This window comes from Anomaloglossus baeobatrachus, chromosome 6 (genome assembly GCF_048569485.1).
Source record: "Anomaloglossus baeobatrachus isolate aAnoBae1 chromosome 6, aAnoBae1.hap1, whole genome shotgun sequence".
Taxonomy (NCBI): domain Eukaryota; kingdom Metazoa; phylum Chordata; class Amphibia; order Anura; family Aromobatidae; genus Anomaloglossus; species Anomaloglossus baeobatrachus.
Window position 1 is genome coordinate 120,345,340 of NC_134358.1, and position 53,099 is coordinate 120,398,438.

The 53,099-nt window shown below is 44.5% G+C and overlaps 1 protein-coding gene across 1 annotated transcript; it reads left to right on the forward strand.

The window, feature by feature from the left end:
* Positions 1-13,407: 13,407 nt before the first annotated feature.
* TCF24 (transcription factor 24) lies at positions 13,408-29,404 on the forward strand. The gene is made up of 3 exons (XM_075316325.1): positions 13,408-13,595; positions 18,160-18,611; positions 28,174-29,404. Exons 2-3 carry the CDS (start codon positions 18,174-18,176, stop codon positions 28,285-28,287), a joined length of 552 nt encoding a protein of 183 aa, XP_075172440.1. The 5' UTR covers positions 13,408-13,595; positions 18,160-18,173; the 3' UTR covers positions 28,288-29,404.
* The last annotated feature ends 23,695 nt before the right edge of the window (positions 29,405-53,099 follow it).

The window sequence follows — 53,099 nt, forward strand, 5'->3', positions numbered from 1 at the left end:
TCAGTATAAAGTACACAGTGCTGATTCCTGCTGCTTCCTATACAAATGTAACATTAGTATAATTCATATAGTGGCGAATACAAAAACCGAAAACTCTCAGAATAGACTGTACTTGGAGCCGTCGCTGTCCTGTCCCGGCATCGGAGCTTGGAGTTTATGACTTTATTTTGTTAAACTCTTTGCTAAATGTAACGCTGATTTCACACATCAGTGACACAGATCATTCTTAGCAAGCCCGTAGAGGATGTAAAACTAGATGAATACTTTATTCCAAAAGGTATAAAAAAAAGTCTGCATACATATAATAAGTCAGACAGAGGAGAAATATCTGCAAAAGGTGAAAATGAGACGCATTTAAGCTACGCCTTCTTTACAAGTGAAGGTGTAGCCGAAACGCGTCTCATTTCCACCTTTTGCATATAATATTTCCCCTCTGTCTGACTTATTATATGTATGCAGACTTTTTTATACCTTTTGGAATAAAGTATTCATCTATTTTTTATATCTTTTACGGGCTCGATGGAAAATGTCTTTGTTCTCTTTCATATCAAGTACAGCTGGAGCTCCTGCCTCTTATCCGTTGCTGAGCCTTTAGGGTACCGTCTTACTAAACGACGTACCAGCGATTCCGACCACAATACGACCTGGTCAGGATCACTGGTACGTTGCTACAGGGTCGCTAGTGAGCTGTCAAACAGTCAGATCTTCCCAACAACGCAGCAATGATATGGCGGTCGCTGGGACCCTGTCATGTAGCACGATTTGAATCTTGATTAGTAACATAGGCGTGTATCTACATTGCCTTTTTCGCGCCCCCTCTGCTCCAATTAGTAGTTGTAACTGCGTTGTGACTGGGCGGCCTTGCCTTTAGAGAAGGCAACATAATAGCGCTTCCATCCTTCTCAATCCTTGTCCATCCTACAGTCCCGATGCAGAATGGACTGTATTACGATCTGCTGCTACACACGGTCCAGGACAAGTGAATTCAACACTCTGAAATGTACTGCGATCTACAAGCCAGAACAGAGGATGGAAGCGGGCAATCCGAACACAGCGATCACCAATCGGAACAGAGAGGGTGCGGAAAACAACGAAGATGCACGCCTACGTGAGTCGTGAACGAGGTCGTTGGGTAAGGTGTCAAACACACCGATGCGTCCTGCCCTGCGGGAGCCCAACAACAAAAAATGAACCAGAACAGTGTGTAACGATGAGCGATTTCACAGCAGGGGCCAGGTCGCTGTTTAGTGTCACACACAGCGAGATCGCTGATGAGGTCACTGGTACGTCACAAAATCTGTGACTCAGCAGCGATCTCGCTATGTGAGAATTACCCCTTAGAGGGGAGAATGGCATACATGGACATTTACTAGCAGTAAGCTGTCAATTCCTGTTTTTGCATGGATCATTCGTGCAATATTCATGTTGCAATTTAGAAATGCATTCAAGAAGCATTTTATACTGCAAATTTGTCTGCTTTCACATCAGGATATTTTTTTTTATCATAACCAGATAAATGAAACATTATCTCGTTGACTTGAATGGGTGCCTCTGGTCCGTGGGGAAAACTCTCTTTTGAACAGCTCTGTGGAATAATTCTTAAGGCCCCGTTACACGCAACGACGTATCTAACGATATATCGCCGGGGTCACGGATTGCATGACGCACATCCGGCATTGTTAGCGACGTCGTTGCGTGTGACATCAACGAGCGACCATTAACGATGGAAAATACCAAATCGTCCATCGTTGACACGTCGTTCCTTTTCAAAAAAATCATTGATTGTTGAGGACGCAGGTTGTTCGTCGTTCCTGAGACAGCACACATCGCTACGTGTGACACCTCGGGAACGATGAACTACAGCTTACCTGCGGCCGCCAGCAATGAGGAATGAAGGAGGTGGGCGGGATTTTATGGCCGCTCATCTCCGCCCTCCACTTCTATTGGGCAGACGCTTAGTGACGCCGCTGTGACACCACATAAACCGCCCCCTAAGAAAGGATGCGGTTCGCCGGCCACAGTGACGTCGCTTTGCAGGTAAGTCCATGTGATGGCTCCTAACAATATTGTGCGCCACGGGCAGTGACTTGCCCGTGACGCAGAAACGATGGGGGCGGGTACGCTCGCTAGCAATATCACTGCGTGTAAAGCCCCCTTTAGTCCTTGTACCATCTGTCTGCTGTTCTGTTTCAACACAGAGAGCACAAGAAAGTATTATACACTTGTGTGAACAAACACTTACATTTACTTTAATTTTTTTTCCCTCCAAAAAAAGCTATTTCTATAGTCTATACACGTGGGTGTATAAAACATCAGCACTACGGTACTTTCATTATTTTTTGATGGATTGACATGCGATGCATCTATATATTGTATTACTATATTGGATCACCATGTTATCAATATTGCATCCGTCATATAAATTGTCCTTTGTAATTCTATTTCCGCCTTTAGATTCACAGATATGCAATACTGAAGACTAAAGGCCGCTTTACACACTACAATATATCTTACGATGTGTCGGCGGGGTCACGTCGTAAGTGACGCACATCCGGCATCGTAAGGTACATTGTAGTGTGCAACAGCTACGTGCAATTGCGAATGAACGGTAAAACGTTCATCGCATACACGTCGTTCATTCCTCATGAATTGAACGTCAGGTTGTTCATCGTACCCGGGGTAGCACACATCGCAGTGTGTGACACCCCGGGAACGATGAACAGATCTTACCTGCGTCCTGCGGCTCCCGGCCCACAATGCGGAAGGAAGGCGGTGGGCGGGATGTTTATGTCCCGCTCATCTCCACCACTCCGCTTCTATTGGCCGGCTGCCGCGTGACGTCGATGTGACGCCGAACGTCACTCCCACTCCAGGAAGTGGACGTTCGCCACCCACATCGAGGTCGTATGGACGGGTAAGTACGTGTGACGGGGGGTTACTCGTATGTGCGGCACATTCAACAAAATTGAACGTGCCGCACAAACGATGGGGGCGTTGCAAATCGCATGCGATATTGTATGCAGAATCGTAACATGTAAAGCAGGCTTTACTGATAAGAAACTAATAATAACACACTGATCCATGTTTCTTGTATTTACAAATACGCCTTAGTGATATGAGATTTTTTTAAATCAAACAATTTTTATTAGACACCGTATAGTCATAACAGATCATGGCATCATCAGAATGTAATATATATCAAGGTTCACAATATTCTTTATATAACTAAAAACAGCCTGTCCCTTTAAACCCCCCCTCTCACCCGTCCCACTACCGCCTTAACTAATCCCCCAGTGAGAAAAATTTGCAATACAAGTCATACCACATACACGATCATAAAAGCAAACAAAGAGCACATCGCTGACAAACTGATCAGACACCACAGAAGGACTTCGATTCTCTTCAAATGCAGATTTTGTAGTCTAATGTTTTAATAAAAAACCTCAGTTCAACTAATACAGAAATTCAATATAAACACATAGAATTAATAAAGTGATTGTAATTTTGTTATGTTTTTATATTATGTTTTTGCCATTTTATCTTTGAATTTTTTAATTATAATAGCACGATGGAGAAACAGAGGTAATACTGCCATTGCAGGTCATATTATAGAAAAACAGCGCTTCTCGAAAGAGAAAAACAACACGGTTCAAAGATACACCATTTAATGGCATAAGAAAAAAATAAAGAATAAAATGTCTTTAGCAATTCCAGCTTACTAGTAATACATCTTCACCTTGAGAAAAAGGCAGGAGTCCTTGCCAACATCCAAGTATAATGAAAAAGCAGTATCCAGCGAGACAGTAGATGTAAAAGATAAAATTTGGTATTTTATTTTGAAAAATTATTCTTAAAAATAAAAATCTGCCACCAGCACAAATAAATATTTATTTAATATCAAACAAGTTTATCTAATAACACTTTCATTGTTTTATCCAGCTCTACCCAAACTGTGGATGTAAAATAATGTCAATTTATCTTCTGATCTCCCCCCTTGCAACTGTAGCAATTTTTCAGAATTTACACAATAAAATCCACAATGGAAAATATGGATGGATCCTAAGCAAACACATTATTGACTGTTGTGGGAACGTGTGATCGGAAATACTGAGAAAGTGACCAAGTAATTAGGAAGAAAATACAATAATTAACTTATAAACGATAAATCTTACTATTTCTCTAGTCCATACATTGGATGAATATTAATGGCAAAATGTACAATTATAACTACAATAAAGATATCATATATAAATATTGTTTTGTTTAAAAATGTCATCAGTCTGGAGTGAGATATTGTGGGTGTAGGATATAACCGAGGAGCATCTGCTGAGGAGACGCTTCCTAAATGTACCTTTCTGCTGGATCAATGATCATTTGCCTATTGTTAATGGCTGCATGTGTTTTTCAGAACCAGCGCGGCCATGAGCAGTAAACAATCTATAGCAATTAATATGGCTGTAAGATTGGTTTTGAAAAACAAAATAAATAAACAGGTAAATAAACCAGTGTTTTAGTGCATTTTTTTTCTGCTTCTATTGATTTAGTTAGCACAATTTAAGTTTTTCTGAGGCAGAAATGCCTAAAAAATTTTAATTTTTCCATGTAAGGCTGTGTGCGCACAATTAATTTTTTGGTGAGTTTTTGGCGCTGTGTGCTTCAAAAACACAGCGTCTTATATTTCCCGCAAAGTGGATGGGATTTAGGCTATGACCGCACTTTGCGTTTTGCTATTTGCAGTTTTAAACGCACGTTTTTGCCTTAATTGATTTAGCCAAAGTTGCCTTTGCCAGAAATTTAGCGCTAAAAACGCATGCGTATTTACCGCATTTTAGATGCGTTTTTAGCGCTTTTTACATGCTTTTTCACCTGCGTTTTGACAGAGGCGTTTTGAACATCAAGACACTGCTAAATAAAGATTAAATAGTCAAACAGAATGAAAAAAGAGAAAAAAAAGCAAAACATATAATTTTTGAATTATTTAAGAAAATAGTAATATTTCATGAAATTATTGTGGTTTTATAATATTTATTGCAAAAATAGCAATAAAATCATAATTTTCAATAATTTCATTGTCGGACTATGTGTGTGTGTAAAGGGACATATTATTCCATTATTTTAATGTCTGAAAAGCATGCGTTTTTTGAAGTTAAAAAACGCATTGTTTCTGCACCTAAAAAGCAGGTAAAACGCAGGAATTTTGATGTTTGTTGCTTTTTTAAACTTCTCATTGACTTCAATGTTAGCAAAACGCTGCAGAAATGGGAAAAACAATTGACATGCTGCTTCTTTGAACGCATGTTTTTGCCATTTGCCACAAATTATCCAAATTAAACGCAGCGTTTTAAAACGCAAAGTGCGGACTAGAAATCAACCTTTTCCATAGACTATTATGGAAAAGCAAAACGCATGCATTTTAGCATGAAAACGCTGCAGTTCAAAACAGACCTAAAAAGCAGCTGAAACGCAGGTGGAAACGCAAAGTGCGGTCATACCCTTATACACATCTCCTGCCCACTGCGCTTCTTTGTTACTCAGTTGTAAATTTACCAGCGGTGCGTTTTTCTCATCCTCGACAAGTCAGTTTTCTTCTGTCAATGCACTGAGTTTTATTTGCAGATTTTTCCCCATAGATTTGCATTAGAAAATCTGCAGGTAAAAAACGCCCATGGATTTTTAGTGCATTTACACTGTGGAAATGCATTGCAAAACACATGTACTCTGCACATAAGTATATTAATAAAGTTTTGCCAAAGCCAAAAATGCATGCAAAAAAAACACGTTACCAAATTTACATAATAGGAGCAGAAATTCTCCACAATAAAAAAAACTCACCCAAAGCTCATTGTGGGAGCGTAGCTTTCGGGTGTTACATTCCCACACTGAGTATTTAGTGGGTTTTTGATGCTGCACAGAAAAAGCAGAATTGTTCCAGTTCAGCAAAGTGAATGGGTTTTATAGAAATCTCATGCTCGATGTGCTTTGTTTTCCACACAGAGTAAACTGACCTGTGACTTGTTCTTTAAATCCACAACATGACAATTTCTCTTGCATTAAATTTGAGTTTTACTTGCAGATTTCCACCATAGGCTTCAATGAGATGAGAAAAATCTGCAGACATAAAATGTATAAGCATCTTTAGGGTATGTGCGCACGTTGCTTTTTACCTGCTTTTTTGCTGCTTTTTCTTCTGCGCTGTTTAATGCCAAAATGGATGTGTTCTTCTATTCAAGCAAAGTCTATGGGAATTTGGGTTTCTTGTTCACACTATGTTGTTCAAAATGCTGCCTTTTTGTGGCAGAACTTTGGTCAAAAACTCAGCTTTGCAGTGCAAAACCCAAATGGCAAAAACAATTGACATGTTGCTTCTTTGAAAAGCTGAGTTTTTGACCAAAGTTCTGCCACAAAAAGGCAGCATTTTGAACAACATAGTGTGAACAAGAAACCCAAATTCCCATAGACTTTGCTTGAATAGAAGAACACATCCATTTTGGCATTAAACAGCGCAGAAGAAAAAGCAGCAAAAAAGCAGGTAAAAAGCAGGTAAAAAGCAACGTGCGCACATACCCTTACTGCGTTTCTGCAGCAGAAATGCCCTACAACATGGAATCTGCACATGACTTCATCAATAAAGTTTTATCAAAGCTAAGTAACAGGAGGTATCCAAAACAAAGCAGCTTTATTTAAGGCGGAGAACGCACTTTGCGTTTTTACCTGCGTTTCTGCAGCGTTTTGAGCAGCAGCGTTTTTGTGCCAAAATGCATGCGTTTTGGTTTTCCATGATAGTCAATGGAAAATGATGATTTCTTGACCGCATTTTGCGTTTTGAAACACTGCGTTTAATTTGCATATTTTGTGGCAAAAACCATGCGTTCAAAGAAGTAGCATGTCAATTGTTTTTGACATTTTGAGTGCGTTTTGATAACATTGATGTCAATGAGAAATGGCAAAAACCAAGCTTCCTTCAAATTTCTGCGTTTTGCCTGCTTTTTCAGTGCAGAAAACATGCGTTTTGGACTTCAAAATAATGGTTTGATATGTCCCTTTACACACACAAAATCCGACAATTAAATTTATGAAAAATATGCATTTATTGCTATATTTCCGATAAAATGTTTATGACCGCTATAATTTTATGAATTATATCTATTTTTATTATTTTTCACAATAATATAGATATTTTCCTTTTTTTTTTTTTAACTTTTTTCATTCTTTTTGACGGTTTAAACTTTATTAGGCAGTGTCTTGATGTTCATAACGCATCTGTCAAAACACAGGTGAAAACGCATGTAAAAAGCGCTGAAAACACATCTAAAACGCGGTAAATACGCATGTGTTTTCAGCGCTAAAGTTCAGAAAAAGGCAACTTTGGTCAAATCATTTAAGCCAAAAACGTGCGTTCTAAACTGCAAGTAGGAGAACGCAAAATGCGTTCCTAGCCTAAAACATGACAAAGCAAAAGGAGAAAAAAAAAAACACAGAAAAAAATGTACTAAAAATGCTTGTAAAGATGTAAGCAAAAAAAAAAAAAAAGCAACCAACCTAAGACAATGTTCACATGATGAGCTTTTGGTGAGTTTTTATGTAAATTAGGGTACTTGTATTTTAATCATGTTTTTGATGCTACGGTTTTTGTCACTTGGTCGTACTTCATGTTTTAAATAAAAAGCTGCTTTGATTTGATACTTCCTGGTATTTTGCTTTGACAAAACTTCATTGATATACTTTTGTGCAGATTATTTAGCTTTTTGCATTTTATGAAAGTTAATGGGGAAAATCTGCACAGAAAACTCAGGGTAGCCCCGGGAGAAATTGACATGGTGCAGATTTGAGTAGAAAAGAAGTACAGCGGGCAGAAAAAAATCAGAAATTTGTAAAACAAAAAACAGTTGCTTTTGGCGCCATTTTCTGAGACCCGTAGCCTTCTCAGTTTTCAGGATCTGGAGCTGTGTGATGGCTTAATTTTGCACCATGTACTGATGTTTTTACTGATACCAATTTGGGGTAGATGTTTTGATTGACTTTTATTGCAATGTTGCTGTGGCCAAAAAACCGTATTTCTGGTGTTTTGCATTTTTTTTTTTCGCTGTTTAATAATCCGATCAGATAATTTATTTTATATTTTGATAGGATATTTTTGAGCACCTTGATGTGTCTAATTAGATGTGTCTATTTACTGATGTGTCTATTATGTGACTATTGGTGTGTCTTTTTTTCATCCTTTTTTTCATAGGGGCAAAAGCGGGGCATGGTGGCTTATTGGTTAGCACTGCAATCTTGCAGCGCTGGGGTTCAGATGTAAAGAGAAGAGGGAGAAGGGGCGGAGCTCTGCCTTTAGCGTCTCCCTCTTATTATAGCTCCTCCCTCTGCCTCTAGCCCCTCCCTTTGCCTCTAGCTCCTCCCCCTGGCTCTAGCCCCTCCATTTTCCTCTAGCTCCTCCCCCTGCCTCTAGCTCCTCCATTTTCCTCTAGTTCCTCTCTCTGCCTCTAGCCCCTCCATTTTCCTCTAGCTCCTCCCTCTGCCTCTCTGCCTCTAGCTCCTCCCCCTGCCTCTAGCCCCTCAATTTTTTTCTCTAGCTCCTCCCCCTGCCTCTTCCCCCTTCAGTTTCCTCTAGCTCCTCTCTCTGCCTCTAGCCCCTCCACTTTCCTCTAGCTCCACCCTCTGCCTTTAGATCCTCCCCCTGCCTCTAGCCCCTTTATTTTCCTCTAGCTCTTCTCTCTGCCTCTAGCTCCTCCCCCTGCCTCTAGCCCCTCCATTTTCCTCTAGCTTCTCTCCTGCCTCTAGCTCCTCCCCCTGCCTCTAGCCCCTTTATTTTCCTCTAGCTCTTCTCTCTGCCTCCAGCTCCTCCCCCTGCCTCTAGCTCCTCCATTTTCCTCTAGCTCCTCTCTCTGCCTCTAACCCCTCCATTTTCCTCTAGCTCCTCTCTCTGCCTCTAGACCCACCCCCTGCCTTTAGCCTCTTTATTTTCCTCTATCTCTTCTCTCTGCCTCTAGCTCCTCCCCCTGCCTCTAGGCCCTCCATTTTCCTCTAGCTCCTCTCTCTGCCTCTAGCTCCTCCCTCTGCCTCTAGCTTCTCCCCCTGTTTCTAGCCCCTCCATTTTCCTCTAGCTCCTCTCTCTGCCTCTAGCCCCTCTATTTTCCTCTAGCTCCTCCCCCTGCCTCTAGCCCCTCCATTTTCCTCTAGCTCCTTTCTCTGCCTCTAGCCCCTCTATTTTCCTCTAGCCCCTCCATTTTCCTCTATCTCTTCTCTTTGCCTCTAGCCCCTCCCCCTGCCCCTCCATTTTCCTCTATCTCTTCTCTTTGCCTCTAGCCCCCCCATTTTCCTCTAGCTCCTCTTTCTGCCTCTAGCTCCTCCCTCCTCCCATCATCAGATTCTCATCAGTAACGGCTGTCATCTCTTATCTCAGTAATAGGAAAGTCATCACTGAATACAGATTTTACCACAGAATTGAGAATTTTGATAATGACTGATCAATTCTAACAGAGAAAGAAGCAAATTTGTCTGATAAGATATATTACACAGTTGCTTATTTTCATGTGTACTATTGATTTGTGAAATAAAAATTAAAACAACGGTTATGCTATAATAGATGCAGAAATTCTGCAACATCAATACCTCACTAGAAGCTCATTGTGGTAACACTGCCTAAGACACTACGTTTCTGATGCAACAAAAATAAGTAGCGTCTAAATCTCACCAAAAACTCATCAATGATCTCTGTTACTTGTTATCATGTGGTAGACATTGTATCAGTACCTTGCTGTTTTCCCTTACACATGTGATCAGTGAACTGTGAATTAATTATGTGTGAAATGATATCACGAGGTAAGACGTGCAGACGTATTTATAGAGGTTTACCTGTGCAAATCATTGTAGGAGCACAGCCATGGTCAGCTAACTGGTGCAGAAATTACAAAAGAAATCTGAGGTTACATTCTCACGATCAGTATTTGCTGAGTTTTTGATGTTGCAGAATTTCTGCACCTATTGTGTAAATTATGGTTACTTGCATTTTTATCATGTTTTTGTCTCTTGTTATATTTTATATGTTTTTTACACTTCCTGCTATTTGACAAAACTTTATTGATACAGTCATGTGCGGACTGCATGCTGTTTGGATGCATTTCCACCGCAGAAATGCAAAAAAAAATGGACATGCGTTTTTTTACCCAAGGATTTTCCGTATCTAATGCAAGTCTATGGGAAAAATCCACACATAAAACTCAGAGTATCCGCAAGAGAAACTGACGTGTTATGGATTTGAAACTCGCACCCCAGTTCAGATTGGGCTAAGTAAAAAAGAAGGACGAGGGGCAGGAGATTTCTCTAAATCCCATCCACTGTGCTAGAACCATAAGGCCCCCTTCACACGTCCGTCAAACACGTGCGAGTTTGGTCCGTCCTGTATATACCGGAGACACGGACAAACGTGTACCAATGTTATTTAATGTTTGAGGACACATGTGCGTTTTTCATTAAGGTCCGTGTGTCCGTGTGCGTGCTACGTTTGTGTCTACGTTTTGCACGGAAGCATGTCCGTTTTCAGCACGCAACGCGCACGCACGGACCCAATGAAAGTCAATGGGTCTGTACGCACGTCCGAGTAACACGGACGCATCTCTGTATGCTCCGTGTACGTTTTGTGCTTTTTTCATGTGATGTCGGTCTTTTTTCTTTTTCTGTTTCGTTCTCTCCCTCAGTCCGTCGGTCGGTCGGTCTCTCTCTATGTCTGTCGGTCGGTCTCTCTGTCTTATCTGTCCCTCTCGCTGTCTGTCGGTCAGTCCCCCCCCCTCTCTCATACTTACCATTCCCCGATCTCCGGCGCGGCGGTGCACTGCTGTTATAAAAGCTCCGGCGGCTTTTCCTCTTTTGAAAAAGCCGGCCGCTCATTAATCAATCTCGTATTCCCTGCTTTCCCCGCCCACCGACAAATATGATTGGTTGCAGTGAGACACGCCCACACGCTGAGTGACAGCTGTCTAACTGCAACCAATCACAGCCGCCGGTGGGCGTGTCACTATGGAGCAGAGAAATAAATAAATTATTATTAATTTATATTTATTTACAGCTGAGCTGTCACTGAGGTTACCCGCGGCCACCGCTGGATCCAGCGGTGGCCGTGAGTTACCTGACTGACAGCAGATGATCGTGCTACTCACGTCATGTGCTGCGTGGAGCTGACAGGAGCGGCGGTGTATTCTGCTGCTCCTGTCACCTCCATGTAGCAGAGCTGGAAGCGACGCTGGAACTCTGTGGATTACGCCGGACATGGAGGGCTTTTTCGGGCTGAATAAAGTGGTGAATGAGGGTATGTGTTAGTGTTTTTTATTTCTAATAAAGGATTTTTCGGGTGTGTCTGTTTTTTAACTGTAACTTACAGATTAATCATGGAAGGTATCTCGGGGAGACGCCTGACATGATTAATCTAGGAATTAGTGGCAGCTATGGGCTGCCATTAACTCCTTATTACCCCGATTGTCAACGCACCAGGGCAAATCGGGAAGAGCCGGGTAGAGTCCCAGAACTGTCGCATCTAATGTATGCGGCAATTCTGGGCGTCTGCTGGCTAATATTATTAGGCTGGGGGGCTCCCCATACCGTGGGGCTCCCCATCCTGAGAATACCAGCCTGCAGCCGTATGGCTTTATCTGGCTGGTATTAAAATTGGGAGGACCGCACGCCGTTTTTTTTAAATTATTTATTTCTCTGCTGCATAGTGACACCCCCACCGGCGGCTGTGATTGGTTGCAGTTAGACCGCTCTCACTCAGCGTGTGGGCGTGTCTCACTGCAATCAATCATATTTGCCGGTGGGCGGGGAAAGCAGGGAATACGAGATTGATTAATGAGCGGCTGGCTTTTTCAAAAGAGGAAAAGCCGCCTGAGTTTAGAGAACAGCCGTGCAGCGCCGCGCCGGAGATCGGGGAACGGTGAGTATGCGAGAGGGGTACTCCATTCAGTCACTCTGGTGATTAGCGGTCACTGGTGAGTCCTTCACGGGTGACCGCTAATCAGGACGCGACACAGACAGAGACGCAGTATGACAATGAAGTCGGGTGAAGTTCACCCCAGTTCATTCTCTATGCGCGACTCTGTCTGCTGTCAGCGGGTATTTATCTACGACATTGTGCATCACAAACACGCATAAATTCACATGGACAACACATACACATGTCAGTTATTTCTCTCACGCATAAACGGACAATCAACACGCACACACGGCTAGCATACGGCATTCACACAGATGGCACACGGACACAAAAAAAGGACACAAAAACGGAAAACTGACCCGAAAAACGGACGCAACACATGTGCGTGTTTTTTCACGGACGTGTGAAGGGGGCCTAAGACGTAGTGTGAAAAGCTCATGTAAAATGTATTATGCGTGCGTCACACGGTACGATCTATCGTGCGATCACACAAGCGATCGTACCCGCCCCCGTCGTTTGTGCGTCACGGGCAAATCGCTGCCCGTGTCGCACAAAGTCGTTAAACCGCCGTCACACGTACTTACCTGCTGAGCGACCTCGCTGTTGGCGGCGAACATCCTCTTCCTGAAGGGGGAGGGATGTTCGGCGTCACAGTGACGTCACACAGCCGCCGGCCAAAAGAAGCAGAGGGGCGGACATGAGCGGGACGTAAACATCCCGCCCACCTCCTTCCTTCCGCATAGCCGGCGGGTGCCGCGGGACGCTGGTAAGCGGTGTTCATCGTTCCCGGGGTGTCACACGGAGCGATGTGTGCTGCCCCGGGTACGATAAACAACCGGCGCCATGAAAAATAAACGATTTTTTAAAAATAAGCGACGTGTACACGACTCCCGATTTGTGACCGATTCAGCGTCGCTCAGAGGTGTCACACGAAACGACGACGCAAGCGATGCCGGATGTGCGTCACAAAAACTGTAACCCCAATGATGCATCGCGCAATAGCTCATCTCGTGTGACGCCCGCATTATGGTCACACAGCCAGTGCCTTAAACTAAGAAATGGAGAAAAACGACACTGTTTTCCCATTTAAATCAGCCGCAAATGTAAAGCGTATTTGAAGCTTTTTTCCTGTGGATTTTGGAGCAGAATGTAGTTTAAAATCCTCATCCAAAACCCATTGTGAACATATCCTAAAGAAAGTCTGACAATAAATAAATATAAGATTTGAAGACGAATCTTGTGATATCATTACATTTTTTGATCATGGACAAATATTTGTGTCTGCAGCTTCCTAAAATTGTGAACTCAGTTTTAAGGGCTCCGCAGTGCCCCAGGTTGGATGCTGGATGTGAACATTACTAGTTTAGGTCATTTGATATGTGGGTGGGGTGTGAAGAATGGGCCGGCAGCAATGTGAACACTTCACATGAGCTCAGGCAGGACCACCTCCCTTTCTACTGGGGTTTTGGTGTCGATGAGAGTGGAAGTGGTGGACAACATCCACACAGACAGCTGCTGCGTTCAGTGATGACAGATCTGCTGGAGACAGCCAGGCCCGGCTATATCCCATGATCATCTGAACCAGAGGGATTGAGGAGGAAGATCACCCTCATCATCATCTCTAGCCCTACAGATCGCACCCCACTGACGAAGTCTGATCTGGATCCAGGTACCCAACTCACCGTATCACTTATTATTACACAATAGAAGTTGTATCAGTAGATTTCTGTTTTCCTCTAAACACATGAAACCAGTGAACTACGTCTTAAGTTATGTTTGAGATAATATTATGTACTGACGTATGTATAGACGCTTACCTCTGACTACACAGTAGATATACCTGCCCCAACACAAGGTAGCTCAATAACATACAAGCGTTCAATGGCAGAAAAACTTTAGAGTGAAGTAATGTGTCAGTATTGGGCCTCATTCAGACACAAAAAAGCAATCTGAATTTCATCAACGTTTTGGATCAGATTGTCATCACTTCCCTCCGGGTAGATAATATAAGTTTCTTCTTTATTAGTTATCACCAGCCGGAGCTAGCACCCACCGCATAACAAACAATGCTTTTGCCTTTTTCTAATTTTTCCAAATTGTTAGTATTTGATCTGTGTCAGTTTTTATCATCAGAGTCTCATCAGTATTTCTCCTATGCAAAAAAATATAACTGACAGCGATTTCTCAAACTCCCATATAAAACAGTGAACAATAGACAGAACACAGACGGCATCCGAGCCCTGACCAATTTTTTTTTTATGGACCCATAGTCTTATCATGCCGAGGCTGATCTATGCTGTGACTCAAAGGCAGAAATGTCTCTGTGTTATAGTGCGGACCACTCAGTCAGAAAAATACATGGACGTATGATAGCCCCAATCATTATAATAGGTGTGAGATCTAGCAAACTGTACATCTGCACTACAAGGCTGCAACAGTTTATCTTTTTATTTTATATATTTTATAATAATAATAATTAATTATTATTATTATTATTTTACCAGCATCCCAAAAAATATTTGTTCCATAGGGTTAAAAAGTGATGCATACTAATCAGCAGGAGCTTATACTGTGTGTGTGTGTATATATATATATATATATATATATATATATATATATAAAAGTATATATATATATATATATATATATATATGTGTTTTGGTGTTCCCTTTATTTTACATATATATATATACACACACATACACATCTGTACATACATACACACAATTATATATGTGTGTATAAGAATGAGAGTTAGCTATGTACATACATATATATTTGTATAGATACATTATGTCTACATATGTGTGTATATTTATTTTACTCACTCATATAGCGCTGTGAAATCCACAGTGCTTTACAGACGTAGTCGTCACAATAGCTCCATGTGAGTAAAATAAATTGATTACACACACACACGTATACATAATGTAGCTATATAAATATATATGTACATAGCTCTTGATCTTATACATAAACATATATTTGTGTGTGTGTGTATATATATATATATATATATATATATATATATATATATTTCCTATAATGTATTATATATAATCCTGCAGACTAGTTTGCATCACTTTTCAACCCTTTGTATTCTAGTTGTGTTTCCCTAAGAAGGGAAAAATATATTTTGGGGATGCTGGTAACAATAATAATAAAAACAAACATCCCATTTGCATCCCACAATACTAAATGGATTAATCCTTTTTTGTACATAAACATATATATATATATATATATATATATATATATATATATATATATATATTTATATAAATTTATATATATGTGTGTGTATATAAATAAATATATATATGTAGATATATATATATATATATACAATTATATGTATGTATAAGAGTGATCTGTGTGTACACATAGTTACACATGATGTATCTATAAAAACACGTATGCGTATAGATATCTGCGTGTACACACACACATATAAAATGTATATATATATAAATATATTCTCTCTCGTACATAATATATATCTATTATTATGCGATTAGTACAGATTTGCGCCTTATTTTCTTACAATATAAAAGGCCCCAATTGCACAGTCAGTGTCTGCGACATAAGGAGGAAACGCAATGGAATCGTCCATACGTTATTCTATATGAAGCTTCAATCTGAGGGTTTCCAGATATCAAATACCATGTTCTGTAGGGTATTGGGTATTGATATCTATATTATAATATGCACTTCAGGCAAATACTTAATGGAGGGTGTGTAATGGGGGTAATCTATATAGATATAATGCGGCAGCCACAGCAGAAGATAGAACTACAAGTACCAGCAGAGCTAACAGCTAAGCACCAGAGTTTCGAGCTTGTAATGAGCTGTGGACGTTCATTCACTTTTGCAGTTGAAGACCATTGGAAAAAAAGGATGGGGGGGGAGTTAAGTTCTCATTTACACTTAAGCTATTTTTTGCCTTTTTACATTTTTATTTGTTTTTTTAAGCTTATATTTTTTTCTATTTAGAAATCTATGTAAAAAAATGCATGAAAGAAATATGGTACCTACTGTACCTAGAACAAAAGCCCAGTGGGACCAAAAAAGATCCCACAAAACCGTGATAACATGCTATAACAAGGCCCTGATCTCAGTACAATTCAGATTTTTGTATTGACCCTAGCTCGAGGGTTCTCTGCAGCAGAAAGAAAAAAAAATCTGAAAAACATGTAGCAAACCACAAAGCATAAAAAAGTGACCTTTTTTTCTGACATTTCTGTATCCAGATGTTCTCTGGGGATCAGTAGTGAAATATCATACATATACACATTTTTGTGGCATTTTTCTTTGCACATGTGTTAATGAATATTGTGTTTTTTTGTTATTCTTTATGGAAGTTTCTTGTTTGTTGTTATTTCTTTCACACCTCATATATGAGGAATCTTGGAATTGCACGATCTATGAATCACATACAAAACCCCAAAAAACGCAGGAACTAGAACATATTGATTAAAAAAAATGCACATAAAAACTATGAAAATGTCAGAGAAAGAGCATGTAAAACTGATTTGTTATTACATATTTTTTTAGCCTTCTATGCAAACAAAAGTGTTAAAAATGCCAGAAATGAAAGCCCACTGCAAAACAAACGTCATAAACAGTTCATATTGTGAGATCTATCCATGTAAGCACAGATTTTATGTAAGGAATGGATGACGTCCCCGCTTTCTTCATCGTTACCTGTATGCGGGGGTCTTGGTAGAGATGTCTGAAATCTTCTGCCCATGATAATATCAGATTAGAATAAACAGTTTATGCAAGGTCTGTACACATTTCATCAGGTTGTCAGAAGGATCCTGAGTTTTCATATTGCGTCTTTTTAAATCTTTCTTTTTTTCTTTGTAGCCTGAAAATAAATAATATAACAAAGTTAATCTGCCCATAATACAACTGGTGTAATGTGATGGTGACAGATGCAGGAGACTGGAATCCTTCCTGTGCTACTAATATCACCGAACATTGACTTAGAAAGAGTTAAAGGGGATCTGTCACCAGGTTTTTGTCACTTAATCTGCGAGGAGCATAACATAGGGATAGAGATCCTGATTCCAGTGATGTGTCACTTACTGGGCTGTTAGTGTAGTTCTGATAGGGTTGTGGTGCTCCCATTCATTGACGGGAAACCCTATAAACTCCCTGAGATACCCTACACTACCCTCCATTGATAGGTAGGGATAAAATTAGGGGCGCACTAGGGACAGCCTTTTTTTCCCTCCCCTGCCCCCCCTATATAACCCTGGTATTTATCTGTTTTTTTGCCCTTTCACTACTAGAGTGAGTGTTCTTTAATGGTAAATCCTATACCATTTAAATGTCTAATTATAGGTTATTTTTTATGGGAATTTTTTTCTTATGGTCTTTAACAAATTGGTTCCCTTTGAGTAATTAGCTGCGGCTTTGTTTTTTTGTCAGCATTCCCAGAGGACCTATGCTGTGTGCAGAGGCCCTGGGAGAGAGAAGCAGGAAGCACCCACGTGGAGCGCCACCACGGGAACGCCGGGTAGCATGGAGAGCAGGCTACAGCAGTGAATGAGCGCTCGTCCCTGCGGGGAGGCGAGCAAGTGGTGCAGCGATGCCAGCGTTACACCCCTCAATACTGTAAAACTGCGCATTTTAGAGTGACCTTTTATTGTGGCCAGCCTAAGGCACACCTGTGCAATATTCAGGCTGTCTGATCAGCATCTTGATATGCCACACCTGTGAGTTTGATGGATTATCTCGGCAAAGGAGAAGCGATCACTAACACAGATTTAGACAAATTTGTGAACAATATTTGAGAGAAAAAGGCCTTTTGTGTACATAGAAAAAGTCTTAGATCTTTGAGTTCAGCTCATGAAAAATAGGAGCAAAAATAACTGTAACGTTTATTTTCTCATTCCGTGTAATTGCTAACTACAGCTTTGTCACACGTCACACGAGGTGTAACACTCAGCACATCCCTTGTGTGATTTTGTGTCCTGCTTTGTGGGGCAAACTCCAGGTTTTATAGGACTGAATACAGATCGGTCACTGGATCCCAACACTCCTGTCCTAAATCCGAGCAATTACTTCTTCTTCTTGGGGAAATATTTAGGCATAGCAGATAAATAGTTGTGATTTGCACAAGAATGAGCGACTTACACAAGGATTCTGGCCAAATAATAGTAGATATGGGCTTATACTTCTCATTTGCTACCATAACAACTGACTTTTCTTTTTGATCTTTGCAGCCCTCAGTGTGGCTATGGTGGAGAAGGTCCAGCGCCCTCTAGTGACCAGTCTTGTACACAGCAGAGAAGAATCTCCAGGTGGCTCTGAGAAAGGTTCACCTCTTTCTTTGGGGAAAGGAAAATTAGAAGCAGCCAAAGCTGGAGGAAGTACCATGGGGGGTCGTCCTGCTGCCGCCAATGCTGCGCGTGAAAGAAACCGTGTGCAAACTCTGCGGCATGCTTTCCTAGAGTTACAGAGAACATTGCCTTCCGTGCCTCCAGATACCAAACTATCAAAGTTAGATGTTCTCATACTTGCCACCACCTATATTGCACATCTTACCCGTAGTCTACAAGAAGAGGATGAAAACAGCCACAGCCATCAGTCCACAACGCCTGGTAACTCTGGCAGCGTCAGTCCAGAACTTCTAGGAACGCTACACAGTGGGGATGGATATCTGCATCCTGTCAAGGTATGGAAAAAAGTTTCTTGGGTATCATAAAATATATCAAATCCACTAAAGGGAATCTGTCAGCAGGTTTTTGCTGTGTAAGCTGAAGACGGTATGCTGCAAGGGTTAACAGAGAATTCAGGGATGCTTGTCTTGTCACGGTCTGATCTGATATTTGCTATGTTTGTTTAAGCATCAGGACCCTTATCATTGCAAGACTACAAAGTTACGCACAGCAGTCCGACAATCCCCCTCCTGTGATTGACATTTCTCTGTTAAATGTACAATATCTACAGAGAGCCTGGTGCGGGTGAGGAAGCGCTCTCAGCTCTGCTACATGGCTAAATCTAAAAATTCTGATTGTGTAAGAATGGCTGGAGCCAGTAATCTAAGTGATACATCATTAGATTCAGGATCTCTTTGCCTACATTATGCTGCTCTCAGAGGAGGTAGTAAAAACCTGATGAGAGATTTCCTTTCATATGAAATACATACTATTCAGTGTAAGCCATGAGTTCTAATTCTGGCTATGCTATGGGAAAATATCACAATACATCTGTTATGGAAAATTAAAGGGAATATGTCACCAGGTTTTTGCTACCTCATATGAGAGCAGCATAATGTACAGACAGAGATCCTGATTCCAGCGATGTATCACTTACTGAGCTGTTTGCTGTCATTTTGATAAAAGCAGTGTTTTTCTGCTGTAGATCTAGAGGTCATGAATATGCTGGACTACCTGGCAGCATTGCAAGTAGTCCTGTAACGATATTCATGTATAGAAGAAGCGAAGGTATTCACGGGTTCTTGCTGTGCAGTGTATGTTTTTATTCACAGGTGGAGTTTACATATTTTGGCCGCGGGGAGTGGGTGAGACAGAACAATGCGTTAGACGACGGCCGTTTTACACTCTTTGTGCGAAACGGCCGTCGTCTGACACATTGTTCTGTCTTACCCCTTCCCCGCTGCCACAATATGTAACCTCCACCTGTGAATAAAAACCTACACTTACACTACACAGCAAGAACCGGTGAGTGCCTTCGCTTCTTCTATACATGAATTTTTGATTTTTCTGCATCTTAGAATAAGCACCACGGTATTGCTATAGTAAGTTCCTGCCAAATCATTGTGACTGCTGGAATAAAAACGCAATCACATACTGAGGGTAAATAACTGCTCTAACAGGATAAATCTCATGTTTAGCAGTGCCGTTTTTCCTCCTTAGAACAAGTCCTGTAATGATAATCTACTGCTGATTAAACAGTGATTTTATCAAAACCACACTAAGCAACTCAGTAAGTGACACATCGCTGGAATCTGGATCTCTGTCCCTATGTTTTGCTGCTCTCAGATTAGGTGGCAAAAACCTGGTGACAGATTCCCTTTAAGCAACTTTTTCGGTAGGGTTTAATTAAAAGTTTCCGTCTGTGCACTTTCTACAGCTCTTATGCAGATTTCTGCTTCTCAAGTGTAATAAATTACGAACAAATCCTTTGTAGTCTGATCCTGAAATCATTCTTTCTTCCATCTGAACCGTCTTCCTAACCCATCCTAACAACTGGGAATCTGACTGCAGGATTTCACTATGCGGGATTTGTTTGTTGTCTGTTACACTGGAGATGCATCAGAACTGTAAACAAAAAAACAAACAAACAAACAATAGAAATGTTTTCAATTAAGTCCTTTTGAAATAATGCTTCATATTTTATTTTATGCGCATTGAGAGAATACAAATTATATTCCCAGCCATCAACTAAACTTCAATTATTGTGTACAGCTTTTACATTTGTTGTTAATTATGTTTCCCTTCAGTCCTATTTTTCAGGGCTAATTTGCACTCTCTGAGTGGCTGCTAAAAATAATGGCAGTGTCTTGCAATGTTAGTTCTAACTAGTTCCTTGCCCAAATGTATGTATCTGTATACCCAAACAGCTGTATTCACACATTGCGTTTTTGCATTGGTTTATGTACATCCATGCTAATAAAAAGCTGTTTTTACAGTACCGGCAAAACCTATAAGATTCCAGAAATCTCATATATACACATTATTTTTCCATGACTGAAATGGAGAACTGTTGTGTTTTTGTAAGAAGCAGCATGTCAACTCTTTCAGCATTTTTGCTGCTGTTTTTACTATTGAAAGCAATGAGAGGGAAAAAAACTGCTGTGTTTTTGCTGCTTTTGTGGTGAATGAAACAAACTTTATTTACACATATAATGTAGACAAATGACACTAAAAATGCAGCAAAAAACAGCTTTTTATTTGCAAAGAGATCAGGGTTTGCTACTGCTACAGAAAAAAACACAATAAAAATGCAATATTTGAACATAGCTCCCGGGCGAAGCTGTCAAGTAACATTGCGAAACGCGCGTCGGAGACTTTATTTGGCAATCAGAGACACAAAGGTGGGGCTACTGTGTCTATGGGTGAGACTTTATTTCTACTTGGAGAGCAATTAATGGGATTACGTTGCCTCATTATGGCCGGGATAAGGAGCAATATGATAGCTAAACATGTGCAATAACTCTCCCTATTTCTACTACCCTCTATTTAGTTATTAAATTTTGTACTCTCCCTGTACCTCCCTATATTTTACACCTTTGTGTCTGCCTCTTGTGGGATTGGATTGGGACTTTTCTTTCCCCCCCCCCCCCCCACCCCAAATTGTTTTTGTAAACATCCAGTAGCACCATGATTTTAATATGTGTGTTTTTTCTATAATGATTATTTACTACATAACCTTTGATTAATAAATAAAAAATACATTTTTATTACTAGCCATTTAATCTCCGTTGCCTTCTTTTTGGTTTCCAATACTTGATTATGGAGTGGCTTTAGGATTAATAGGTTACTTGTCTTATAAGATGTTGTGAATTAATTCTTGTTGTATTTAACATACAACAGCAATTGAATGTGGAAACAAATGTAACCTGTGCAATAAACTTTTTTTTTTTTTACACTTTAGACTTTTTAATACATTTGAGAGTGTGTGATCTTAAAGTATCCTGGCTATAAATATTCCCAAAGGACACACATTTGGCATGCATCCTTAAGGCCCTGTGCGCACGCTGCGGATTTGCCGCGGATTTCGCTGCAGAAATGCTGCAGAAAATGTTTATAACATTTCTGCAGTCATTCTCCAGCAAAATCTATGGGGATTTAAAAAAGCTGTGCGCACACTGCGTTTTTTTTGTCCCTGTGGATTTACCCGCAGAATTTCCGCTACGGAATTAATGTGCTTGTCACTTCTTTTCTGTAGGTCCCTGCGGTTTTGACATTAATTATTGGTAAAAAACGGCAGGGACCAACCTGCAGCAAAACCGCGGCAAATCTGCACCAAAATGCGACAAAACTGCATGCGGATTTCGTTGTGGTTTTGGTGCGTTTTTTTACTGCAAGTGTGTGATTCTTTCACAGGGTACGGTTTTTCCTTAAGAAAAAGTAATTTTCTAGTGCGCACATGGCCTAAAGGGGTTGTCCACTACTTTGACATTGATGGCCTATCCTTAGGGGTACTTTGCACACTACGACATCGCAGGTGCGATGTCGGTGGGGACAAATTGAAAGTGACGCACATCCGGCATCGCAGGCGACATCGTAGTGTGTAAAGCCTAGAGGATACGATTAACGAGTACAAAAGCGTCGTAATCGTATCATCGGTGTAGCGTCGGCGTAATCCATAATTACGCTGACGCGATGGTCCGATGTTGTTCCTCGCTCCTGCGGCAGCACACATCGCTGTGTGTGAAGTCGCAGGAGCGAGGAACATCTCCTACCGGCGTCACCGCGGCTTCCGTAGGATATGCAGAAGGGAGAAGGTGGGCGGGATGTTTACATCCCGCTCATCTCCGCCCCTCCACTCCTATTGGCTGCCTGCCGTGTGACGTCGCAGTGACGCCGTACGACCCGCCCCCTTAATAAGGAGGCGGGTCGCCGGCCAGAGCGACGTCCCAGGACAGGTGAGTCCATGTGAAGCTGCCGTAGCGATAATGTTCACTACGGCAGCTATCACAAGGATATCGAAGCTGCGACGGGGGCGGGGACTATCGCGTGTGACATCGCAGAATCGGCGTGCGATGTCGCAACGTGCAAAGCCCGCCTTAGGATAGGTCATCAATGACTGATCGGCCAAGGTCTGACACGCCGCACCCCCGCCAATCAGCTGTTCTCAGTCCCGGCGGCAGCAGGCAGGCGTAAATGCTCAGTTCCGGAGCTGCTCCGTCTTCTGTTAGCGGCCGCGGTCGGGTACTGCATATCCGCCGCATATTGATTAGAATGGGAGAATAAAGATAGGCCATCAATGTCAAAGCAGTGGACAATCCCTTTAAAGTCCGGGCACACACTTGTATAAATCAGACTATTGTTGCCGTTCTGTTGCCTGTTACATAGTAGACATCTTCCTGATTATAATAGCTGCATTAACTTCACAATAACTGACAGACTCTGATCACTCATGGGTCAGATGTATTGTGTACATCTACATGAGATTAGTCTTGTTCTCGGTGGTTTTACCAACCTCATCCAGATGTATAAAACATATTTCTGCAACAGTAATGATCATACGATCATGTTAAAGTGCAGGGCATGTTGGAAGAATATGTTGAATTTCTCATCTTCTGTACTTCACATTATGGCCTCGGTTCCACTTGCATTTTGCACGGACGAGTGCATTCTGATCAAAAATCGGATTGCGCTTGCACCAGTGCAAAACTATAAGGCAGTGTCCATCTGCGATTGGTTTCTCATGCCATAGTGGATTGCAGAATGAATTGCAGAATGCTGTGTTTGTCAGCGAGTCTCGGCTCACACACCCCTATACAAGTCTATGGGAGCGTGTGAAACATTGCACTACACTCGCATGTCATCCGACCGCAGTGCGATGTACACATAGATAGGCCGAGGAGGAGATGGGGATGAGAAGAAAGTGCTCCCCCCTTACGATTGCAAGATCACATCACAGTCACATGACCCCCGGCTGACGCTCTCGCATCGGAAGCTCTCCGCAAGTGGAACCGAGGTCTATATGTGTACAGTGGCATATATCGCCGTTAGGATTAAAAAAAAATATACATCACCTTATACATATTAATAATTAAAATGAACAGGGTGTAATATTGAGGAAGTGCAGCAATAACCAGATAGCTCTTCAAATAAGAGACTTATTGTGTAAAAAAAAAAAAATATCTGGTGTGATTTTTCCAGAACTAAGGCTATGTCCACACATTGCGTTTTTGCAACGTTTTTTTCTGTGACAAAACCTGCTCTCTTGAAAGTATAAAAAAAAGTTGCGTTTTTGCCACATTTTTTGCTGTGTTTTTGAGGTAATTTGTCTACAGTACATGTTTAAACAAAGATAGTTTAATTCACCACAAAAGTAGCAAAAACACGCAGTTATCTGATAGAGCCTTGTTTCTCAACGTAATATCGTTGTGGCCAATAATAAATATGGGTGAACCACTTCTTTAAATATATCTAACTATCTAAAAGGTATCCTTAATTAAAGGGAACCTGTCAGCAATTTTTTGCCCTATAAGCTGCGTCCATCACCAGCAGGCTCTTATATACAGCATTCTAACATGCTATATATAAGAGCCCAGGCCGCTGTGTAGAACGTAAAAATCACTTTATAATAATCACCTATGGGGCAGTGCGGTGCAGACTGGTTGGATGGGTGTCTTCGTTCTCCGGTGCTGGCGCCTCCTCTTTCAGCCATCTTTGATCTGCCCTGAGCACGGCAGATCAAAGTATTGTACTGCGCCTGTGCGGGACCTAAATGCTGGCTTGTGTGGATGACGTAGGACGGATCATGCACCCAGGCTTTAGAAGAAGGAGGACAAAGATGGCCGAAACAGGAGGCGCTGATACAGGAGAAAGGAGACACCCATTCGACCGGTCTGCACCGCACTGCCATTAAGCGAGTATTATAAAGTGATTTTTACTTTCTACACAGTGGCCTGGGCTCTTATATACAGCATGTTAGTGTCGCGGGCGGGGAGGGCGCCGCCACCGCTGAGCTCGCTAACGCTCGGGTCCGGCGCTGCTGCGATGGCTGCTCGGTGGCTCGAGCGGTGGGCCGGATCCGGGGACTCGAGCGGCGCTCCTCGCCCGTGAGTGAAAGGGGGTAATTTGGTTTGGGGGATTTGGTCCGTGACGCCACCCACGGGTTGTGGTGAAGGTGGGCACCACCGCTGCTGGTGACGGGGATCCCGGGAGCGATGGCAGGGAGCAGCTGGGATGTTGTTTTTCCCCTCTGTGGGTAGGGTTTGTGGTCCCGGGGCCCGGTGAGGTGATGGGGAGGCAGGGTTGGCAAGGTGCAGGGTCGCCTGGACTGCGCAGCGCGGTGCCGGATGGCACGGTTGTACTGACTCAGCCACAAATGTACGCAAAGTCTCTGGTAACCCAAACGGCTGGATGGACGGGTTCCGCAGCCGGCTGCTGTGACTTCTCCCGGACGGTTGGTGGTGGCTGCCTTTCCCTGCACCTTTGTGTATGTTCGGTCCCGATGGATTCCCACCGGTAACCCGCTCCCCAGCGTGTATATGTGCCGGAGGAGCCCTTTTGCCCGCAGGCTCTGGCCCTTGGAACTCTAGCTGTGGCGGTAGCTGTATTTCCTTTTGCTGGTTGGACGGTTGCCTTCAGTCGGGTCTTGGCTGTTAGGAAACCCCTGGGGTTCCGGTCACTGACGGATTTGACCTCTAATGGCGACTCCAAGCCTGGTCGGGGTCCGCAGGCCCTGCCTGTGTGTGCTGGCTTCACTTCGCTCCCCGGTTCGGTACCGGCGGGCCACCGCCCATCCCCGGTCCTACGGTTCCACGTTGATTCGCCTCTCCTGCAGACGGCCACCACCGTCTGCCAACCTTGCTCTTAGTGCCCGGGCCACACACCCGGACACGGTCAGTTTGCTCCTCTACTTCTACTTCACTCCTCTCACTTGCACTTCCCTAACTGAACTCTACTGAACTGAACTGAACTGAACTCCTTTTCCTGCCTCCAGAACTGTGAACTCCTCAGTGGGTGGGGCCAACCGCCTGGCTCCACCCCACCTGGTGTGTACATCAGCCCCTGGAGGGAGGCAACAAGGATTTTGTGTCTGGCTGATGTGCCTGTCTCGGGGTGGGGGTGTGTGTTGCAGTACATGTGACGACCTGGCTAGTCCAGGGCGCCACATTAGAATACTGTATATAAGAGCCCAGTGGTGGTGGACGCAGCTTACAGTCGCTAAATCTGGTGACAGGATCCCTTTAAAGACACAGGGAGAACATATATAATAAGACACTAAACAGTGAATGTATTAAAAGCAAGGCTTATTATACCAAATCCTGAGAAAATTCAGAAGCCACAGTGGGTGTGTTAAGCCTGCTTTACACGTTGCAATTTCGCATACGATATCGCATGTGATTTGCAAAGCCCCATTGTATGTGCGGTACGTTCAATTTGTTGAATGTGCCGCACATACAATTAACCCCCGTCACACGTACTTACCTTCCATACGACCTCGATATGGGCGGCGAACGTCCACTTCCTGGAGTGGGAGGGACGTTCGGCTTCACATCGACGTCACGCGGCAGCCGGCCAATAGAAGTGGAGGGGCGGAGCTGAGCGGGATGTAAACATCCCGCCCACCTCCTTCCTTCCGCATTGTCAGCCGGGAGCTGCAGGACGCTGGTAAGATCTGTTCATCGTTCCCGGGGTGTCACACACTGCGATGTGTGCTGCCTTGGGAACAATGAACAACCCGACGTGCAATTCTAGAGAAAGGTACGATGTGTATGCGATGAACATTTTAACGTTCAATCGCAATCGCACGTACCTGTCACACACTGCAATGTACCTTACAATACCGGATGTGCGTCACTTACGACGTGACCCCGCCGACACATTGTAAGATACATTGCAGCGTGTAAAGCAGGCTTTAGATTAACTATGGAAACATCAAGAAATTGTAAAGTGGCCTCTAATAGAGAAAAATACAGGAATAATCTCTTCCAAGTCATACAGTGCGTCTTGAATGTTGACTGCAGAATCCTCATGTAGATAAAGGAAGGGGTAGATCTGAACCCCAAATAGATCCTTACCATAAGTGACCCCTTAATACTCTTTCTCCCTTATTGAGTGATGTCTGGATTGTAGTGAGTGCGCTGGTCAAAGGCCAAATATGTTTTTATCTGCTAAATCACAACTCTACTGCAGTATCAGACTGAATGGTAAGATATGTCAGATGTTAGGGTCCTCTGATCTTCTGAGTTCAGTATATCCACAGAACAGATAAATATAGACTCTTGAATAACATACTGCAGTTTGTGACATCAAAAGTTAAAAAAAAGTCTAAGGCTGCGACCGCACTTTGCGTTTCCACCTGCGTTTCAGGTGCTTTTTAGGTGCGTTTTGAGAAGCACCTTTTTCATGCCAAAAGGCATGCGTTTTGATTTCTCAACAAAGTGTATGGAAAATGGGGATTTCTAGACTGCACTTTGCGTTTCTAAACGCTGCATTTAATTTGCATATTTTGTGGCAAAAACCATGCGTTCAAAGAAGCAACATGTCCGTTGTTTTTGCCATTTTGGGTGCGTTTTGCTAACATTGGAGTCAATGAGAAATGGTAAAAAACAAGCTTCCTACAAATTCCTGCGTTTTACCTGCTTTTTCAGTGCAGAAAACATGCGTTTTGACCTGACGAAACGCATGCTTTTTGCACATTAAATTAATGATTTCATATGTCTCTTTACACTCACACATAATCCGACAAAAAAAATAAAGAAAATGTTAAATTTAGTGCTTTTTATCTAAGAAATACGATATTACCGCTATAATTCTATTATATATTGCTATTTACATTTTAATTTCTGAACTTATGTACCGTATTTAATCCTTTTTTTTTTCTCACTTTTTTCAATATATTTGAATGTTTAACCTTTATTTAGCAGTGTCTATATTTGCAAAACGCATCTTTCAAAACGCAGGTGGAAAAGCAGGTAAAAAGCGCTGAAACGCATCTAAAACGCGGTAAATACGCATGCGTTTTCAGCGCTAAAGTTCTGAAAAAGGCAACTTTGGCCAAATCAATTAAGCCCAAAACGTGCGTTTAGAACTGCAAGTAGGAGAACGCAAAGTGCGGTTGCAGCCTTAGGAAACAGCAAATTATGTTGCATGATTGGTTGTAGTGGCAGAGAAACACTCACAGTACCAGTGTGTGTATAGGACCACATCATTATTGAAATCAGTGACAGCCTGGCATGCAGAGTTAGGCCACGAACGGCACCAAAAAAGCTGCACCGTGAGTACAAGGCCTTAAACTGTAGCGTAGCTATACTTTTTCTAATGTGACAGGGCCTGACATGCCCTACAAAACAGTGCAGACCCCTGCCGATCGCTTATGTCATACATTTAGTGCTCTAGGAGTGTGAATGCACACAGCGCTGTACTCAACTTTCTCTAGACAGTGAATGAAGTGAAGGCTGAGGGTGTAACCTCCGCTCCATTCTCAGGGTCCCAGAACCATCTTCTCGGGATCGCTTTTATTCTTTAAAGATGCCACAGCAAACCTAGAAGCAGATGCTTTAAAAGTTTCTTTCTTTATTCCAGAAATGGCCCATGAGATCTAGACTTTATATTGGAGCCACCGGGCAGTTTCTTCACCAATCTTCAGGATCAGAAGGTTTGGACCAAGAGGATAACGTCCAAAGATCAGACTGCTGAGGCTGGGACTGTTCAGTATGCTGAAAAATCTGCTTAACTTTGCTTCTCACCTTTGGTATTTGGAGATTTCTGTCTGATGTACTTTCTGCTTCAGAGGTTTAAACCAAAGAATATAACGTGAATGACTAAAACTGCAAATGTGATACAAGAATGCTCCTATGGGAGGGGTATGCCCATTCATAATAGTTGAATCTGATTATATATTAGAGTGAAAATGGCATCTTAATATTCAACACACTGCTCCACTAAAAGTCTAATATAAGATTAATTATATGTACTTTCATTAAGAAATATGAGTCAATCTTAAGGCCCCGTTACACGCTACGATTTATCTAGCGATCTCCTTAGCGATGTGGCACGCCCAGATTGTAGTTACGATTTGCCGAGAACGCTCATAGGTTGTTTATTAGCGGTCAGACGTAACGATCTCACAAACGACGCTAAATCGTTCAGCGATATATTGTTTGACCAAGGCGGTCGTGTGGATGTTGTTTGTCGTTGGCAGGGTGTCAAACATAGCAATATGTCTGCTGCGTTCCAAACGACGAACAATATTTTGAAACTGAACGACGTGTCAACGATCAACGATTTTCAACCTATTTGCAATTGTTTGGAGTCGCACATAGGCATCACACGCAACAAAGTCGCTAACGATGCCGGATGTGCATCACGGGAACCGTGACCCCGCCGACATATCGTCAGATAAATTGTAGTGTGTAACGCCGCCTTTAGGCTTGGTTCACACACATGTAGTACTCTGAATTTCGCACTGCGTCGAGGTTTTGATTCTGCTGGAAACCTGCAGAGCCCTGGCTTATCCAGTCTTGTATTTTGGAGATGCCGACAGAAACCCTAACGTAGTGGCCAGTGGAGAGCGCTGTATATGTGCGACCCTAATCCTACATCTGTTTTCCCCACCAAGAAGGGATGGACTTAGAGACGACCTCCCATCAACTTGTTTTTTGCTGAAACGTGTATATGTGTATGTAGTGTATTAATAATCTCCCCTACCACTGTCTTCTCCAGGATCCAGCACCGTTCTGCTCCTCTTCCAAGTGATGTCACCGCTCTGCAGACTCTCTGTGTCACACTGCTCTGTGGAGCGTCAGAACAAGTTTCCATAGGTTAACATTGTAAAAATGTCTTCAGAGACCACACATAGAATATAAAGTGAGCCACAAAGTCTGAAGTGCGGAGACGTCACTCAGAAAGTGAACAAAGAGGTTCTGGATAATGGAGAAGACAGCGGTAGGTGAGTATTTTAACACACTGACAGTACACGACATGCACAAGTATACATGTTAGGCCGGTGTCACACTTGCGATTGCCTCGCGTGTATCTCACATGAGTTTCGTGCTGCATCGCCCGTCACAGACTCACACTCTCCTCACAGGAGTGGGTCGGTTGCATGCATCCCTATGCAGCCAACCCACTCCTGTGAGCAGAGTCTGAGTCCGTGACGGGTGATACACCGCGAAACTCGCGCGAGATACACGCGAGGCAATCGGAAGTGGGACATCGGCCTTAAAGGTATGCTCACATGAGCGTATGACTCTGACAAGTGCAATAAGAGAAAATCTGGCATTGCACTCAGACCAATCTTATTCAATGAGGGAGAGCAGATGGTCAGCATTTTTGTCATCCAGATTCTGTATGAGCGAAAATTCGCAGCATGCTGCGATTTTCAGCCAGAGACAAGTCACTCGCACCCATACAAGTCTATGGGTGCGAGTAAAACATCGGAATGTACTCGGATAACATCCGAGTGCAGTGCAATAATCGCATCAGCTGATAATGGAGGAGATGGGGAGATTAATCCCTCTGCAGCTCCCGCCCTCTCCTCCACAGCTGTGATCTGATCGCAGGATCGGATCACAGTTGCATGACACTCAGCTCATGCTGGCAGCACAGCGGGGACCGAGGGTCATTAGCATATCACATCCAATGCTCTCACATTGGATGCCATACGATCGTGTGAATCCAACCATAGACAAAAAAAAAGTTCATGGGAGGCTTCCTTAAATTATATTTTTTGACAATATCTGTAATCCGTAACTGTAAATGTGAAATATACATGATGCAAATGTAATACCCATCTGCTAATATACTATAATCAGTTGAAGGCATATACCTAACTATGATATAACCAGGCTTAGGCTGAGTTCACATGTCCTGTAATCATCCGTCAGAACAGATCCTGCAGAGACCCACTGGGTCCAAGTTCTGCAAACACAACATTTTTGTCTTTTGTTGAGTAACTGATGTCTTTCGGATCCCATTTTTTTTAATATCGGAGTCTATAGAGAACAGATTGCTATTTAGCCATCCGTTTTTCTTGCATTTGTAACTGATCCCATTTTTTTCTTACAGGATCTGTTGCAAATGGAAAATAAATAGCAATCAGGTAACGGATCCGTTCTACATAAACTCCCATGTTAAAAAAACGGATCTGGCAGAACTAATTTTGCCAACGGATCTCTAGTGGGTGATTACTGGACATGTGCACTCAGCCTTAAGAGTAACTAAACTTTGAATATGATTTTTCATACTTGGTGACACTTTTAAGTAGCTGCAAGTTATGGTGCAAAGCATGTCTGCGCGATAATTTGCTAATTTTTGTTCAGCTGCTCACACCACTTTTCTTTAAGTCGGTGGAGCTTAGATGAAGCAGGTGCGGGTGATGTTATCTGTGGCCCAATACATTTACTATAATTGTCACCAGAAATTGGTGGAAATTATAGCACAAATATGCACTAGTCTGGAATACACAATGTTGGTTTTAATAATTTCCCCCCTCACCTTTTTAATATAGAGATGCCTTCGGGTGCGTGACCACGATGAGTGTTTGCAGCGTTTTGGATGTAGCGTGTTTTCGCTGCTTCCAAAATGCTGCATTGTACAGTACAAGCACAGTGGATGGATTTCTAGAAATCCCGTACCCACTGTGCTTGTTTTTTCCACACCATTTTTGCAAAGAATTGTTTGAAGAATCGTAACATTTTAACTTTTGGCATTTTTAGACAGTCCAGGCCAGCTTCACCATCTCTATGAACACTGGGTAGAGCTTAGCCAGGGGGTTTGGCCGAAGGCAGGCAAGCAAATTCATCATAATTTAAAGGGGTTGTTCACTACATTTACACTGATGGCCTATCCTTAGAATAGGTTATCAATGTCTGATCAGCCGGGGTCTGATACCCCACACCCCACCGATCAGCTGATCTCTATCCTGGCGGCGGCAGCAGGCGGCCGGATATGCTAAGTTCCGGAACTGCTCTGTCTTCTGGCAGCGACCACTGCTGGATACTGCGCATCTGCCTCCTATTGATTAGAATGGGAGGTGGTTGTGCAGTACCTGGCCTCGGCCGCCATCAGAAGACAAGCAGCTTCGGAACTGAGCCTTTCCGGCTGCCTGCTACTGCCGGGACTAAGAACAGCTGATCGATAAGCGTGCAGAGCGTTGGACCCTGGCCAATCAGACATTGCTGACCTATCCTAAGGGGTACTTTGCACGTTGCGACATCGCTACTGCGATATCGTCGGGGTCAAATCGAAAGTGACGCACATCCGTGTAAAGCCTAGTAGCACCAATAAACGATCGCAAAAGCGTCGAAAATCAGTGATCTGTGTAGTGTTGGTCATTTCCATAATTTCGCTGCAGCGACAGGTACGATGTTGTTCCTCGTTCCTGCGGCAGCACACATCGCTGTGTATGAAGCCGCAGGAGCGAGGAACATCTCCTTACCTGCGTCCTGCCTGCAATGAGGAAGGAAGGAGGTGGGTGGGATGTTTACGTCCCGCTCATCTCCGCCCTTCCGCTTCTATTGGCCGCCTGCCGTGTGACCCGCCCCGTTAGGAAGGAGGTGGGTCGCCGGCCAGAGCGACGTCGCAGGGCAGGTAAGTGAGTTTGAAGCTGCCATAGCGATAATGTTCGCTACGGCAGCTATCACAAGAGATCGCATCTGTGACGAGGGCGGGTACAATCGCGCTAGGCATCGCTACAATCGGCTAGCGATGTCGCAGTGTGCAAAGTACCCCTAAGGATAGGTCATCAATGTAAAAGTAGTGGACAACCCCATTAAGCCAGAAAAGTGGAGGAAACTAAGACAGCAATGAACTCTGTTCTCAACAGTACATTTCTTAAAGTAGAGAATGGCAGCAGAAAGAAACTCAAAAAATGTATTGAGCTCTCTGAGAATACAAAAAGAAAGAAAGGAAGAAAATAAAAATTGTATTTATATAGCACCAACATATTCCGTAGCACTTTACAATTGAGCTGGGACATGTACAGAAAATAAAGACATTACAGAGTAATAAATAATTCAACAGTTACAGGAGGAGTGAGGAAGATTCCTGCTCACAAAATGCAATTTATATGGAAATAAATATAACAAAATGACAATATTAATAAATTCCAAAATTCTACACTTATTGAGCAAATCACATTTGTTTTATTTAGGAAGGTAATCACAATAGTACAATAAAATAGCTTGTTACACAAACAGAAACCTGTCCAAAAATTTTAGTAGAACCGGTGCCTATGGGCATGTGCAGTAGGAATCCCTGCCCCCTCCCTTCATGTGTAAGAAGATGTGTTCTCAGTGGATATTCTAATATAATATTATAGATACCAGGAGTGCTGAGGTAAGAAGAGGCTATTCATACTACTGTCACCATGCCTACCTAATCTAATTCTGGAGATGTAAAAGGTACTGAAGAAGAGGCTGCCCACACTGCTTTCCACTCTGCCTATCTGATTTAGTACTGAAGATACCAGGGATACTGAGATAAGAAGAGGCTACTAATGCTGCTGTTCACCCTGCCTAACTGATTTAGTATTGGAGATACACGGGGTGCTGAGGTAAGAAGAAGCTGTTCACATTGCTATCCATCCTGCCTATCTGATTCAGTACTGGAGATACTAGGGGTACTGAGATAAGAAGAGGCTACTAATGCTGCTGTCCACCCTGGTTTTCTGATTTAGTATTGGAGAATCGAGGGGTGCTGAGGTAACAAGAGGCTGCTCACATTGCTATCCATCCTGCCTATCTGATTCAGTACTGGAGATACAAGGGGTGCTGAGGTAAGAAGAATGCACTCACACTGCTGTACACCCTGTCTGCTATAGCCTGAAGACATCTTGTACTACATACTGTGACGTTATCTCCAGGTTACAGCTGCAGAGATCCCTATTGCACATGCTCTCGGGCACCGGTCCTATTAACATTCTAGGACAGGTTCCTGTCAGTATAACAAGACAGAGCCCTTTTAATTCTATAATGATTACCTCTCAAGACAAAACAAGTGTGATTTGCTAAATTAAGGTATTTAGGAACTTATAATGACATTTTTTTGTCTACTTCTTTTTAAGAGGCACGCACCTCTTACTGAACTTGTCTCATAGTATTCAAGCAGGCCTTTCATCAAGAAACTGTGTCTAAATGCTCAACGTCTTACCAGTTGCGTAAAACGCAGGCAAAAAAATGTCAAGTACAACTGACATATGTAAAGGAATTTTAAGTTTCCATTTGCAGTCGGTGCTGGAGAGGAAGAGCGGGGTTAATGCCGCACTGCCGCCGAATGAAAAGATTGTTGATTAATAATAATATGTGATGTATTCTTGAATCCTTTTGGTCCTGAAGAAGGGGACTTGAGCCCTGAAATGTGTAGACCTATGAAATAAAGAAAATGATTAATAATCAACAATTTTTTCATTCGGCAGCAGCGCGGCATTAACCCCACTTTTCCTCTCCAGCACCGACTATTAACCCTCATGGGGCTGCGGCAGCCGCCATCTCTTTACAAGTCTTTATAGGGGTTGTGACTTTCACAACCCCAATAGGTGAGTGTAATATTGTACATAATGCAAATTTATATCTGGTAAGATCCTATTTGCACTCCTTTTTCGCAGCTTTACAAAGTTTTCATTTGATAATTTTTAGGAGATACATTTGCGGTATATGTTCAAGGCTAAATTCCCACTATGAGTATTTGGTGCATTTTTGAAGCAGCGTATTACACTTCCAACAAAGTGAATGGGATTCATAGAAATCTCATACCCACTTCGTTTTATAAACTTGCATAAACTTGCCTGTGGTGTGTTTCTGAAAACTGCAACATGTCAATTTCTCTTGTAGTTTTTAAGCAGTTTAAAGTAAAATATGATGTATCAAAAACCCCAAAAGAAAATAACAAAACAAAAAAGGGAAGGGAAAAAAAACCTTAAAGTAACCTAATTTATCTAATTGGTGCAGAAATGCTGCATCAAATCTGCAACAATCAAAACTCACCAAATACTCATTGTGGGAGCTTGGCCTTAGGGCTCACTCACATTTGCGTATACAACGGACAAGTGTAATGCAAGAAATAATAGGTTTGTACCCAGACCAATGTTATTCAGCGAGTCAGTGCTGATCTGTCATTTTTTTTCCTCAACTACTACCGTACATATTCAGCCTTAGAAAAAAAAAATCACAGCTTGCTGCGTATGTGTCACGGCCGGGCGGTCGGGCCGACCCAGGAGGTGGATCCACTGGACCGAACTCTTAAGATGGTGGTAGGGAGTCCGGCAGCTGAAGCACTGATGGGCAGCAGAACAGTCCGTGCAAGTGAAGGCAGCGGAGGAGTCCCTGGGACCACGGTGTCACAGATGGTAGTCCTGGTGACGTAGCTCAGGTTCGGAAGCCGAGATGATATCAGGCGGGGTCCGGAACCTCAGGAGCGAGATGACGGGTCACCGCAGGGATCCGAGATGGTACGGACTGTCAGATGGCAGACGGACAGTGTGCGGGGTTCAGGATACGGCAGACGGGATGGCGGGGCAGGTACGGCTCTACAAAGAGAGATAGGTGAGTACAGGCACATAAACACCAGGAGACCTGACTCCTAGCTCAGGGAACACGAAGATCAGGCCCCGCCCCCTTGGACACTAACCCCCTTTATACCCAGTACCTGTTCAACCTCATTTCCTGTTAATGGACGCTGGCCCTTTAAGAAAGGGTCAGTGACCGCGCGCGCGCCCTAACGCGCATGCGCGCCGCCCAGGTGCCAGAAGCCAGGGAAGGAGGCTGAGGGGAGGACGCAGGGGAGCCGGCCAGGTCCTGGGAAGCCGTCGGGCGCCGGGATCGGGGACCAGGGGGCCTGGGACGGACGGAATCCGGGGGCTGAGGAGCGGGCAGCGTGGCAGGTGAGCCGGGGAGCGGGGGTGAGGACCCGGGGAGCGTGACAGTACCCCCCCCCCCCCACGCCCCCCACCCCGCAACCGGGACATGAAGGCACGGATAAGAGGAGTGCCCACGTTCTCCCTGGGCTCCCAAGACCTATCCTCAGGACCATACCCCTCCCAGTCCACCAGGAAGAACTGCCGACCTCGTACGGTCTTCATGGCCACGATATCCCTTACCGCATAGATGTCGTCATCGGCAATAGGTGGAGGGGCCGGACTGGCAGCATTGGAGAAGGGACCAAGGACAACCGGCTTGAGCAGGGAGACGTGGAATGAGTTGGGTATCCTCATCGTGGCCGGGAGCTGTAGCTTGTAGGAAACCTCATTGATCTTGCTGAGGACTTTAAACGGCCCAATGTAGCGAGGACCCAGCTTGTATGACGGTATCTTCAGGCGGACGTACTGGGAAGCAAGCCAGACGAGGTCTCCAGGAGAGAAACACGGAGGGTCTAGACGCCTTTTGTCAGCGTGTTTCTTCATCCGCTGGGAAGCGCGTCCAAGGGACGCCTTGACAGAGTCCCAAATGGTAGCGAAGTCACGGGCTACAGTATCAGCCGCAGGGACATCCGAAGAAGGGGATATAGGCAATGGAACGGAGGGCTGAAGTCCGTAAACGACATGGAAGGGAGATTTGGAGGACGACTCACTGATGTGGTGGTTATGTGAGAACTCAGCCCAAGGCAGAAGCGTGGACCAGTCGTCGTGATGGGTGTTGACATAGTGACGTAAGAAGGATGTCAAGATTTGATTGACCCTCTCCACTTGGCCATTAGACTGAGGATGGTATGCGGAAGAAAAGTCCAGAGTTACTCCCAGGTGTTTGCAGAGCGCCCTCCAGAAGCGGGAGGTGAACTGAGTTCCTCTGTCGGACACGATGTGGGATGGAAAGCCATGCAAGCGGAAGATGTGATGGATATAGGCTTCCGCGAGTTCCTGAGCAGAGGGCAGTCCAGCCATGGGGATGAAGTGGGCCATTTTGGAGAACCGGTCCACCACGACCCATATGACTGTGTGTCCAGAGGATAATGGCAAGTCCGTAATAAAGTCCATCGCAATGTGTTGCCAGGGAACTGAGGGTATCGGTAGAGGCAGAAGACGGCCATAGGGCAGGTGTTTGGGCGTCTTGTTCCTGGCACAAGAGGAGCAGGCAGAGACAAAGGCGGCGACGTCAGTGCGAAGGGATGGCCACCAGTAATGGCGTACAATCGCACCCCATGTTCTCTTCTGGCCTGCATGGCCGGCTGTTTTTGAGGCATGACCCCAGTGTAACACTTTTTGCCTGTCGGTCTCCGAGACATAGGTCTTCCCGGGTGGTATTTGGGCCAGAGTGACGGGAGCCACCGGAACAATCTTGCTAGGAGGGATGATAGGTTGGGTAGTCTCTTCCTCCTGCTCCATGGACATGAGGGACCTAGACAAGGCATCGGCGCGTACATTCTTGTCCGCGGGTCGGAAGTGGAGCTGGAAGTCAAACCTGGCAAAGAATAAGGACCACCTGGCTTGCCGCGGGTTCAGTCGCTGAGCGGACCGCAGGTATTCCAGGTTCTTGTGGTCCGTGTAGATGGTCACGGGGTACACTGCTCCTTCCAGGAGGTAGCGCCACTCCTCCAGAGCTAGTTTGACCGCCAATAATTCTCGGTCACCGATGGTGTAATTCCGTTCTGGTGCTGAGAAGCTCTTAGAAAAGAAACCGCAAGTCACCATCTTCCCGGAGGAGGATTTTTGCATGAGCACTGCTCCGGCTCCTGAGGAGGAGGCATCCACCTCCAAGGTGAACTGGCGGTTTAACTCCGGTCGGTGGAGTACAGGAGAGGAGGCGAAAGCTCGCTTCAAAGAGCAAAACGCGGCGTCGGCCGCAGGTGACCAGTCCTTTGGTTTAGCCTCCTTTTTGGTCAAAGCGGAGAGAGGGGCAGTCAGGGCGGAGAAGTGCGGGATAAACTGGCGGTAGTAGTTGGCGAATCCCAGGAACCGTTGGATTGCCTTCAGTCCCGAAGGAGGAGGCCAGTTGAGTATGGAGGAGACCTTCTTTGGATCCATCTGCAACCCAGTACCCGAGATGATGTATCCCAGGAAAGGGAGAGAAGACTGCTCAAAGACGCACTTCTCATATTTGGCGTAGAGACGATTCTCTCTCAGTCTTTGTAGGACCAGCTTTACGTTCTCTCTGTGGGTCTGGAAGTCCGGAGAGAAGACAAGGATGTCATCCAGATAAACTACTACACAGAGGTAGAGGAGGTCCCGGAATATGTCGTTCACCAGTTCTTGGAATACGGCAGGAGCGTTACACAGACCGAAGGGCATCACGCAGTATTCGTAGTGCCCGTCGCGAGTATTAAATGCGGTCTTCCATTCGTCCCCAGAGCGGATACGAACTAGGTTGTAGGCACCCCGAAGATCCAGTTTGGTGAACACACGGGCTCCTCTGAGCCGGTCGAACAATTCGGGGATGAGCGGTAGGGGGTACTTGTTTTTTATGGTGATCTGATTCAAGCCCCGGTAGTCAATGCATGGGCGTAGGTCACCCTCTTTCTTCTTAACGAAGAAGAAGCCTGCTCCCGCAGGAGAGGAGGATCTCCGGATGAATCCCTTTGCCAGGCTTTCCGTGATGTATGTGGACATGGCCCTGGTTTCCGCTGGAGACAACGGATATATCCGTCCTCGAGGTGGTGTTGTTCCTGGGAGCAGGTCGATGGCGCAATCGTAGGGACGGTGTGGCGGAAGTACCTCAGACTCCTTCTTGTCAAAAACGTCCGCGAAGGACCAATAGGCCGAGGGCAGTTCCGGTAGGTTCTCTGGAGCCGGGGGACGTCGGATTGGTTGTAGGGACTTTAGACATCTCTCATGACAGGCAGAGCCCCAACGAGTGATTTCGCCAGTACCCCAGCTGACTGATGGTTCGTGTGTCCGCAACCAAGGAAGTCCCAGCAGGATTTGATGGGACATGTGTGGAAGGACGTAGAGAGCGATGTTCTCGGTGTGCAGAGCACCTATACGCAATTCCACCGGCTTGGTGATCCAGGAGATGGTATCAGAGAGGGGTCTCCCATCCACCGAGGCAATCATTAGGGGCTTATCGAGTGGAGTAACAGGCAGCTGGTACTTGTCCACCGTGGCCTGCTGGATAAAATTGCCTGCTGCTCCGGAGTCGAGGTATGCCTCAGCCGTGAAGCGCGTCTCTCCTGTTGACACTTGTACCGTCCACATAACTGGGTCTGAGAGAGTCCCAGCACCTAGGGTGGCCTCTCCTACCAACCCTAGGCTTTGGAGTTTCCCGGCCTTTCCGGACAGGAGCGTAAGAGATGTGTGCCCTCTCCGCAGTAAAAGCAGAGGCCTTTGGCGAGCCGCTCTGCTCTACGTTGGTCAGACTGTCGTACTCGGTCAACCTGCATGGGCTCGTGGACAGGAATCCCAGCTGTTGAAGAGTGAGGCACAGAGGACTTCTGTGGAGGAGGGGAGTGCCGTACTGCACGTCTCTCACGATACAGCTCTTTGGAGCGTTCCTGGAAACGAATGTCCACTCGAGTGGCTAGGGCAATCAGGGCATCTAGGGTGGAGGGCACGTCACGACCCGCCAACTCATCCTTGATGCGACTCGAGAGTCCTTCCCAGAAGGCGGCTGTCAGGGCCTCATTATTCCACCCGAGTTCAGAAGCCAAAGTACGGAAACGGATGGCATATTGACCCACCGTCAGTGTTCCTTGACGTAGGCGGAGGAGGGATGAAGCAGACGCAGAGGCGCGTCCCGGCTCGCCGAAGGTGCTGCGAAAGGCCTGCAGGAACTCTTGAAGGTTCTTGGTCATGGGGTCCTCCTTCTCCCACAAGGGGTTCATCCACGCCAGCGCCTCGCCCTCCAGATGAGACATTATAAAGGCGACCTTGGCTTGGTCAGAGGCGAACAGATGTGGCAGCTGCGTGAAATGAAGGGAACACTGGTTTATGAAGCCCCTGCAGGTCTTGGGATCTCCAGCATAACGAGGTGGTGACGCCAAACGGAGACGGGAAGCATCTGAAGAGGCTGCCACTGGTGCGGGAGCCATGGCTTGCATAGCTGGGGACCTGGGTGCCGCAGGCGTCATTGATGCTTGTAACGTGTACAGGCGGGTGTCCACGGAGGTCATAAATTGCAACATGCGGGTCTGGACTTCATGCTGACGTCGGAGTTCCTCTTGCAAGGCCGCTAGTGCTGCAGCGGGATCCATGGCCTGATCTTACTGTCACGGCCGGGCGGTCGGGCCGACCCAGGAGGTGGATCCACTGGACCGAACTCTTAAGATGGTGGTAGGGAGTCCGGCAGCTGAAGCACTGATGGGCAGCAGAACAGTCCGTGCAAGTGAAGGCAGCGGAGGAGTCCCTGGGACCACGGTGTCACAGATGGTAGTCCTGGTGACGTAGCTCAGGTTCGGAAGCCGAGATGATATCAGGCGGGGTCCGGAACCTCAGGAGCGAGATGACGGGTCACCGCAGGGATCCGAGATGGTACGGACTGTCAGATGGCAGACGGACAGTGTGCGGGGTTCAGGATACGGCAGACGGGATGGCGGGGCAGGTACGGCTCTACAAAGAGAGATAGGTGAGTACAGGCACATAAACACCAGGAGACCTGACTCCTAGCTCAGGGAACACGAAGATCAGGCCCCGCCCCCTTGGACACTAACCCCCTTTATACCCAGTACCTGTTCAACCTCATTTCCTGTTAATGGACGCTGGCCCTTTAAGAAAGGGTCAGTGACCGCGCGCGCGCCCTAACGCGCATGCGCGCCGCCCGGGTGCCAGAAGCCAGGGAAGGAGGCTGAGGGGAGGACGCAGGGGAGCCGGCCAGGTCCTGGGAAGCCGTCGGGCGCCGGGATCGGGGACCAGGGGGCCTGGGACGGACGGAATCCGGGGGCTGAGGAGCGGGCAGCGTGGCAGGTGAGCCGGGGAGCGGGGGTGAGGACCCGGGGAGCGTGACAGTATGGTTGTGTATATATGACGAGACTCACCAATGCAAGTCTATGGGGAAGAGAAAAAAAAATGCATCGCACACGGACCATCTATATGTTGCCTGTTTTTTATGGATATATTACCATTCTGTAGCATAGAAGACTGTATATGGTCCTGTAAAAGAATGTAAGAATAATAGCTACTGAGGAAAAAAACGGATGTTATACGGATACAAGGTGATGAAAAAAATCGTACACTTGCATGACATACGGAATGCCAAACAGATTTCACTCATTCCACTTTTCTGGATGAGACTGGGGATGACTTTTTATACGCCAGTATGACTCTGTTGTATGTGTGGTGTGAACTCAGCCTTAAAGGGGTTGTCCACTACTAGGATAACTTCTGATTCCCAATGTTTCTCCCTGGTAAAATAATGAGGCCTATACTCGCCTCCTGTACCGACGCCCTTCCAGATGTGCCACAGCTCACTTGGGGTTGTGACATCACGCTAGCCTCACGTCCAATCAGTGCCGGCTTCTTTCCCCCCCGCCTTAGGACCAAATGAACAATCAACAGGAAGTGAGCAGCAGATGCTGGAACCACACCGGTACGGGACAGGAGCATAGGTTTTATTAATTTACCTGGGGTAAAATGGGGAATCAGAAGGGGTCCTAGTAGTGGGCAACCCCTTTAAGAAATGATTACATCCAGGATAAATATTCTATAAACCCTCCAGCCATGGTAAGTATTGCCAGAACCACATTTTACTATATGAAGTACCAGCAGTGTAATTTCCATTCCATTTTCACATTTCCGGATTTGTGAACTATGGCGCCTCTACACGCAATGTACATAGAGAATGTATAGAAATATCCGCTTGTAAATTTAATGTTTATTGTGTTGTAAAGTGACTTCTGTGCTTCTTTCCCCCCAAGTCTCTTGTGTAAAAGATGTGAAATAATAATCTATATATGTGTAAATTTCAATATTGTGCGTCCACATGTTTATACGTGCCATTCCGCTTGCCCGTGACATTTCCTTTGACTTCTACTGCTATGTTAAATCTTCTTGAGAAGCTTTTGGCATTATTTACATTATGCTTTTAAGGAATTTCGTATATTTAAGAGAATTGAATTGTCATGCCTGGCTGGAGGACTATGCTCTTTCAGTGAAAACATTTGCACTAAATGCATGTGACAATAGGCAAACAGTTTGTCATGTTAAGTGGGCTGTCAGATCATGGACAATAGTCCACATTTATTGAAAGTGATTCTCAGTCACTGGGAGTTTCTCTTTTTTATTTGTGCTAGAACCAAACATAAGAAATATGTGAAAAAAAATGTTCTATTGTTTCGAAGTTGTTAAACAAATCCTGTATCAGGACACATTTTCCCACTAGATATGCTGTTGACAAGTGGATTTAAAGGGAACTATGTTTAAATGCGTTTACTAAAGCTGAACCTAAAGATGACTCTATCATTCCCAGAGGTCTGGGTTTTTAAATGGATTAATATAAATAAATAATAAATGACTAGTCAGAAAAGATTGTTGTCTCATGAATTATATGGGCTATGTGATAGCACGGCCCCATCTATACATGTAATTCTGGAATATATGGATATAACAGAAATGATCTCTTTGTGCCTCTTTCACAAATTCTGAGATATTTGCTGGGAAAATCAGCAATGCAGGCAGCAGGTTTATTTCTGTCAAAGTGACTTAGACATTAAGGCTACACTCACATGGCCGTTCCGTTTTTGCCGTCCGCAAAAAATGGTCCTATTTTTCCACAGATGCATTCGAGTGGCATCTGTGTGACAACCACATCCGTCCAGTTCCATTCTGTATACGGTCCGTGTGACTTCCGTTTTTAGTGCAGATCGCTAAAAAACGAAAGGAGAATTACATACCGTCCAGGTTATCTGGCCAGATGCTTGTCCCCATATAAGGTCTATGGGGAACAGAATCCGGGGCAAAGGGGTAGGAGCAAGCGCAACATACTCACTGATCACTCGCACAGCTGTCACACTGCTCCTGCAGCAGCTCTTTGTTCTTCCCGAGTCGGCCGCTCATTAGGCTCATTTCATATTCCCTGCTTCTCTGCTCACCGGCGTCTGTGATTGGTTGCAGTCAGACACGCCATGCTGAGTGACAGCTGTCTGACTCCAACCAATCACAGTCGCCGGTGGGTGTGTCTATATCGTACAGTACAATAAATAAATCATTTTAAAAAACGGCGTGCGGTCCTCCCCCAATTTTGATACCAGCCAAGATAAAGCCTCACTGGTATTCTCAGGCTGGGGAGACCCATGTTATTGGGAGCCCCCCAGTCTAAAAATATCAGCCAGCAGCCATCCGGAATTGCCACATCCATTAGATGCGACAGTCCCGAGACTTTACCCGACTCATCCCGAATGCCCTGGTTTGGTGGCAATTGGGGTAATATATGGGATTGAGTCCAGCTGTGTAATGTCACCTGGCATCAAGCCCTGGGGTTAGTGATGTCACGGCGTCTATCAGATACCTGACATCAACCCAGTCAGTAATAAAAATAAATAAACGACAAACTAATTTTTATTTGAAAAAACACTCCCCAACACATTCCCTCTTTCAATGAAGAACAAAATGTTCCCCATTGACTGGGAGAGCAGTGCATTGACCTGAGCTAACATCAATAGGTCAGCCCAGGTCACTGCAGGGCATGACGAGCGCTGATTTCATGAGGTTAGCTAGGTACATTACCTGCGCTGATTAAGTCCTGAACTTCTGATGCCAGCGCTCATCACTGACTTCCATTGTCCGCCACATTCACAAGCGAAGTATCGCGAGCGACCAGTCACGTCACTGCTAGTCACAGTCTCCAGCCGCCCATGAGACTTGATGTGAGAATGCAGTGGACATGGAAGTCAGTGACAATTGCTGACATCAGGAGTGTAGAACTTCATCACCGCAGGTAATGAACTTTGCTAACCTCCTAATGTCGGCGCTCGTTATCCCCAAAGCTGCTGACACTGCTGTGCGGGCAGATGCTGACACACTGCAATGCGAGCAGCTGCGGGGCTGGCGCAGGTCTGGACACAGACTGCAGGGGCACCCAACGGAAGTCACACAGAAGTGCTTCCGTGCGGCTTCCAGGGATTTTGCGGACCCATTGACTTGTATTGAGTCAGGGTCCGTTATTACAGAACAGAAGAGGACATGTTCCATAATAATGGAACGGACGACATACAGCATCCAATGTGTTTTTTTGTAGGAACTGATGCACAAGGAAGTGCTTCCATGTGCCATACGATCCTACACAAAAGACATTGAAAATATGTACCTGTCAGCTGGTACGCAAAAAAACAGGAACTGACCAGGACAGACCGAATGAGCCCTAAAAGTGTTTTTTAAGTTCTCAGGAGTGCACTCTGCCACCCAGCTTCCTGCTTTCTGGGGTGGTGCACTGACCACTGCCAGTTCGGGCCATTGACATGGATGTGCCACTTGTCCAAACATTATGCTCTCTGATGCTAAAAACAGAGACCAATTTGCCTTTCCACTGTCATCAGAGTACAGGGGGAAAAAGAACAGGCCAAATAAAGTGATTCAGCTTCAGAGCAGCGCTTAGCAGCTGTAAAGCAAACAGTTTGTAAATGCACACACCTTATATAAAAAACTGGCCACCTCTGATAGCCTGCAGTGGTAGCTGGTAACTGTCATGCTTGCCAAGTGTGATGAGCGTGACACGTACGTTCAGAACTACGGGCGTTTGACGCACGACAAAAAACACAACAAACAAAGCAGGTAACGGGGACACGATAACAACGGAGGGCCCTGGTGCTAGTGCGAGGGGTAGATAGGACACCTCCTATCCTCACCTGTAGCTGTCCCTGCTCTCTTCGTCAGTCCCTATACAGTCTCCGCAACTGTCGCCAAGCAGGAACCTAAGACCCTGAGAAGCCCTGGCTAGTGAGAAGCAAATGAGGTTCACTAGACCCACTGCTGCACTAATCAGACACAACAGAAGGAAAAAGAAACTGGGGAAACAGCAATGAAAAAAGGATGAAGCCCAAGTTCAGGACAACTCCTCAGCAGGACCTTCCACCAAGGTGGCCAGAGAACAATGGATTGCTGGGAAACACAACTACTTAAACCTGAAGGGGCATGACTACAACGCAGCTGCAGCTGAAACACTCAGCTAGGCACTGCTGGACAACAAAACTGACATTAACCCATTAGGCACTGAAAGAAATGAAACCATGTTTAAATGTAAAGTCCCAGGTGAAAATGAGGGATCTCAACCCTGAATCCATCACTAGTCTCCAAAAATAGAGAGAGTACCGTGAGGGTAACCTACACAGCGATTTGTAAACTATAAAATATACTTAAAAATCTCTCTGTACTTGAAAACAGAAAGCATTTTTAATAAGAGGTAAAATGCAAAGTTGCTTGTTTTTGTAAGCAGTTTGAAATTTTACCCATTTAACAAGTTGACAGAACCCCTTTAAGGACCGTTTTTCTCTGATCTGGGAAATCAGTCCAATTATGCTATATAAATCAGAAATCCACTGCGCTCTCAAAATGCTTGCAGATGAAAACAGTTTATTGATGTGAAAACACGCAAAGAAAGTAAATAACACTAATTTTATGAAAAAAGCAACAAGAGATGACGTTTCGACCTATCCCGGGTCTTAGTCATGCGGTAAATGTAGACAAAAGGAGAACAAAATAAATATTGTGCAAGAGATACATAACTTGAAACGTAATGTACATAAAAATAATCTTGGTCATAGAAAAGAAAACTTGATGTCACATTCATAAAAGTATGAAGTATATAGTAATGTGAATTTGATTCTATAGGTACATATACGTAGCAGCGTTGCTGAAAAGACAAAGAAAATGAGTACTTTATATAGACAAAGTTTTGCTCATGCATATAAGTGAGTGAAACTCTCTCATGGTGTGGCGGGCAATATGAAAATAAGAATACACAATATGTTGTGAATAGTGATGGGCGGACCCGGACTGTAAAATGCGGATCCGCGCAATTTCAAAAGTATTCAGGTGCTGGATCCGAGCCCGGACTTATCAGTGAACTCTGGCTAATGATACGGGTCCGGCAACTCAGGAAATAAAATAAATAAAGGAAAAATAAAAATGAAGCATGTGTGCTATACTTGCCGAGTCTCCGGCGCAGCTGTTACTGCTTTCGGGCAGTATATTCTTCTTCCGCTCATTTACCTTCATGCATATTCACTGCTTCCTCTGCTTACCAGCAGTCCTGGCGTCTGTGATTGGTTGCAGTCAGACTGTACCCCCAGCCTGTGTGACAGCGTGACTGGCTGCTTGTGGGTCACGGTAGATTGGAGTAAAAATAAATAAAAACATTTTTGTAGGGTCACCCCATATTATGATAGCCAGCACAGATAAAGCATACGATCACAGCCGGGTGCTTATCTTGGCTGTGTACCAAAATAAAAGGAATTGCATGCGGCTTTTTTTTTATTTATTTTTTTAAATAATTTTAAAAAATGTTGTGCAGTCCCCCCAATTTTGATACCCGGCCATGATAAAGCCCAACAGCTGTGGGCTGGTATTCTCAGGCTTGGGAGACCCATGCTTATTGGGCCCCCTGCCTAAAAATAGCAATCTGCAGCTGCCCATCCATGATTGTCACATCCATTAGATGCGACCATACCGGAAATTTACCTGGCTCATCCCAAATGCCCTTGTGCAGTGGCATTCAGGGTAATAAGGGGTTAATGGCAGCCCACAGCTGCCATTAAGCCCTAGATTAGTAATGGGAGGCATCTATGAAACCCTCCCATGACTCACAGTGGGCAGTCATGTTCTATGGCCGCTCACTGTGACTTCAGATATAGCAAATACAAAATGGATACAGCTGCACACTAAATGCCATCAATGTATAAGGGAACTCTGGTACTGCATTACTGCTATATGAAAAAATGAGATTTTTTAGTTTATGAATTGGTCAATGCATGTAAGCCCGGAAACCAAAGGCAAGGTAAATCTCAATATTCCGGGTACCTAAACTAAAATGCAACTATCTAGGTTAAAAACATCCATGTCTGGGCAGCTAGACTAAAAAAAAAAAAATCTAACTTGAAATGCCCCTATCTGGACTAACCTCCATGTCTGGGCAGCTAGGACTCCTGGTATAAGGATTATGAACATAGCCTGGTGTGAGGCAAATCCTGGGATATGAAGAGGAATTATGATTGCCAGTCATAATCGCTCTCATCACTCCCTGGCAGTGCCCCCTCCCTTCTTGTTCTCAATGTCCACCATCTGGGAAGGTGTCACATCCCACTTACACCTCCAACAGCCATCTCCTGTGATATGGAAATGGGATGATTGGGGAACACTGGACACAGGATGACTCCCTGCCGTGACCCTGTAGTAGGGGCTGCTATCTAATTAGCAAGCATGGAACTATCCAGACAGAACGACTCCAGTAAAAAATGGTTCATATCTCGCAAGCCATATTTCCGATAAATATGGCAACCATAAAAATGGTGTCTCCGCATGCGGACGATGCTGGCACACCCTTTTTATGGGAGCAGGACCTGGGGAAATACCCCAGGCGTGATATCAGCCAATGGGGAACTAGTAGACAAGTCATGAGTCCTCTCGTTCTGTAGCTAAATTCATAACTGTCACAATGAGAGCGTTGGCGTCTGCCTACGACGCTCCCAGGCCAAGTTATGGCCATATCCCCTGTTGTGGATATTGTCCATAACTCCAGCCAGGGGTGGAGCAGTGCTCCCTCTGAGGTCACTAAGGTAGGAGGGGACCTGGATTTGCCCAGGTTGATAACCCTACTTCGGCCATTTTCCAGTGTTCTTTCGCCGGGGGTCACGTGTAGGAAACATCTGTGGGAAAGATCCCGGAAACCTGGTCTACAGCGCCCCCCTGTGGCCAGACGCACAAGGTAACTGCTGGAACTGTGTATGCCTGTTTGTAAACCATGCTTTATCTGTAACTGTACTCTGACCTATGTATATTCTGTAGATTCCCTATTGTATATATTGTATTTTCTAGTGTGCTTTAGGCTGATTAAATTATATAATTAATCTTGGGCTGTTCTGTTATCTCGATCTTGAATCCCACGTCTGTGTGTTCGGCTAATAGTTACCGTGAAGCGGTTGGTGGCAGCGAGTTGTGCCAAGGATTATTGTGGGGAGGCCAGTGACATTCGGGGAGGTTTTATATATTCCGCCCGCAGAGGTCGGGGGAATATATACCCTACTCTCACCGGGGACCCTTCAATAATCGGCATAAGTAGTATAGCGGCCTCCTTGCTTATTGTCGGGCAATTCCATAATTGGCCTGACTATAAGAGGGGCGCTAGAGAGCGCATCACGTGCTCTGTCGGTCGGGAGGTATAAAGGAGGGGTGACCCCCACTTGTTACCCCCCGATTGTGACGTACTGGTAGCCAGCGCGGGGGATTTCTGAGTGACCCCCCCGGTGGTTCGTGACACCTGGTTTATAGGGCGGAGTGCTCAGTCAGAAAGAAACTCACTACAAATATTTAAAAAAACTGACCCACACATCCTACAAGTGTGTATAGGTGCCAGCTGAAAAAACATAGCAAATACAAAATGGATACAGATATAGCAAAGCCACAATCATTGTGGGACCTCGTATGCATTATGTCAACATGGGTCTTTTGGGGGTTAATAAAGGAGGGAAAGAGTGTGTTTTGGGTTTTTGGATTTTTTGGATGTTTGTGGTTATTTCTTTTCACTTACAGATTAGTAATGGTAGGCATCTATGACACCCCCCCCATTCCTAATCTAGGGCTTAATGGCAGCTGTGGGCTGCCATTAACCCCTTATTATTCCAATTGCCACCACACCAGGGGAATTGGGAAGAGCCGGGTAACGTTTCGGGATTGTCACATCTAATGGATACGACAATCCTGGCCAGCTGCAGGCTGCTATTTTTAGGCTGGAGGGGGGGTCTCCCCAGCCTAAGAATACCAGTCCCCAGCTGTTGGCATTTATCATGGCTGGGTATCAAAATTTGGAGGGGGGGGCACACGTTTTTTTGAAGTTATTTACTTAAATAATTTTTTTTTAAAATAAGCTGCATGCGTTTCCTCTTATTTTGATACACAGCCAAGATAAGTGCATGGCTGGGGGCTGCAGCCTGTAGCTGTATGCTTTATCTGTGCTGAGTATCATAATATGGGGGGACCTTAAGAGAATTTTTTTATTTATTTTTACTCCAGTCTACAGTGACTCGCAGACAGGGTTTGTGATTGCAAGCAGTCAGATGCTGTAACACAGGCTGGGGGAGCAGCCAATCAGACGCCAGGCCTGTCAGTGAGCACGGGAAGCAGTGAACATGCATGAAGGTAAATGAGTGGCCCCGGAAGAAGAGTGATTGGCCCAAAAGCAGTGACAGCTGCACCGAAGATTCGGTAAGTTTAACGCGCTTGCTCTAATCCCCCTATCCCTTCTACCACCATGTTTAAAAGACAGATGCTTTTATAGGGAACGGTGTCCGGTCAGATATCAATTCCAGGCCAGACACCATTTTTTTTTATTAAATCCGGTTAGTCCCGATGATCCTGGTGGATATCTGGAGTTCGCCCATCACTAGTTGTGAATATGAATATAGATACCTTGGGTCAGATAAAATAGAGTAATAAGTAAATCAGGATTGAGCCAAAGCAAAATGGCCCAACTATTAGAAAAGAGAAAACATGGTAAGTAAAAAGATGGATTACGAAATAGTCAAGAGCATGATGAATGGTATAGAGCAGTGATGGCCAACCTTTTGAGCTCGGTGTGTCAAAATTCTTAAAAAAAATTAGTGTAACTCAGATGGTGTGTCACTTTTAGAAAACCCATAATTTTGTGATATTTGTAGCTCTAAAAATAAAATGTTATCATTTTAATATATGTACTGTATTTATTAATAAAACAAAAACAATTATTTAGCTAACCTGCTTAGTGATTTTTTTTTTGCTGAATTTCATTAGCAAAATCTTCAATTGAAGGTTGATATTCCATACACTTCAAGCCCTTTCCCTCCCCTCAGCAGTCATTATCTCCCCTCCCCCTCCCTTCCCCTCAGCAGTCATTATCTCCTCTCTTTCTCTCCCCAGCAGTCATTATGTCCTCTCTTACCCTCTGCAGTCATTATCTCCTCTCTTCCCCTCTGTAGTCATTATCTTCTCTCTTCCCCTCTGTAGTCATTATCTCCTCTTCCCTCAGCCATCATTATTTCCTCTACCCCTCACTTCAGCAATCATTATCTCCTCTCCCCCAGCAGTCATTATCTCCTCTCTTACCCTCTGCAGTCATTATCTCCTCTTCCCTCACCAGTCATTATCAATTCTTCCCTCAGCAGTCATTATCTCCTCTCCCCACAGCCATCATTATTTCCTCTACCCATCACTTCAGCAATCATTATCTCCTCTCCCCCAGCAGTCATTATCTCCTCTCTTACCCTCTGCAGTCATTATCTCCTCTCTTCCCCTCTGTAGTCATTATCTTCTCTCTTCCCCTCTGGAGTCATTATCTCCTCTTCCCTCAGCAGTCATTATCTCCTCTCCCCACAGTCATCATTATTTCCTCTACCCCTCACTTCAGCAATCATTATCTCCTCTCCCCCAGCAGTCATTATCTCCTCTCTTACCCTCTGCAGTCATTATCTCCTCTTCCCTCACCAGTCATTCTCAATTCTTCCCTCAGCAGTCATTATCTCCTATTCCCACAGCCATCATTATTTCCTCTACCCCTCACTTCAGCAATCATTATCTCCTCTCCCCCAGCAGTCATTATCTCCTCTCTTACCCTCTGCAGTCATTATCTCCTCTTCCCTCACCAGTCATTATCAATTCTTCCCTCAGCAGTCATTATCTCCTCTCCCCACAGCCATCCTTATTTCCTCTACCCCTCACTTCAGCAATCATTATCTACTCTCCCCCAGTAGTCATTATCTCCTCTCCCCACAGCAGTCATTATCTCCTTTCCCCACAGCAATCATTATCTCCTCTCCCCACAGCAATCATTATCTCCTCTCCCCACAGCAATCATTATCTCCTCTCCCCACAGCAGTCATTATCTCCTCTCCTGCAGCAGTCATCTGCTCACCCCCTCCCTCCCCCAGCAGTCATTATCTCCTCTCCCCACAGCAGTCATTATCTCCTCTCCCCCAGCAGTCATTATCTCCTCTCCCCCAGCAGTTATTATCTCCTCTTCCCCTTCCCCCACCAGTCATTATCTCCTCTCCCCCAGCAGTCATTATCTCCTCTCCCCCAGCAGTCATTATCTCCTCTTCCCCTTCCCCCATCAGTCATTATCTCCTCTCCCCCAGCAGTCATTATCTCCTCTCCTGCAGCAGTCATCTGCTCACCCCCTCCCTCCCCAAGCAGTCATTATCTCCTCTCCCCACAGCAGTCATTATCTCCTCTCCCCCAGCAGTCATTATCTCCTCTCCCCCAGCAGTTATTATCTCCTCTTCCCCTTCCCCCACCAGTCATTATCTCCTCTCCCCCAGCAATCATTATCTCCTCTCCCCACAGCAGTCATTATCTCCTGTCCCCCAGCAGTCATTATCTCCTCTCCCCCAGCAGTTATCATCTCCTCTTCCCCTTCCCCCACCAGTCATTATCTCCTCTCCCCCAGCAGTCATTATCTCCTCTCCCCCAGCAGTCATTATCTCCTCTTCCCCTTCCCCCACCAGTCATTATCTCCTCTCCCCAGTCATTATCTCCTCTTCCATTCTCCCCAGTCCCCCTCACCAAATATTTATAATAGATCCTGAGCGCTGCTTAACCAGATTCCGATTGGCAATAGCAGCGCTCCATAAATGTGCTGATATGTGGACTCACTGCAGCAGCCACACTGGTGCAATGTAATGCTGCCTGGCACCCACCTGCAATGGTGCCTGTCTTCAAGCTCCATACTGCATGGTACGTAAGCATGCCTCACTCAGGACCCTGATTAATGGTACAAACCACAATAGTTAAATCACTGGCAGTCACATCCAGATCTATAAGACAAGCCACGGCCGCTGGTGATTTAATTAGAACTGCATGTACGGCCCCTCGGGCCATTCATTTTGCATCAGTTTAGGGCCACACATGCAGTTCTAGTTGCACATGCAGGCGGCCATGGCTTGTCTTATAGATCGGGCCCAGAAAAAATATATATACATGAATTCAGCTATTATATGTACTGATTGAGGTTATGTATATATATTTTTTCTGGTCATTTTTAATTATGACATCTTGAGAGTGACATAAATATATATTTTTTTGTGTGATTGCGCAATAAATTCTTTGGAGAGTGCAATATTTAACAACTATTACTTTTTTCTAGTGGGTGTGCAATATATACATAAAATTTGAATTATTTTTTTGCACTGGTACAGGTAAACACAGATGCTTTTGTGTCTTGAATGGAGTGGTTGTCCAAGTTGTCAGGTTTTGGCTTTGTTCTCAACCTGTTTGTATTAAGTCCTGAATTGAGGCAATTAAAGCCATTAAAAGGTATCAACCACTGAGGACTTCAGTTCTTTTAAACAATTTTTTGCACTGAGGACCCCTAGTGGTCAATTAATATATTAAATATTGATTGGTGATACATGTGCTTTTACGATGCATTTGGATGAAAATATTTTCCATGGCTTATCCCCTTTTGTATTTTTGTTTTTTGTTTCAAATAAAGATATAATTTGATCCTTATTTCGGCTGTTTACTCTATGTTTTTTGTAGAATTTTGTTCTTATTTTAGAGTCAGCCTCTAAATGATTTTGGCCATTAATTGGTTGTTTGCTGTGTTAGGGGTCAGTGTGATGCTGAACGCGTCATCAAACTTGGGAGCGTCTGTGTGGGAGCGCCGATTGCTATAGAAAAGGACACGTGGCTGAAATACCAAATTTCTTAACTTAATTAGCCTGCACAATAAACACCATACAAAATAATTGCCAGAACTGTTGTTTTTGTAACTCCCACATACAAAACAATAAACACCATCAAAATGTTTTCTGTTACCAAAAATTGTGGCAATGAAAAAATCCTATAGGCCCAGATATAGCATGCCCTCATGACCCCCTACCCCCCTCCACCAGAAAAAAATTAAGAAGCTTTAGATTTCCATACTATGGTGATAAAAAAAACCCACATGTAAATTTGGTATTGACCAGAAAGAATATAATTACCATGTCAGTTACACCGCACATTAAGTGCTTTAAAAAAAACAAACAAACAGTGAGGTCCAAAATAGTATCAATGAAAATTGGAGCATGTCTCACTTAATAAAAATATTACGTAGAAAAATATTTTTTTAAATTTTATGTATTTATTATAAAAAAATCAAAATACAAAACAGACGTCCAATAGGCCCAAAAGAGACAGCAGGCCCTTAAAGAGGTTGCCCACTGCTAGGACAACCCATTCTCATTCCCTATGTTTGCCCTCATTAATATAAAAAAGCTGATACTCACATCCAGTGCCAGCACTCGCGCTCTCAGGGCTCACGTGAGGTTTCTACGCCATGTGTGCACCGCGCACAATCGGGAGGTGAGAGCTGCGGCGGGCACTCACTCCTGCTTGCTTACTAATTTGTTCAAAGGCGCAGACAATGAAGTTGCTGGTGTCGCGGGCGGAGGGGCTGCGCTCGCTACGCTCGGGTCCGCGGCTGCTG

Bases quoted from the DNA above. Each gene is read 5' to 3' on its own strand.
- TCF24 (XM_075316325.1), top strand. From the start codon at position 18,174: ATGGTGGAGAAGGTCCAGCGCCCTCTAGTGACCAGTCTTGTACACAGC. The intron at 18,612-28,173 runs GTATGGAAAAAA...TCTTTATTCCAG, and splicing joins GATATCTGCATCCTGTCAAG to AAATGGCCCATGAGATCTAG.